Raw genomic sequence first — 56330 nt, forward strand, 5'->3', positions numbered from 1 at the left:
AAAGGTCAAAGTGCATTTCCTAGTACAAGATTTGATGTATGGGCCAGCCATGAGTCCTCGCCAGTACAGTAATGTATGGATAGTAATGTATGGATGAGAGTCCTCATCTAACTAGACAGCGTTGCTACAGTTAAGCTACACTTTACACTGAGAGAAGCAAAAGTTTGTAGTTAATTAGGCTGAACCTTTGTCACCCGCGCTACAGATCAGGGACTGTACAGACAGAGGGACCGTCTCTACAGATCAGGGACTGTACAGACAGAGGGACCGTCTCTACAGATCAGGGACTGTACAGACAGAGGGACCGACTCTATAGATCAGGGACTGTACAGACAGAGGGACCGACTCTATAGATCATGGACTGAACAGACAGGATAGAACTGACAGAATGAGTCTCGCCACTCAGGAAGAGACGTAGCTATATACATGCACAGCCAATGTAGGACAAAATCCAGGTGTGATCACCCGGAACTAACATGGGCTATGTGGATACGAGAGAGAATGAGAAAGCTAAGCAGAGTCGAAGTGAAACTTACACACAAAAAAGGCACAGACACACACACACACACACACACACACACACACACACACACACACACACACACACACACACACACACAGTCTCATACAAGAGAGAGAAAGAGAACGATAGTGAAACAAACACACACACACACACACAGCTAAAAACATGACAGTGTGTGTGTGTGTGTGTGTGTGTGTGTGTGTGTGTGTGTGTGTGTGTGTGTGTGTGTGTGTGTGTGTGTGTGTGTGTGTGTGTGTGTGTGTGTGTGTGTGTGTGTGTGTGTGTGTGCATACATGCGTGTGTGAGGTTACAACTGAATATGAGATCATTGTTTACTCTTTCTGGTCTTGAGTGGGTAATGTCTTCCGGCCAGTCTTTCTGTGGCTAAGCCTTAGCATCTGTGAGGGTAACGTCTTCCAGCCAGTCTCTCTGTGGCTAAGCCTTAGCATCTGTGAGGGTAACGTCTTCCAGCCAGTCTCTCTGTGGCTAAGCCTTAGCATCTGTGAGGGTAACGTCTTCCAGCCAGTCTCTCTGTGGCTAAGCCTTAGCATCTGTGAGGGTAACGTCTTCCAGCCAGTCTCTCTGTGGCTAAGCCTTAGCATCTGTGAGACGTTTGGCGTGAGGGAGTAGCTACATACTGCATTACACGACAGCACAGCATTCTATTGATGTCTATGAGTGTTTGGGGACCCTGGTGTCTACAGTACAGTGCATGACAGATGTTAGTGAAACCTCAGACGCCCAGTTTGTTAGCAACTGTCTTGTCAGCGCGTGCCAGAGAATAGGAGATTGATTCAACAGTCTTGTCAGCGCGTGCCAGAGAATAGGAGATTGATTCAACAGTCTTGTCAGCGCGTGCCAGAGAATAGGAGAATGATTCAACAGCCTTGTCAGCACGTGCCAGAGAATAGGAGATTGATTCAACAGTCTTGTCAGCGCGTGCCAGAGAATAGGAGATTGATTCAACTGTCTTGTCAGCGCATGCCAGAGAATAGGAGATTGATTCAACAGTCTTGTCAGCGCGTGCCAGAGAATAGGAGATTGATTCAACAGTCTTGTCAGCGCGTGCCAGAGAATAGGAGATTGATTCAACAGTCTTGTCAGCGCATGCCAGAGAATAGGAGATTGATTCAACAGTCTTGTCAGCGCGTGCCAGAGAATAGGAGATTGATTAAAGTCTGGATACACTATAAATGCCGAATCTTACTGAAAACATGAGTTACTTTTCCAATTACACCATCTAAATGCCATTGAACATCATTTAACATAGTTGTTGTAACAGTGAATTTCAGTTGCATTTATACTCTAGAATAAGTACCATGTACACAAAGACACACTAACCTGTTAGAAAACTCCCCCTGTGAGCCACATGAGGTCCAGGAGCCATCTCCATGTTGCCTGTGTTGCTGTGCTGTTTGGTTGAAAGGAGAGGAGTCCATCCACCCAGCAAGCCTATAGAAACATTATGTAGCTCTCTAAGCCCTCATGTCTGTCTCTAAACAAGCCCAAAGAGAGTGAAGAATAGATGCTCTGAAGGGTAGGTTCCAGAGAGACTGTACAGCTACTACCTCTCTTCCTCTCTGCCTTCCTCCCTCTCTTCTCTTCCTTCCTCTCGCTCTCTCTTCGCCTTCCTCTCGCTCTCTCTTCTCTGCCTTCCTCTCGCTCCCTTTCCTCTCTCTCCTCTCTGCCTTCCTCCCTCTCTCTCCTCCTCTTTACTCTAAGTGTGAGCCTGTGATCTGTTCATCCAGACCTGAAGCAGATTAAGTCATTCTTATGCTGAGAGTCAACAGGCTTTATGACACACTCTCGCTCTCCTTTTAAAACACACACACAAACTGTACTCTCACACACTTTTAGAATCACAACTGTACAAACACACTTTTAGAATCACTTCCCGTACACTTGAAAACCGAGTGCGACACACCCACAGTGCAGCTCCAGTATTCACCACATGGTAACATTGTTTGCTTTTTCTCCTTAGAGCCCCTTTTAAAATAATACTTAACACATTTAAAAAATAATATTGTTTTGATGAGAGACAAACTCATCATAAATGATAAATCCCTAAAATCAGGGACACTTGAGATCCAATTATCCACATGCGCACGCACTACAACCCCAGTGACATTCACTATGTCCAGACCACACAGAATGGGAAAGTCCCGCATAGACAAGAGGAAGTATTGGTATCCAGGTGGTGAAGGTTGGGCAGGTGAGTGGGAGAGACTAACAGGACAGGAATCCTGCTCCAACATTCCAATCAAGTGACAGGAAACAGAACTAATGGAAGCCCTGGCTGTCAAAGACCACACACACTCACTCACATACACAGAGACAGAGAGAGAGAGACACACACACACACACACACACACTTGCCCCTCCAGCTGCACATGCTCCCCGTCGTTCCCTGTGGTCAGAGTCAGCTGACCACATGCTGAGTCACTCCCGCTCTCCTTCCTCTCCTCCTTTCATCTTCCGTCTCTGCGGGGGCTGAGTCACAGCTACCCATAACCCCTCACCCAGATCAGCCTCCATCACCACCACTCATCCCCTCCACACACCACTAACAAGTGACAGAATCATCATGTTTCAGGGATGGTTTCTTGGATATAGATTTTTTTTTAAATAAAAATAATACTAGTCCATTGTGTGTGTGCACCTGCTGCTCCTCTACTCTCGCCTCTCCCTCCGTTTGTGCTCTGACCAGCTGACCAGCTGAGCTGCATGCTGCCACAGCATCGTGTGGAATGTCTGTTTGGACGTCTGCTGTCCCACAAACAGTCCCCACCCTAGCCTTTTACCAGAAATCCTGACCACCCCTCTATTTCTCTGTCTGTTTAAAATACAAACCAGCTGTATTATCTGGCACCTAGCAAGTGGAACTTTCTCTCTCTTTTCACACGAACGCTCACACAGTTTCACAGAAGCACATTACACAGGCATCTTCATTAATCTGTCAAAACCAATTACATATAAAATGCACATAATTACAATGAACATTCACTGTATAATCAACAGTGCAATCAGCTTCCATAATGTTTAACCTGCCACTGAGAGCCGAGACTCTGAGGCCACATAAACACTGGTGTTACATCAGACTTCCCGAGTGCGAAGTACTTTGCTTTATGTTTTTTCTGTGTTTTATGTTAAATGTCAGCTCAGCACACACGCTCTACATACAGTTGAAATCATGAAATCATACACCTTAGCCAAATACCTTTAAACTCAGTTTTTCACAATTCCTGACATTTAATCCAAGTACAAATTCCCTGTTTTAGGTCAGTTTGGATCACCACTTTATTGTAAGAATGTGAAATGTCAGAATAATAGTAGAGAGAATTATTTCTTTCAGCTTTTATTTCTTTCATCACATTCCCAGTGGGTCATAAGTTTACATACACTCAATTAATATTTAGTAGCATTGCCTTTAAATTGTTTAACTTGGGTCAAATGTTTTGGGTAGCTTTCCACAAGCTTCCCACAATAAGTTGGGTGAATTTTGGCCCATTCCTCCTGACAGGGCTGGTGTAACTGAGTCAGGTTTGTAGGCCTCCTTGCTCGCACATGCTTTTACAGTTCTGCCCACAAATGTTCTATAGGATTGAGGTCAGGGCTTTGTGACGGCCACTCCAATACCTTGACTTTGTTGTCCTTAAGCCATTTGCCACAACTTTGGAAGTATGCTTGGGGTCATTGTTCAATTGGAAGACCCATTTGCGACCACGCTTTAACTTTGTGACTGATGTCTTGAGATGTTGCTTCAATATATCCACATAATTATCCTGCCTCATGATGCCATATATTTTGTGAAGTGCAACAGTCCCTCCTGCAGTAAAGCACTCCCACAACATGATGCTGCCACCACCGTGCTTCACGGTTGGGATGGTGTTCTTTGGATTGCAAGCCTCCCCCTTTTTCCTCCAAACATAACGATGGTCATTATGGCCAAACAGTACTATTTTTGTTTCATCAGACCAGAGGACATTTCTCCAAAAAGCACGATCTTTGTCCTCATGTGCAGTTGCAAACCGTAGTCTGGCTTTTTTATGGCCGTTTTGGAGCAGTGGCTTCTTCCTTGCTGAGCGGCCTTTCAGGTTATGTCGATATAGGACTTGTTTTACTACGGATATAGATACTTTTGTACCCGTTTCCTCCAGCATCTTCACAAGGTCCTTTGCTGTTGTTCTGGGATTGATTTGCACTTTTCGCACCAAAGTACGTTCATCTCTAGGAGACAGAACGCGTCTCCTTCCTGAGCGGTATGGCGGCTGCATGGTCCCATGATGTTTATACTTGCGTACTATTGTTTGTACAGATGAACGTGGTACCTTCATGGGTTTGGAAATTGCTCCCAAGGATGAACCAGACTTGTGGAGGTCTACAATTGTTTTTCTGAGGTCTTGGCTGATTTCTTTTGATTTTCCCATGATGTCAAGCAAAGAGGCACTGAGTTTGAAGGTAGGCCTTGAAATACATCCACGGGTACCCCTCCAATTGACTCAAATTATGTCAATTAGCCTATCAGAAGCTTCTAAAGACATGACATCATTTTCAGTAATTTCCCAAGCTGTTTAAAGGCACAGTCAACTTAGTGTATGTAAACTTCTGACCCACTGGAATTGAGATACAGTGAATTATAAGTTAAATAATCTGTCTGTAAACAATTGTTGGGAAAATTATTTGTGTCATGCACAAAGTAGATGTCCTAACCGACTTGCCAAAACTATAGTTTAACAAGAAATTTGTGGAGTGGTCGAAAAACCGAGTTTTAATGACTCCAACATAAGTGTATGTAAACTTCAACTGTATGTAATTACATAATAACTATGTATTCATACTATAACTTCTCCATTCCATAGAATGTCCACTGCCCTCATATGTCTGATACATTTTTGTTATCTAGTTCTTCAATGATAGACAGAACAGAAAAGGTTAACTTGATTTTGTACAAGACCAAGAAAATCCAATTTATTACATGGAATCTGTACGGGCTCCATGACGGGGGGGAAAAAAGTATATGGTTCTTGAACATTTAGAGATTGTCAGCAGATGTGGTTCCCTGCAAGAGTTACACTTCCAAAAAGGAGAAATGTAATATTTAAAGAGGAGCTGGGTTGGAGAAGTCTATGCTTCCACCTACTGTGGTAACAACAGAGGTATAGGCATCCTGATAAATAAGAAGACACCCTTTCCCCTTATATCCCAGCACATGGACCAAGAAGGACATTTTCTACTTTTGAATTGTACCTTACATGGTGAAAAATACACATTGATTTCATTGTAAACTCAGCAAAAAAAGAAATGTCAACTGCGTTTATTTTCAGCGAACTTAACATGTGTAAATATTTGTATGAACACAAGATTCAACAACTGAGACAAACTGAACAAGTTCCACAGACATGTGACTAATATAAATGAAATAATGTGTCCCTGAACAAAAAGGGGGGGGGGGGGGGGTCAAAATCAAAAGTAACAGTCAGTATCTGGTGTGGCCACAAACTGCTTTAAGTACTGCAGTGCATCTCATACATGGACTGCACCAGATTTGCCGGTTCTTGCTGTGCGATGTTACCCCACTCTTCCACCGAGGCACATGCAAGTTCCCGGACATTTCTCGGGGGGAATGGCCTTAACCCTCACCCTCCGATCCAACAGGTCCCAGACATGCTCAATGGGATTGAGATCTGGGCTCTTCGCTGGCCATGGCAGAACACTGACATTCCTGTCTTGCAGGAAATCACGCACAGCACGAACAGTATGGCTGGTGGCATTGTCATGCTGGAGGGTCATGTCAGGATGAGCCTGCAGTAAGGGTACCACATGTAGGAGGAGGATGTCTTCCCTGTAACGCACAGCATTGAGATTGCCTGCAATGACAACAAGCTCAGTCCGATGATGCTGTGACATACCGCCCCAGACCCTCCACCTCCAAATCGATCCCGCTCCAGAGTACAGGCCTTGGTGTAACGCTTATTCCTTCGACGATAAACGCGAATCCGACTATCACCCCTGGTGAGACAAAACCGTGACTCGTCAGTGAAGAGCACTTTTTGCCAGTCCTGTCTGGTCCAGCAACGGTGGGTTTGTGCCCATAGGTGACGTTGTTGCCGGTGATGTCTGGTGAGGACCTGCCTTACAACAGGCCTACAAGCCCTCAGTCCAGCCTCTCTCAGCCTATTGCGGACAGTCTGAGCACTGATGGAGGGATTGTGCATTCCTGGTGTAACTTGGGCAGTTGTTGTTGCCTTCCTGTACCTGTCCCGCAGGTGTGATGTTTGGATGTACCGATCCTGTGCAGGTGTTGTTACACGTGGTCTGCCACTGCGAGGACGATCAGCTGTTGGTCCTGTCTTCCTGTAGCGCCGTCTTTGGCGTCTCACAGTACGGACATTGCAATTTATTGCCCTGGCCACATCTGCAGTACTCATGCCTCCTTGCAGCATGCTTAAGGCACGTTCACACAGATGAGCAGGGACCTTGGGCATCTTTCATTTGGTGTTTTTCAGAGTCAGTAGAAAGACCTCTTTAGTGTCCTAAGTTTTCATAACTGTGACCTTAATTGCCTACCGTCTGTAAGCTGTTCGTGTCTTAACGACCGTTCCACAGGTGCATGCTCATTAATTGTTTATGGTTCATTGAACAAGCATGGGAAACAGTGTTTAACCCCTTTACAATGAAAATCTGTGAAGTTATTTGGATTTTTACGAATTATCTTTGAAAGAAAAGGTCTTGAAAAAGGGATGTTTCTTTTTTTGCTGAGTTTATATCCTACCAGGGGCAAATCGGTGTGTTTTCCAGGGGCAGATCTGGTGTGTTTTCCAGGGGCAGATCTGGTGTGTTTTCCAGGGGCAGATCTTGTGTGTTTTTAGATAGAATCCAAACTATATTAGATCAAATCCAGACAGAAACTATTATTTTCTCATGCAAACTAAATCATACATTCGATAAGAAGTAGCAACAAAAAAAAGGCAAATTCAAGTAAACTCCAAAGAGGCTGAAAAATGTCTACAAATAATTTACAGGATACCTGAAGTTTACTATTCCCAACTACAAAAGACTACTATTTTTTTCTTAACGTAAGAAAAGCTATTTAAGTATTGACATTTTTTTCTTCTCAAAAAAATGCTCTCAACAATTTACTTGGTTAAAAAAATCCATGACAGTGATATTGGATCATTCTCCACTTTCATGCTAAATTACAACAGAAAATACACTTAGCGACAGAATATGAACAGAGCGCATCTTCAATGAAATGTATTAAATACGTAAATGAAATAATGAAAACCTTTACCATTACAAATGTACACATTGAGGACAGAGAAAAGCCGACCCCCAATATAATTTAGGATGCTTTTAAGGCGTACATTAGGGGAATGATAATCTCATACTAGGCAAAAGTAAAATCTGAGTTAGAAATTAAAATTAAATAAAAAAGACCATCTAAAATCTTTACAAGGTAAGAAGATTTAGATTCTGAACTTAAGCAGGAATATTATCTTTTACGTTTGAAGAGAGCCAACAACTACAGGTTGAACTCAAATAAAGCATACTGTTTAATGGCAAATACACCTGGTAAACATCTCGCAGCTCTCACAAAACAAATAATCCCCAAACCAGTTATAATTTGAAAACATACAAATGTGTTAATTAGAAACAATAACGCAATTAAGGACTATTTTAAAAGCTTCTATGAAAATCGATATAAATCCGAATTTAACAACCTACAACCTTCTTAGACTCAACAACCCTGAAACAATTATCAGCAGACAAAAAATGTAAAAACAGAGATCACCCAAATATAAATATTAGACACGGGTAACATTTTGGTACAAAGCAGCGCCCTTATTTACACAAATGTCATTCAATTCCACACTTCCTAGTTCAAATCAAATTGTATTTGTCACATGCGCCGAATACAAGAGTAAAATACTTACTTACAAGCCCTTAACCAACAATGCAGTTTCAAGAAAATACATAAAAAATAAAAGTAACAAATAATTAAAGAGCAGCAGTAAAAGAACACTAGCGAGGCTATATACAGGTGGTACCGGTTAGTCGAGGTAATTGCGGTAATATGCACATGAAGGTAGAGTTATTGAAGTGATTATGCATAGATAATAACAACAGAGAGTAGCAGCAGTGTAGAAAGAGGGGGGGGGGTAATGCAAATAGTCTGGGTAGCCATTAGATTAGACGTTCAGCAGTCTTATGGCTTGGGGGTAGAAGCTGTTTAGAAGCCTCTTGGACCTAGACTTGGTGATCCGGCACCGCTTGCCGTGCGGTAGCAGGGAGAACAATCTATGACTAGGGTGGCTGGAGTCTGACATTTTTTAGGACTTTCCTCTGACACCGCCTGGTATAGAGTTCCTGGATGGCAGGAAGCTGGGCCTTACATTCCATGTATCAAACAGTTATTTCAGTGATATTAAAAACAGGAAATTCTGGAGAGTCCCCTGCTGATTACAGGCCCATACCTTTAATAAAATGTGACAAAATAATAAAGGTCATAATCCATAGAATGGTGTTTCAGTTTAATACAATACGCTAAAAAACAAGATATACAGTGCATTCGGAAAGTATTCAGACCCCTTGACTTTTTCCACATTTTGTTACATTACAGCCTTATTCTAAAATGGATTAAATTGTTTTTTTTACCTCTTCAATCTACAAACAATACACCATAATGACAAAGCAATAACCGTATAAAAAATTTAAAAAAATCTGCAAATGTAAAAACAGAAATATCACATGTACATAAGTATTCATACTTTTACTCAGTACTTTGTGGAAGCACCTTTGGCAGCGATTACAGCCTCGAGTCTTCTTGGGTATGATGCTACAAGCTTGGCACACCTGTATTTGGAGAGTTTCTCCCATTCTTCTCTGCAGATCCTCTCAAGCTTGGTCAGGTTGGATGGGGAGCGTCGCTGCACAGCTATTTTCAGGTCTCTACAGAAATATTAGATCGGATTCAAGTCTGGGCTCTGGTTGGGCCACTCAAGGACATTCAGAGACTTGTCCCAAAGCCACTCCTGCATTGTCTTGGCCGTGTGTTTAGAGTCATTGTCCTGCCTTCTAGGCAGAGTTGCAAAGAAAAAGCCATATCTCAGACTGGCCAATAAAAAGAAAAGATTAAGATGGGGATAAAGAGCAGACACTTGACAGAGGAACTCTTTGCAACTCTGCCTAGAAGGCCAGCATCCCAGAGTCGCCTCTTTACTGTTGACGTTGAGACTAGAGGTCGACCGATTAATTGGAATGGCCGATTAATTAGGGCTGATTTCAAGTTTTCATAACAATCGGAAATCGGTAATTTTGGACGCTGATTTTTTTGATTTTTTTACACCTTTATTTAACAAGGCAAGTCAGTTAAGAACACATTCTTATTTTCAATGACGGCCTAGGAACGGTGGGTTAACTGCCTTGTTCAGGGGCAGAACGACAGATTTTTACTTGTCAGCTCAGGGATTCAATCTTGCAACCTTACGGTTTACTAGTCCAACGCTCTAACCACCTGCCTCACGAGGAGCCCGCTTGTTACGCGAATGCAGTAAGAAGCCAAGGTAAGTTGCTAGCTAGCATTAAACTTATCTTATAAAAAACAATTAATCAATCAATCATAATCACTAGTTATAACTACACATGGTTGATGATATTATTAGTTTATCTAGCGTGTCCTGCGTTGCATATAATTGATGCAGTGCGCATTCGCGAAAAATGACTGTCGTTGCTCCAACGTGTACCTAACCATAAACATCAATCCCTTTCTTAAAATCAATACACAGAAGTATATATTTTTAAACCTGCATATTTAGCTAAAGGAAATCCAGGTTAGCAGGCAATATTAACCAGGTGAAATTGTGTCACTTCTCCTGCGTTCATTGCACGCAGAGTCAGGGTATATGCAACAGTTTGGGCCGCCTGGCAAACTAATTTGCCAGAATTGTACGTAATTATGACATAACATTGAAGGTTGTGCAATGTAACAGGAATATTTAGACTTATGGATGCCACCCGTTAGATAAAATACGGAACGGTTCCGTATTTCACTGAAAGAATAAACGTTTTGTTTTCGAGATGATAGTTTCCAGATTCTACCATATTAATGACCTAAGGGTCGTATTTCTGTGTGTTATTATGTTATAATTAAGTCTGTCTATGATTTGACAGGCTCGTAAGCATTCATTCAAACAGCACTTTCGTGCGTTTTGCCAGCAGCTCTTCGCAATGCTTCAAGCATTGCGCTGTTTATGACTTCAAGCCTATCAACTCCTGAGATTAGGCTGGTGTAACCGATGTGAAATGGCTAGCTAGTTAGCGGAGTGCGCGCTAATAGCGTTTCAAACGTCACTCGCTCTGAGATTTGGAGTAGTCGTTCCCCTTGCTCTGCATGGGTAACGCTGCTTCGAGGGTGGCTGTTGTCGATGTGTTCCTGGTTCGAGCCCAGGTAGCGGCGAGGAGAGGGATGGAAGCTATACTGTTACACTGGCAATACTAAAGTGCCTATAAGAACATCCAATAGTCAAGCTATATGAAATACAAATCGTATAGAGAGAAATAGTCCTATAATTCCTATAATAACTACAACCTAAAACTTCTTACCTGGGAATATTGAAGACTCATGTTAAAAGGAACCACCAGCTTTCATATATTCTCATGTTCTGAGCAAGGAACTTAAACTTTAGCTTTCTTACATGGCACATATTGCACTTTTACTTTCTTCTCCAACACTTTGTTTTTGCATTATTTAAACCGAATTGAACATGTTTCATTATTTATTTGAGGCTAACTTGATTTTATTGATGTATTATATTATATTAAGTTAAAATAAGTGTTCATTCAGTATTGTTGTAATTGTCATTATTACAAATTAATAAATAAAAATTGGCTGATTAATCGGTAATCGGCCTTTTTGGTCCTCCAGTAACCGGTATCGGTATCAGCTTTGAAAAATCATAATCGGTCGACCTTTAGTTGAGACTAGTGTTTTGCGGGTACTATTTAATGAAGCTGCCAGTTGAGGACTTGTGAGATGTATGTTTCTCAAACTAGACACTAACGTACTTGTTCTCTTGCTCAGTTGTGCACCGGGGCCTCCCACTCCTCTTTCTATTCTGGTTAGACAGTTTGCGCTGTTCTGTGAAGGGAGTAGTACACAGCGTTGTACGAGATCTTCCGTTTCTTGGAAATTTCTCGCATGGAATAGCCTTCATTTCTCAGAACAAGAATAGACTGACAAGTTTCAGAAGACAGTTCTTTGTTTCTGGAAATTTTGAGCCTGTAATTGAACCCACAAATGATGATGCTCCAGATACTCAACTAGTCTAAGGCCAGTTTATTTGCTTCTTTATTTAGAACAACAATTTTCAGCTATGCTAACATAATTGCAAAAGGGTTTTCTAATGATCAATTACCCTTTTAAAATGATAAACTTCGATTAGCTAACACAACGTGCCATTGGAACACGGGAGTGATGGTTGCTGATAATGGGCCTCTGTATGCATATGTAGATATTCCATAAAAAAATCTGCCGTTTGGACCTACAATAGTCATTTACAACATTAACAATGTCTACACTGTATTTCGGATCAATTTGATGTTATTTTAATTGACAAAAAAAAAAGCTTTTCTTTCAAAAACAAGGACGTTTCTAAGTGACCCAAAACTTTTGAACGGTAGTGTATATATATAAAATAAATACTACCCCTGATTGGTCTCCAGACTGCAAACAGACACATCCTTGGTAACAATCACTATGGCATGCCCTGCCACCTGAGTCTATGAAATGAGGCCGTTCTGTCCTTGAGCTGTTCTTGTCTATTGATGTTCTGTATTATGTCATGTTTCATGTTTTGTGTGGACCCCAGGAAGAGTAGCTACTGCTTTTGCAACAGCTAATGGGGATCCTAATAAAATACCAACAATACCAAATATAATAGCCAATTGTATCCCTTATAAAACACAGCTATACAGCTGGAGCTGCTATACATTTACATAGGGTATTGGGATACTGAAACAAGGCTGTAGGAACACATTCGCTAGAACGTTTTTACCAAAATCTTAAATCTGAAGACATAACATTGCCCAGATTATGTTGCTATGGACACTGATGTAATTGTACGAGTCAGTACAACATTTAGCTATTGCATACATCTTACAACATGCATCTCAAATGTGTGAATTCCTGTACCTCTGAGTGAGCAATCAGGTCAACAGGGGGGGGGGGGGATTTACAATCTCTAGTATACTAGTATACAAAGAGAAGGTACTGTACTACTCGCTCATGCACACACACACACACACACACACACACACACACACACACACACACACACACACACACACACACACACACAGAGAGAATATGGGTGTGCACTAACACAGTTACGTCAAACTCACACCAGTCAGAATCATGATGTACAAACAGAACAAGCCACAGAAAACCACCATGTTATTCTGACCACAGCATCCTCTCTGGATAATGGAGTAGGGAGCAGACAGACGCCAAGTCTGGTTTTGGAGACGCAGACCACAGTTTGGTTTAGTGTTTTGTTTTCCCAGTCTGCTATTAGGTGGGTTAGCCCATAAGCAGCTGTGGGAGTGTTTGAGGCAGAAGACAAAAAAAACTAAAACACACACGCACACTTTCTCTATTAAGACAAACAGAACTATTACTGTGGTCAATACAGTTCCCCCTTGAAATATTCTGGCATTGGATCCCTAACAATGAACTACCACATGCTCTTCTTGTCAGAGATGCACTGACTGGTCCTGCAGAGTGACGACTTCACACCTCAGCAACTGAACTCGTTGCCAAGAGATGCTAAAAGTGAAAGGACTGAAAATGTGTTCTAAAATGTGTCGTGTGTTAGCCACTTCCTCTTCCTCCTGCTCTCACTACCCCTACTAGGCTACGGTACAACTCACTTGGACCACCCACCTTCTCTGTCTAATTCCTGTCATCTCACACACACACTTGTAAACACAAATGGCACCAGTGTGATGGCCCCCAACACAACACCCAGTTATAATATATTCTGCAATGGTTAATGGGTTTGGATGTGATTCTTTTCCCCCCGTATCTGCTTCATGTACTATACTGGGACATTGACTACCAGTCCCACTCAAACACACAAGCCTAAAAAACACATAAATATGCACTGTCAGACACTCTCCCATAAGCATAATGGCGAGACAGAGACATGCCCTGATGTCTGGCGCACAGGAGAACTGCCAAGACTCTCACTCTGTAGGAGGCATGGCAAAGCATCAGTCAATGGATGCAAAATATAACCGGTGAGTTCACAGCTTTTTAAAGGCAGCAGATGAGGTGAGCTAGAGTTGACTGAGGAACGAGTCAAACTGACTCAGTCTTTTAGTTGTTGTAACCAGGCCAATGCAGTACAGCTCGGCTCACTAGGTTTGAAAAAGGTCTAAGAAAGAGGGCCCTCTCCTGGTGACAGAGCATGGTGCAGCCAAGTACCACAGCACATTTGTTTTAAATCGGTAAAAACGGGGTGGACATTGAATACATCTATATACCAGCCCTTAAAGGCCACTGATGGCCAGATATGATCTTAGCAAGCTGCTATACATTTACCACACGTCAGGTTCACCTGAAGGAACAATTATCATACAGCCTATAGAAGCCAATACTTTGGGATCTCCTAGAATCATGGCAGTCTCCTGCAGATCTCGAGTAGAAAACAGTGTTTGAGGATTATATATTTATCAGGTCATCCACTGAGGAGTTACGTGCATTAAATAGCAGAGGGATTCACAAGTTATTTACGCTTTAATTACGGTTTCACTTTCTTGTATTGATAGATAAAAAGACATTCACCTCCTGGTTATTCCGAATACTTCAGCACTGGATTTGTATCTGCGCAACATGATGCGGAATGCGGACGTTGGGCAATGCCCCAAGTGTCAGACACATGTGGCGGCTGACGAAAACATCCTCCCTTTGGCAACAAAAACATTGCGCAGCATCAATTCCTCAAGTCACACTAGTCTACAAAAACATTGGGCAGCATCAATTCCTCTAGTCACACTTGTCTATAAAAACATTTCTATAGACTATTTAATAAAACAAACAAATTAACGTCGTTGGCCACCGTTATTGTAGCTACAATTAAATATATTAGCCTAGCATACTTAGAATCGGCATAATAAAACACAACACTTCAGCATCAAATAAACCAACTGGGATACAGTAAATAATTGGACTTACATCATTGAAATAAAGATAAAATAAAATGTCAAACTTGCATGTACAAGCAAATGGCGAAGCTTCCGTGCAGGTGTCCGTCTCCCCGCCATGCAGACGAAGCGCGAGTCGCGGATGGTGTGGTCGTTCCGAGTGGAATGGATGGAGGTGGGACGTTCCGTGCGCTCGCTTTGACCGATGTTTTTGTGGTCCGTTGCGCACTTTGCTTTTCCCTATCTATTCTGTCATCGTACCCATGCCATAATGTGCGTCTTCTCTCTTTGGAAATGTAAGGGAACTCCGAAGTGGTAGATTAGAAATCCGACATGCAACAGATAGGTAGACCTACAGTTGAGTATGTACCCGGGTCGCCCGATCTCCGCATGCTGCAGTATGCGGAAAAAGGTGCGCAATCTAATGGCCAAAACACGAGCGCAGTAGACTATACGCAGTGACAGGTATCGGAAGACGATACATTTCCACACAAGTAGGCTACACTGGATGTGATTAAGTTAAAACAACAACCCTTTAAAGAGTGACATTTTGGGTCAATTGTTTACTTGTTATCCTCTCCCGAGTGGCGCAGCGGTCTAAGGCACTGCATCTTCAGTGCAAGAGGCGTCAATACAGTCCCTGGTTCGAATCCAGGCTATATCACATCCGGCCGTGATTGGGAGTACCATAGGGTAGCGCACAATTGGCCCAGCGTCGTCTGCGTTTGGTCAAGGAAGGCCATCATTGTAAATAAGAATTTGTTCTTAACTGACTCGCCTAGTTAAATAAAGGTTGAATTAAAAATAAATAGAAATTGTGTAATTCTAACCATGTCCACAGGAGGGCAGTGCCACTCAAACAAAGCAACATTTTTATTTCCAATAAACATTCTTATAGCTGAACCAATATAAATTCCAATCTGAAGGCTGATGGGTGTTTCACAACAATTTATTGAGATCAGAACAACTCCCGTTTACACCCTCCGTGAACAAAGTGACAAATTTGTCTTGGTCTGTGGCGACCAAGTGTGAGGTCTGGCCCAAATTACACACTATGCACTACTTTTGCACTAGTTTTAGCCAGACCTCACACTTGGTCGTAGTGCACTTCATAGGGAATAGGATGTCATTTGGGACACACATTCAGTTCCCACCCCCATATGTGTTTGTATTTTATAACAATAAAGATGAAAATTACATTATTTGTTTTGCATAGGCAACATTTGTGTTTTGATAGAACATTAAGGCATAGGTGCATATTAACTCAACAAACAAACAATGCACAATATCTTTCACAACTTGGCTATTCCATTATGTTTCATACTGCTGTCAACGGCAAAACCGTAATCCCAATATTTCCATTGGTGGAGATGTATAAAGCATTTTATATACAGTCAGGGATGAGATGTCTCGCATTTCCTGTCATAGTGTAGTCATGGTAACAATGTCCATTGCCTGTCATAGTGTATTCATGGTAACAATGTCCATTTCCTGTCATAGTGTAGTCATGGTAACAATGTCCATTTCCTGTCATAGGGTAGTCATGGTAACAATGTCCATTGCCTGTCATAGTGTATTCATGGTAACAATGTACATTTCCTGTCATAGTGTAGTCATGGTAACAATGTCCATTTCCTGTCATAGTGTAGTCATGGTAACAATGTCCATTTTCTGTCAGTGTAGTCATGGTAACAATGTCCATTTTCTGTCAGTGTGGTGCTAATAGCACTGTCCATTTGTGTACCCAAGAACCATATTGTGCAAGCTCTCTCACATCAGTACCAGTCTCTAGCCTGTACTGGGTCAGGACATGGTCTCCTCATTCTACCTCTGACCCTCTCGGTGGGGGGGGGGGGGGGGTGTTAATACAGATACCATGGATGGGAGGAAGGGATGGTAGAGCAGGAGTGTCTTCAGCTGTGGTGGTTCAACAGTTCAACTGGTTTTGGTGTGTCTCGATGGCTGATGGCGTCCGGCTCCTGTCCCTCTGGTTAAACAGTAACGCCATTGGTGAAAAATGAGGCTCTTCTAACCTCCAATGCTCTTAGTCTGAAAAACAAAGAAGAAGAACGGGCTTGACTAAAATGTCAGTTCACAATAGCGTTGTGTATGTTTCACTTTCAGTCTGTGTGTCAGAGAGAGAAATAAAGATGTGTGTGAGACCTTGTGGTTGTCCACACACTGCATGTACAAGTTGGCGATGCCAGAGCAGGTGAGGGTCTGTCCAGTGTTCTCCCTGTAGCACTTCAGGATCTGACTCTGCAGGTCACCACACACTGGCTTGATGTCAACACGCCTGGGAATAGAGAGAGAGATGAGACACATCCTACTATACCATAGTCTGCCCAGTCAAGACAGTTTGTTTTTGTCAAACAGAATGTGTTCTCAATAACCTACCTGGTTAAATAGTAAAGGAAGTTAAAACCTTTAGCCTACGGCCCAGTGTAATGACGAGCAATGGGGGGGACAAAAACAGATAGTTACATATCGCGATATGATTTTTGGATGATATTATAAATTGATACTTGACTCCAAGTATTTATTTAAAAAAATGTGTTTTTGTTAGGTAGCCTTAGAGAGCTAGTCAGCTGTATCTCCGACAAAACGCTGGTATTTTTCATCCTATAGCTTGTTCTCCATCTTTTTAAATAGTAATCCAACATGTTTTCAGCACTTTTACTTCCACGACTGATCAGAACTAATTTTGTCATGCTGTCTCTTGTCCCTCTGTAGCAGACATATGTTGAGCAATATGTAGGGCTGAAGGTCATGGAATTTTGGATGACAGTAATTGACCAGCCAAATTACCATGGTAATAACGGTTTGAATATTTTATTTATATATATAAAAAAATATAAAAAAATGGATGCACATTTTCTCCTCTCCTGAATGCATGTGATGCCATAGAAATAGAATGAATAGAACGGGTGTCCGAATTCAAGTCAATGATGGCATAATGGGTGGACTGGCGGCCATTGCGAGTGTATCCATAGGAACAAAGGAGGACGTAAAAGCAGGAAGTGCACCCATCAATATGTGCTGTGATTTGTTGATTCAAATCAACTGACATAAAAAATATAAACACATTCCATTGCATGAGCCACATCAGTTAACATCATTTGAATGAACATTCTCCATTACCATGGAAATTATTGCATCACAATACCAGGCAGTCATTGTACCCATGAGTTTACCTATCAAATTGCCAGGGTTAGAGGTTCCAAGCCCATTCTATTTATTGTTTGCTACCACACCTTGCTTGTTTCAGCAAGGGGTAACACAGTTTCATCACGTTGTTAAGAGTCCATGTTACCTTAGAAACGGACTCAACCACACGAATACCTAGCCATCCCGTCTTCAGTCACCTGTTCGTTCGGTTATAGCGGTCATTTTATTTCTTCATCCACAACTGTCAGTTACATGGTTATTGTGCCAGCCCTAGCAATGTTTGGAACATCAAATTGCAATAAAATCAAAGTATCGAACCGGCACCTAAGTATAGTGAAACAATCATATTGGGAGGTCCCTGGCAAATCCCAGCCCCAATAACGATGATACTCACTTGAAGGTGTTGTGAGCGTCCTCTCTGCCCTTCTTGAAGTTCTCTGTGGTGACTTTGAAGAACTGAGCACTCTGTTAACGAGGTGAACAACACAACAGCTGTTGAACTGTTGACAAGCTGTAGGACACTGGTATGACTGTGCCTACTGAGCTGTCATGCATTGTAGGGAAAGTAAGGTGGTGTGTCAGCATTTACAGTTGAAGTTGGAAGTTTAGACACACCTTAGTCAAATACATTTAAACTCAGTTTCACAATTCCTGACATTTAATCCTAGCAAAAATGATTTATTTCAACTTTTATTTCTTTCATCACATTCTCAGTGGGTCAGAAGTTAACATACATTCAATTATTATTTGGTAGCATTGCCTTTAAATTGTGGGTAGCCTTTAAATTGTGGGAAGCTTGGGTAGCCTTCCACAAGCTTCCCACAATAAGTTGGGTGAATTTTGGCCCACTCCTCCTGACGGAGCTGATGTAACTGAGTCAGGTTTGTAGGCCTCGTTGCTCGCACACACTTTTTCAGTTTTGCACACAAATTCTCTATAGGATTGAGGTCAGGGCTTTGTGATGGCCACTCCAATAACTTGACTTTGTTTTCCTTAAGCCATTTTGCCACAACTTTGGAAGTATGCTTGGGGTCATTGTCCATTTGGAAGACCCAATTGCGACCAGGCTTTAACTTCCTGACTGATGTCTTGAGCGACTTACAAGTCTCCAACTTGTAAGTCGCTCTGGATAAGAGCGTCTGCTAAATGACTTAAATGTTGATGTTGCTTCAATATATCCACATAATTTTTCTACCTCAGGATGCCATCTATTTTGTGAAGTGTACCACCCCCACAACATGATGCTGCTACCCCCGTGCTTCATGGTTGGGATGGTGTTCTTCGGCTTGCAAGCGTCCCCCTTTTTCCTCCAAACATAACGATGGTCCTTATGGCCAAACAGTTCTATTTTGGTTTCATCGGACATTTCTCCAAATAGTACGATCTTTGTGCAGCTGCAAACCGTAGTCTGGCTATTTTATGGCCTTTTTGGAGCAGTGGCTTCTTCCTTGCTGAGTGGCCTTTCAGGTTACGTCGATATATAGGACTTGTTTTACTGTGGATATAGATACTTTTGTACCTGTTTCCTCCAGCATCTTCACAAGGTAATTTGCTGCTGTTCTGGGATTGATTTGCACTTTTCGCACCAAAGTACGTTCATCTCTAGGAGACAGAACGCGTCTCCTTCCTGAGCGGTATGATGGCTGCGTGGTCCTATGGTGTTTATACTTGCGTACTATTGTTTGTACAGATGAACGTGGTACCTTCAGGCGTTTGGAAATTGCTCCCAAGGATGACCCAGACTTGTGGAGGTATACAATTTTTTTTCTGAAGTCTTGGCTAATTTCTTTTGATTTTCCCATGATGTCAAGCAAAGAGGCACTGAGTTTTAAGGTAGGCCTTGAAATACATCCACAGGTACACCTCCAATTGACTCAAATTATGTCAATTAGCCTATCAGAAGCGTCTAAAGCCATGACATCATTTTCTGGAATTTTCCAAGCTGTTTAAAGGCACAGTCAACTTAGTGTATGTTTACTTCTGACCCACTGGAATTGTGATACAGTGAATTATAAGTGAAATAATCTGTCTGTAAACAATTGTTGGAAAAATTACTTGTGTCATGCACAAAGTAGATGTCCTAACCAACTTGCCAAAACTATAGTTTGTTAACATAGAAATTTGTGGAGTGGTTGAAAAACAAGTTTTAATGACTCCAACCTAAGTGTATGTAAACTTCCGACTTCAACTGTAGATGCAATGCTGCAACGCAGTGTGCACAGTCATTTTGACCTGAAGAAGATCCTTTTTGGATCCAAACATTGTCAATAAAGGTGGCAATTGGGAGCATATTCAGTGTTCTTTTCTAGTATTCTTCCATAGTCCAGCACCTACCTTTAAGGATGTGCTTATGACCACAAACCTTTCTACAGTGCCTACAGTAATAACACAATGTGACAGGAATAATAACAGAGGCGGTGGCCGTGTGTGTGTGTGTGTGAGACGTTTGTATGTCAGAGTCCGTGTGTTCGTGTACCTTTTCTTCCAGCTTGGCGACCTGTTCCCTGAAGAGTGCATCTTGTTTCTTCACCTGGTTCTCTTTCTCCTCCAGTTTGTGGGCCTGAGAAGGAGAGAGAGAATATATTTGTATAATGGAACATAAAGTAATATATTCTTTCCTCCTAAATGACAGCCTGAGTGAGATGACAATGAAAATCAAATATTCAACACGAAATTCATATAGAACTTTTGTTTTTAAGGAAGTGAATAGATAATCTTCAAGGCATGCATGAAGTAGGATCACTCCCTTGTCTTACCTTAAGCTCTATCCACTGAAACAAGATAGCAGAACAGGAAGGAAGATGAAGCCGGATTGGTGAGAACTAGGATCTTTACAGGTCTAAGGGGAAACGCAGACATCCAAGATGCAGCGTCATGCCATTCTATTTCATAGCAGAAGCAAACAACAAGCCATCCCTTGGGATCTGCTCTGAACTCAACTTGCCAGCCTGGCAGTCAGGATTGAGGAAGCAGATCTGCTCTGAACTCAACTTGCCAGCCTGGCAGTCAGGATTGAGGAAGCAGATCTGCTCTGAACTCAACTTGCCAGCCTGGCAGTCAGGATTGAGGAGGCAGATCTGCTCTGAACTCAACTTGCCAGCCTGGCAGTCAGGATTGAGGAAGCAGCTCTGTTCTGAACTCAACTTGCCAGCCTGGCAGTCAACTGACCAGTGCGCTGTCCACAAATCTGGGTGAGCTGTATGGGCCAGCTGCAGCCAAGCTCATTAGTGGTGGCAGGGGGTAAGGAGTGGTACCTTTGCCTGTTTTCCTGGGCAAATCACCTGGCTCACCCTAAGAGGTGATCTCGTGCCAAAAGAATAGGAGCAATCCAGCATGCCAAACAAGCCACAAGCAGTCATGCACAAAATATTACCAACATCAGTCAGACTTTTTATGGAAACAGCTAAAACACTTACCTGCAAGGCCTTCGCAAGCATTTTAGACAGAATGAAACAATAGATAAATAAATCCAAGTACTCTGTAACATTAGTCATGATCAGACAGAAAGTATAAACAGACAAACCTCAAACAAATATTTAAAACTACAGAAGAGCAAATACCTCTTAGTGAACACAATTAGTGGCAAATGGCTAGGTAGCTCTGGTTAAGTTGATAGACCAGTCTGACTGTACTTAGTTAGCATTTCAGGCATTGCTTATATTCAAGCTTGCACATCCACCACTGTATCTAGTGCTGTGTCTTACGTAGAGCTGGGCCATGAGTCTCTCATCCTCTGCGGTCATGCGTTCCTTCGCGAGGGCCACCATCAGGTTCTCTCCCTGCGCTGCCTTCTCCAGATCCAGGATTTTCTTAACCTCCTCCTGGATCTGGGCCTGGGCTACAGCCTGCGCCTGGGCTCTGGCCTGGACCTTCACCTCATACAACCTATAGATAGACAGAGAGACACAGAAGTTCAGACCTGACCATGTCCCTAAAAAGGCTATTCCTAGGACCACTTTGAAAAAGTGTATTTTACTAAGTATTTTACTAAAAAGGCATTTTCAAATGAGATATTCCATTGAGCTTGTGTTTAAGTCCAGTACTCAGCTTAACCTGTGCTTAAACAGCCCTTTATTATTTATGTTGGTCTCCTCACTGTTTTTCAAACTCCTGCCGCTTCACTTTCATCTCCTCTTCCAGGCCCTTCGTTAGCTCAGCTTGGATCTGCCTCCTCAGCACTTCTTCATCTATCACCAAACCAGAAAAGATGGACACGTTTCATGTGAAAGTTGTGTGTTAAAATCAACAATGCTCGACGTATCAAATCATCCGAGACGTCTGAAAGGTCTATATTGAATTCTGTAGTGTAGGAGTCAAACAAAGCACACACTTATGCATCATGACAGGTCTCTGTGTCTTCATTTACGTCACCGTTGCAATCGGGTACACATGGTCAACAACCATATACGCTTGAATTATTGCAGCCAATAAGAAACACATCATGACTACATGATTGCAAACCAATAACACAAATCAATACAACTTGAATGAGAGAAAGCAGACTCACCTAATGGAGGTTGCAGTGGGATCACAGTGGGGGTCACAACAGGAGCCACGACTGGAACAGCCACGTTTTCAATGAGAGGGAATGGTGGAATGCTGACCATGGGTTCTACCGGGGCAGAGAGAGGAGGGGGAGCTATGGGCTCTTCTACAGGGGGAGGGATATCAGTTGGTTTGCTAGCAGCCGATGCAGTAGACAGGGTGGCCAGCTCCATGTAGGGACATGGTGCTGGAGGAAGTTCCTCCATAATAGGCTCTGGGATAGGTGCTAGGACTGGGGGAGGTGGAGGATCTGCAACAGGCGGAGGAGTAGAGACAGGTAGGGGCTCTACAGGTGGACGTGTGGGTAGGACAACCTCTTCAACAACAAGTGGTGTCGTAATGGTGACAGATTCCACAACAGGTGGCAGGACTACCGGTTCTACGAGGGTAGGTGTTGCTACTTTCTCAACCACAACAGGTGGCAGGACAAAAGCTTCAACAGGTGAAGGGTCAGGGGTAAGTGCGTCTACCTGTTCTACAGGGTGATGTAGGACAACAGATTCAACCACTGGAGGCAGCACAATTGGTTCCACAGCTGGAGGAGCTAGAACCACAGGTTTCACAGGCTTAGGTGGTACGGCGGGTTCTATAGGGACAAGTGGGATAATAGCTTCAGCCAGTGTCGGCAGAACTACAGGTTCCTCAGTGGTAGGGGTACATAGGAGTACAGGTACTGGTTCTTCTATTGGTGGAGATGGGGCCAAAGATGGCACTATAGGTTCTAAAGGCACCAGAGGAAGTATGGGTTCTTCCCCTTGAGGAAGCACTTTGGTATCTAGAGGTGGAACAATAGGTTCAACAGCTGGAGCTCGGACTATCGGTTCCTTAGGTGGAGAGGGAGGTGTGGGTAGGGCCGCAGGTGGACAGGGAGCAGAGACAAATGTGACAGGAGGTGGAGGAGTAAGCTTTACTGGCTGAACAGGGGGAGACGGAGGTGTGGGTAGGACCACAGGTGGAGGGGCTGTGGGGATAAACAGGGAAGGGGAGACCAGAAGGGGGACCAAATGATCGACTGTGGGGGCTGGTGTGGACAGAGGGACCACAGGTTCTGTTGAGACCGTGGAAGCAGGGCCATTCTGCTGTGAGCGAGGATGGACAACCTTCTGGGCCTGGCACTCCTCTCTCATTCGATTGATGACTTTGTCGGTCAGCTGTCAGGGAAAGAAGGCAAAAGGTCAACAATCATCAGGCATAAAAAATTTCTAGAAACACAGCACTAGACTGTACTAAAGATAATACAATTAGATTTGTGTGCCATGTAAATCAACTAACACTAATAGCTTATATTGGCGTAGCACCCCCCCCCCCCTCCCACCAGCTCCTGCAAAGACGTGCACAAGCTTACACCCTGTAAAGACTGGGAACTTTCTCAATTAGATTTGCTCAACTCTTGGGTCCACGCTCCTCCATTCTCTCTAGCCTCCTTTTGAGAGAAAGGTCAAAAGGTAATCAAGGAGAGGAGGCAAGGAGAGGGAAAGTGGACGAAAATACGCTTGTATGAAACTCCTTCTCCAATTGCGCGTCCTCAGGCAAATTTTCTTTACAGGATAGATTTCCAAAATAAAATGTATAAAGTGCTAAAAACAAAATGTAGCTAGTTGTGCAAGACATTTAGCAGATAAAAAGATACGTTGTTTTTAAATGTTTGCATGCTTTTCTCCTTTGAGAAAACAATAGCTAATTCAAGGGGTGTGTTGCAGATAGCAAAACTCTTCTGCGAAGGACTCAAGTAGGATACACTTGTGCTTCCTCGCCAAACGGAGGCTATCGAGGAGGGGAGGACAGTCTTCCGTTTGCCTACTAATGAATTGACACCAAAGATTGTCTTTTATATTGACAAGATAGTTGAGTGACCGCTCCAACAATGGAAATACATGTCCTCAAAGATAGAAGGCTGACGGGAGAAAGCGATATCAGGTTGGACCATTCTAGTCAATGCGAGGGCAGATACGCGTGTAAACAGGCCACATAGATAGAGCACTCATCTTTATGTCTGTGCCATCATAGCGTCTGTGACAGCTTCAATGACGCTGCCCGTGCTTTCTTCTTCTTCTTCATTGGCTGATTCCTATGAGTTGGGAGCAATCCCCACCCAGTTGACTACTTTAAAAATGTCGGAAGCCCTCAATGGCAATGTCCAATCTAAAACAGGTTATATCCATGAGTCATCTATCTATGTCAACAGGCACAACTCCAATATAAAGTCATTTTTTTCAAAGTTGCCGAACTACTACGTGCGTCCACTTATATCAGTGCATTTGTAACAACCTAACTATTACCAAACTTCTATTTGATCAAATAATCCCGACGTAGCAAATAAGCAATAAAACATTTTGCTCCCCCATATTTGACACTCCTCACTTAGTGGGCTTATTTTCGTGGTCAGACTTTGGGCGGAGTAAAACCTCTCGCTTTGCCTCTTCCTCTCTGTTAACACTCTTCTCAACCACTTACCGCAGGGTTCCCCAACTGGCGGCCTGCGGGTGATTTTTTATTTGGACCCCAAGTTCTCTGCGGAAAACTATATTTTTTTTTGGGGGGGGGGGGGCATAAAAGCCTAAAAACACCAGCAAATCAAGTGATTTTAATTTTGGAAATCTTTGGTCCAAAGTATTCCCATCCATAATAGAGAGATATATGTGATATCGTATACAAATGTAAGCAAAGTTTGAAATTATTATGTTTTAGTCAAAGATTCTCTCTTTCTGGGCTTCTTGTAGTCTACAAATTACTTATAATTATGTTCCTGACCATCCGCTCAAGAAAAAAAGAAAAAAACGTCTCGTGGCTGAATCTAGTTGATGATCTGACTTTTCGGTTTCCGGCCCTTACAAAAAATAATATCACATTTTTAAAAAACTGCAGTCAACTGTGGTATTTTGGACGCAGTGATTGCAGAATAAACTACCACTGGGTCTTTTACAGAATGGCGCCCGAGGGGATGGCCACCATTTTACAGGCTCCTGACCAATTGGATTCTTTTGTGTGTTTTCTTTCTAGTGTTCTTCCCACTTATTAGATACATACTGTTTTCGCCATCGTTTCCTACGACCAAAAAGAGCTTCTGGACATCGGAACAGTGATTTACTCACCTCAAACTGGACAATTTATCTTAATTGGGTCGGACGTGAAGGATATACTGCTCTTCATGGACCTGGCCCAAATCCCCATCATTCATATGAAGAGGAGACGCTGTTACAGAGGTCGATGAACCAGATGCCTGGCAAGACTGTGTCGGCTCAATCTCTAATATTAAGGAAGACTCTAGGTTTTGCTAGCCTGAGGTAGAATACCTCATGATAAGCTGTAGACCACGCTATTTACTGAGAGCTTTCATCTATATTCTTCGTAGCTGTCTATTTACCACCACAAACCGATCCTGGGACTAAGAGCACACTCAAAGAGCTGTATAAGGCCATAAGAAAACACTCATGGCGCTTCTAGTGGCCAGGGACTTTAATGCAGGAAAACTGAAATCCGTTTTACCTCATTTCTACCAGTATGTCACATGTGCAGCTAGAAGGAAAAAACAACAACCTCTAGATCACCTTTACTTCACACACAGAGACACGTACAAATCTCTCCTTCACCCTCCATTTGGTAAATCTGAGCATAACTCTATCCTCCTGATTCCTGCTTACAAGCTAAAACTCAAAAAGTCCCAGCTCAATACGGAAAGCGGCCCGATGAAGCGGATTCTAAGCTACAGAACTGTTTCACAAGCACAGACTGGAATATGTTCCGGGATTCATCCGATGGCATTGAGGAGTCTAACACAGTCACCGGCTTCATTATAAGTGCATCGACGAAGTCATCCCCAAAGTGACCATACGTACATATCCCAACCAGAAGCCATAAATTCCAGGAGACATTCGCACTGAGCTAAAGGCCAGAGCTTGCAAACTATCACAGATTACAAAGGGAATCCCAGCTGCGAGCCTACCAGATGAGCTAAATGCCTTCTATGCGCGCTTCGTGGCAAGCAACACTGAACAATGCATGAGAGCACCAGCTGTTCCAGACAACTATGCTTGATCACACTCGCCATAGTTGATGTGCGTAAGGCCTTTAAACAGGTTCATTTTCACAAGGCCGCAGAGCCAGACAGATTACCAGTATGCGCTGGACACATGCCAGACATTTTCAACCTCTCCCTGACCCAGTCTGTACCTACATGTTTCAAGCAGACCACCATAGTACCTGTGCCCTAGAATGCCAAAGTATCCTGCCTAAATGACTACCACCGCCATAGCACTCACATCTGTAGCCATGAAATGCTTTGAAAGGCTGGTCATGGCTCACATCAACACCATCCTCCCAGAAACCTTGGACCCACTTCAATTCACATACCGCCCCAACAGATCCGCAGATTGCACAATCTCTATTTCACTCCACACTGCCCTTTCCCACCTGGATAAAAGAAACACCTAGACTACATGAACATCTCATTCAAAATCATGGGCATTAATATGGAGTTGGTCCCCTTTGATGCCATTACATCCTCCACTCTTCTGGGAAGGCGTTCCACTAGATGTTGGAACATGTCTGCAGGGACTTACTTTCATTCAGCTACAAGAGCATTAGTGAAGTCGGGCACTGATGTTGGCCTGGCTCGGACTCAGCATTCCAATTCATCCCAAAGGTGTTTGATGGGCTTGAGGTCAGGACTCTGTGGAGGTCGATCAAGTTCTTCCACATCGATCTCAACAAACCATTTATGTATGGACCTCACTTTGTGCATGGGGGCATTGTTATCCTGAAACAGGGAAGGGCCTTCCTCAAACTGTTGCCACAAAGTTGGAAACACAGAATCGTCTAGAATGTCATTGTATGCTATAGCGTTAAGATTTCCCTTCAATGGAACTAAACAGCCCCAGACCATTATCCATCCTCCACCAAACTTTACAGTTGGCACTACGCATTGGGGCAGGTTCTCCTGGCATCCACCAAACCCAGATTTGTCCGCCGGACTTCCAGATGGTGAAGCATGATTCATCACTCCAGAGAATGCATTTTCACTGCTCCAGAGTTTAATGGCGGCGCACCTTACAACACTACAGCCAACGCTTAGCATTGGTGATCTTAGGCTTGCGTACGGCTGCTCGGCCATGGAAGCCAATTTCATGACGCTCCCCACAGATAGTTATTGTGCTGATGTTGCTTCCAGAGGAAGTTTGGAACTCAGTAGTGACTATTGAAATGGAGGACAGGCGATATTTACACACGCTTCAGCAGTCGGCGGTCCCGTTCTATGGCTTGTGTGGCCTAGAAATTTGACAAACTGACTTGTTGGAAAGGTGCATCCTATGACAGTGCCACGTTGAAAGTCACTGAGCTCTTCATTAAGGCTATTCTCCTGACAATATTTGTCTATGGAGATTGCACGGCTGGGTGCTGGATTTTATACACCGGTCAGCCACGGTTGTGGGTGAAATAGCCGAATCCACTAATATGAAGGGGCGTCCACATATTTATGTATTTATAGTGTATGTGAGAAAGCTGTTCATTGACTACAGCTCAGTGTTCAACACCATAGAGCCCTCCAAGCTCATCACTAAGCTAAGGATCCTGGGACGAGCCACCCCCAGGTGGTGAGGGTAGGCAACAACACATCTGCCACGCTGATCCTCAACACGGGGGCCCCTCAGGGGTACGTGCTGTTGTGGAAAATAAAACGAATTATTCCACCACAGTGCTTAATCCCCTCCTGTACTCCCTGTTCACCCACGACCGCGTGGCTATGACGTGGTAGGACTGATCACACGCGTATCTGCCCTCGCATTGACTAGAATGGTCCAACCTGATATCGCTTTCTCCCATCAGCCTTCTATCTTTGAGGACATGTATTTCCATTGTTGGAGCGGTCACTCAACTATCTTGTCAATATAAAAGACAGTCTATAGGGAGGAGGTCAGAGACCTGGCAGTGTGTTGCCAGGACAACAACATCTCCCTCAATGTGATCAAAACAAAGGAGATGATTGTGGACTACAGGAAAAGGAGGGCTGAGCACGCCCCCTTTCACATCGACAGGGCTGTAGTGGAGCGGGTTGAGAGCTTCAAGTTCCTTGGTGTCCACATCTAAGGACCTATCGCGGTCCAAACTAGAGGTCGACCGATTAATCGGAATGGCCGATTAATTAGGGACGATTTCAAGTTTTCATAACAATCGGTTATCGGCATTTTTGGACGCCGATTATGGCCGATTATATTGCAATCCACGAGGAGACTGCGTGGCAGGCTGACCACCTGTTACGTGAGTGCAGGCAGCAAGGAGCCATGGTAAGTTGCTAGCTAGCATTAACCTTATCTTATAAAAAACAATCAATCTTAACATAATCACTAGTTAACTGCACATGGTTGATGATATTACTAGTTTAACTAGCTTGTCCTGCGTTGCATATAATCAATGCTGTGCCTGAAATTGTGTCACTTCTCTTGCGTTCAGTGTAAGCAGAGTCAGGGTATATGCAGCAGTTTGGGCCGCCTGGCTCGTTGCGAACTGTGTGAAGACCGTAATTTGCCAGAATTTTACATAATTATGACATAACATTGAAGGTTGTGCAATGTAACAGCAATATTTAGACTTATGGATGCCACCCGTTCGATAAAATACGGAACAGTTGTGTATTTCCCTGAAAGAATAAACGTTTTGTTTTCGAAATGATAGTTTCCGGATTTGACCATATTAATGACCTAAGGCTCGTATTTCTGTGTGTTCATTATATTATAATTAAGTCTATGATTTGATATAGCAGTCTGACTGAGCGGTGGTAGGCAGCAGCAGGCTCTAAATCATTCATTCAAACCACACTTTCCTCCATTTGCCAGCACCTTTTAGCAATGCTTGAAGCACAGCGCTGTTTATGACTTCAAGCCTATCAACTCCCAGGATTAGGCTGGCAATACTAAAGTGCCTATAAGAACATCCAAAAGTCAAAGGTCTATGAAATACAAATGGTATAGAGAGAAATAGTCCTATAATAACTACAACCTAAAACGTCTTAACTGGGAATATTGAAGACTCATGTTAAAAGGAACCACCAGCTGTCATATGTTCTCATGTTCTGAGCAAGGAACTTAACGTTAGGTTTTTTTACATGGCACATATTGCACTTTTACTTTCTTCTCCAACACTGTGTTTTTCATTATTTAAACAAATTGAACATGTTTAATTATTTATTTGAGACTAAATAGATGTTATTTATGCATTATATTAAGTTCAAATAAGTGTTCATTGTTCATTCAGTATTGTTGTAATTGTCATTATTACAACTATATAAATAAAATAAAATAAAAGTATCGTCTTTTTTTGGTCCTCCAATAATCGGTATCGGCGTTGAAAAAATCATTGTCAGTCGACCTATAGTCCAAACACACCAATACAGTCGTGAAGAGGGCACAGCAACGTCTATTCCCTCTCAGGAGGCTGAAAATATTAGGCATGGCGGGACATCAACTCCTCAAAAAGTTATACAGCTGCACCATCTAGAGCATCCTGTCTGGTTGCATCACCGCTTGGTATGGCAACTGCTCGGCATCTGACCACAAGACGATACAGATGGTAGTGCGTACGGCCCAGTACATCACTGGGGCCGAACTTCCAGGCGGTGTCAGATGAAGGCCCTAAAAATGTTCAAAAACTCCAGCCACCCAAGTCAGACTGTTTTCTCTGCTACCGCACGGCAAGCGGTACCGGAGCGCCAAGTCTGGGACCAAAAAGTTCCTTAACAGCTTCTACCCCCAAGCCATAAGACTGCTGAATAGTTCATCAGATAGCAACCCGGATTATTTGCATTGCCCCCCTTATTTTATTATAATTTTTTGCACCGACTCTCTTGCACAGACTTGATGTCAACTCACTGGACTCCAACCACACACACACACACATTCCTTCACATATGCTGCTGCTATTCTCTATGCTTAGTCACTTTACCCCTACCTACATATTACCTCAATTACCTTGACTAACCAGTACCACTGCACATTGACTCGGTATATAACCTCGTTATTGTTATCTTATTCTGTTACTATTTTCTCTAGTTTATTTAGCACATTTTTCTTACTTTAAAAACAAAAAATAACAAAAAACACTCTGCATTGTTGGTTAGGGGCTCCTAAGTAAGCAATTCACGGTAATATCTTCGCCTGTTCTATTCTGTGCATGTGACAAATACTGTCCAAAATCAAATTGTAACTGCAGTTACATTTCAAAATTACTGCAGTACTGCAAACGATTTAAAAGGGACGGGGGGGTCACGGAGGAGAGAGGATGGAGGGCGGGGACGGACTTTTCCCCAAATGAGAAAAGGCCTGGGCAATTTGGGGGGCGTAGCAGCATATTGTTTTCAAATTAAATGGTTGTGCAATGTGTAAAAACTGGCTGTTTGCCCGCTTATGAAAATACATCGATTTTGATTTACTTGGAAAGTGAACGTGCTGATGGGGCTGTTGGAAGAAGCATATGCATCGATGTTTTTCACGAATGTGGTGCGTTTCAGTATTTTGGCATAATATCGACATTCGACAAAAACAAATGCAACATAACTGAAATTATACGGTTTTCTGTAATCAATGACTAAGGGCACGTAACATTGTTGCATGTTTTTGGGTTACATAAACTTTGTATCTCGTTGCTCACTCACCCTAATGCCCTTCACAAAAGTAACGTGGTCGTCTTCATACGAGACGTGGCTGCTGTTGCCTCCCATCCTTTTCGTACAGACAGAGTGCCTAAAATGTTATTGAGAAATGTGTAGGTAGGTTTGGTGTAAATCTTGTACCACAAAGTGGGTCGTTGGACCGAGAACACGGGACCCAGTTTTAATCTCACAACTCCGATACAAACACAACCGCAAGTGCCTGCCCTTCCCACTTCTGAGTAATGTTTATTGGTTATTTCTATTGGCTGAGAAAAAGCGTCTTGAACAAGACCCCTTTCCATTGGTCTTCATTTTCACGGAAACTATGACGTAAGGAGTACAGTATGTCCCATTATCAGGGTCTGATGTTATGGAAATATACGTACAGAGAAATGTAATATATGGAAACTATGTAATACAATGTAATTTCAGTAGATAGAGAATGGATGGTGTAATGATTCTAGAATGTAGGAAAATGGCAAAAATGCATTTGCATGGTTTTTCACATTGGTGTTTTTCATGACAAAGTTACTGGTCCTGCCAAGTACTACTTTGATAGGACAAACAGCTTCCTAATGAAATATTTCTAAAATAAAACGAACAAGTATCACAATACATTAACATAATGCTTTTCACTCGTGTCCCATCAATATCTGTTGATGAAGTGGTTTGTCAACTCACTAACACACAGATCAGAATATCCCCAACCTCATATTTAGTTAAATAAATACTGTTTTCACAAAACAAAATTAACATAACAGTACGGTATCAGTTTCACAATAGCTTGCCTTATTTTATTTTTTATTAACCCATTTGTCTTCAGAGGACAAATATGTGTTTTATTTTTTATCTTGCCTTGGCTTATTCGGTCAATAGGTACTGTAGTGTTTGTCTAGCACAGGAGGTTGGTGTCACCTTAATTGGGGAGAACGGGCTCGTAATGGCTGGAAAGTAATAGTGGAATGGTCTGGTTTCCATGCGTTTGATGCCTGTTCATTCACGCCATTCTATTATTATGAGCCGTCCTCCCCTCAGCAGCCTCCACTGTTAGGTGATGTCCTTAAAAATGGGTTAGGCGGGAAGCCTATTGGGCCTAACCCATGGGAAGCCTATTGGGAAGCCATCTTTCCTAAGGAAATAGGAAAATCCTTACTAAAAATACATAATTATGATCATATTAAAAACGGACGTGGTCCCACTGCGACTGCAGCAGAGAGAGAAGGGGGGGAAGCACACCTACAACAAATACAGTACACACACACACACACAACAGTGCTGCCAGAGGCACTCTCGTGACATTGGCTCTATTTCCTCGCATCCTCTCTCCTCTACTACTTTACAGTCATATTGAAAGAGAATGTCTCAGGTCCCTCCCTAGACCTTCTTCTCCAATGTGTTTTGAGAATGAGGTAAGGAGAGAGGATGCAAGGAATTGAGGAAAGATTAAGTGAAAAACAGTCATTGAGTGATACGTCAGTGCTGTGTATTACTCCGCCTTTAGTGCTGCGTATCACTCCGCCTTCTTCTCTTTCAGCTCTTCTTTTCCTCTCAGTGCCATGCGGACGCTAGTCCAGACCTCCGTGTAAATCAGGGTGCCCAGGAAGACGACGGCAGTGCCCACCCAGTGCCAGGCGGTGAAGGGGTTCTTGAAGTAGAGGATGGAGAAGATGAGGCTGATGAACTTCCTCAGTGTGACCACCAGGGTCACAGTGAGAGAGGCACACTCTGTGGTCAGGATGAACACGCCGCGGATACACACGTATCTGAGGAGAAGGTGAAGGACTGCAAGAGGGTGATGATGATATTTAATAAATGTTCATTAATAGAAATGTTATGCTTTTTTGGGGGGGGCTCTTCTATATCCTTGCATGAGTACTATGCACAGTCATACATGTTTAAGGTGAATGTTCATAGTCTTCTAGTATGCAGAGAGCAATAGTGTGCCGTTCTTACAGCTGTATAAAAACAATCTCTACATTCATCTAATTAGTTTACAGTGGGATGAATTCCCCACCAATTATGCCCATTTGTGTTCAGTGACTACACACAAAGTGTTTCAAGTAAGAGTTACGTGACGTGAGTGAAGCCCTGTGAGGACACTTTTCTGAGGTTTTTGTCCTTAATGTTTTGTTATTGTCGATTATGTTTCGTCTCTAGGTGTACTTTAAAAACAAATAAAACAATTGCAATAATACTGTAAAAGAATGACACCGGAGGGGATGGTTGCCGTTTTACAGGCTCCAAACAAACTGTGCCATTTTGTATGTTTTTTCACATTGTTTGTAACTTATTTTGTACATAATTTGCTGCTATCGTCTCTTATGACCAAAAAGAGCTTCTGGGTATCTGAACAGCGATTATTCACCTCGAACTGGACAAAGATATTTTCTTTAATTATTCTGACACGAAGGATATACTGCTTCTCCGAGACCAGGCACAAATCCTAGATATTCGCGTGAAGAAAAGACGGAAATAGAGGGTGCGGAGATCGCGGTGCCTTGTTAGAATTTGTCGGCGAGTGGGTTATCCGCCTCTATTGGCTGACGTGCAATCACTGGAGAATAAACTGGATGATCTCTGTTCAAGACTATCCCACCAACGGGACATTAAAAACTGTAATATCTTATGTTTCACCGAGTCGTGGCTGAACGAAGACACGGATAATATACATTTGGCTGGGTTTTCCTAGCAATGGCAGCACAGAACAGCTACATCTGGTAAGACGAGGGGTGGGGGGGGTGTCTAATTGTCATTAACAGCTGGTGCGCAATGTCTAATATTAAGGAAGTCTCGAGGTATTTCTCGCCTGAGGTAGAGTACCTAATGATAAACTGTAGACCACACTATTTTTATTTATTTTTTATTTTACCGTTATTTTACCAGGTAAGTTGACTGAGAACACGTTCTCATTTGCAGCAACGACCTGGGGAATAGTTACAGGGGAGAGGAGGGGGATGAATGAGCCAATTGTAAACTGGGGATTATTAGGTGACCGTGATGGTTGAGGGCCAGATTGGGAATTTAGCCAGGACACCGGGGTTAACACCCCTACTCTTACGATAAGTGCCATGGGATCTTTAATGACCTCAGAGAGTCAGGACACCCGTTTAACGTCCCATCCGAAAGACGGCACCCTACACAGAGCAGTGTCCCCAATCACTGCCCTGGGGCATTGGGATCTTTGTTTAGACCAGAGGAAAGAGTGCCTCCTACTGGCCCTCCAACACCACTTCCAGCAGCACCTGGTCTCCCATCCAGGGACTGACCAGGACCAACCCTGCTTAGCTTCAGAAGCAAGCCAGCAGTGGTATGCAGGGTGGTACCAAGAGAGTTTATCTATATTTTTCGTAGCCATCTATTTACCACCACAAACCGATGCTGGCACAAAGACCGCACTCAGCGAGCTGTATAAGGCCATAAGCAAACAAGAAAATGCTCATCGTGAAGTGGCGCTCCTAGTAGCCGGGGCAAACTTAAATCGGTTTTACATCATTTCTACCAGCATGTCACATGTGCAACCAAAGGGGGGGGGGGGACTCTAGACCACCTTTACTCCACACACAGAGACACATACAAAGCTCTCCTTGCCCTCAATTAGGCAAATCTGACCATAATTATATCCTCCTGATTCCTGCTTACAAGCAAAAAATAAGGCAGGAAGTACCAGTGACTCGCTCAATACGGAAGTGGTCAGATGATGCGGATCCTACAGGACTGTTTCACTAGCACAGACTGGAATATGTTCCGGGATTCATCCAATGGCATTGAGCAGTATACCACCTCCGTCACCGGCTTCATCAATAAGTGCATCAACGACGTCATCCCCACAGTGACCATACTTACATATCCCAACCAGAAGTTTCAAGTTCATTGGTGTCCACATCACCAACAAAGGCACGACAACACCTTTTCCCCTCAGGAGACTGAAAAGATTTGGCATGGGTCCCCAGATCCTCAAAAAGTTCTACAGCTGCACCATCGAGAGCATCCTGACAGGTTGCATCACCGCTTGGTATGGCAACTGCTTGGAATCCGACCGTAAGGCGCTACAGAAGGTAGTGCGTATGGCCCAGGTCATCACTGGTGCCAAGCTTCCTGCAATCCAGGACCTACTGTGTCAGAGGAAGGCCCAACAAATTGTCAAAGACTCCAGTCACCCAAGTCATAGACTGTTCTCTCTGCTACTGCATGGCAAGTGGTACTGGAGCGGCAAGTCTAGGTCCAAAAGGCTCCTTAACAGCTTCTACCCCCAAGCCATAAGACTGCTGAACAACTAATCAAATGGCCACGCGGACTATTTACATTGACTCCCCCCACCTCCTCCTTTGATTTGACATTGCTGGTACTCGCTGTTAATCATCTACGCATAGTCACTTTACCTCTACCAAAATGTTCAAATGACCTCGACTAACCTGTACCCCCTGTACATAGCCTCGTTATTGTTACTTTGTGTTACTTTTCACGGTATTCTGCGCATGTGACAAATACAATTTGATTTGATCAAGGATACTGTGTGATTACGTTAATCAGCAGGTAGAGCCACATCACTGGAACAGCCTGGCCAATCACAGGAACCTCTACAGGAGCTGGAAGACAAATTACATTTAGGCTACAGCACAACAAGAGGACAACAAGAAGACAACAGGACAAGAACTCAACATAATATTACAAGAAAGACTCCAACAGACATAACATGTAAAGTCACTTCTTTACTATCATATACAGTGGGGAGAACAAGTATGATACACTGCCGAATTTGCAGGTTTTCCTACTTACAAAGCATGTAGAGGTCTGTAAATTTTATCATAGGTACACTTCAACTGTGAGAGACAGAATATAAAACAAAAATCCAGAAAATCCCATTGTATGATTTTTAAGTAATTAATTAGCATTATATTGCATGACATAAGTATTTGATCACCTACCAACCAGTAAAAATTCCAGCTCTCACAGGCCTGTTAGTTTTTCTTTAAGAAGCCCTCCTGTTCTTCACTCATTACCTGTATTAACTGGACCTGTTTGAACTCGTTACCTGTATAAAAGACACCTGTCCACATACTCAATCAAACAGACTCCAACCTCTCCACAATGGCCAAGACCAGACAGCTGTGTAAGGACATCAGGGATGAAATTGTAGACCTGCACAAGGCTGGGATGGGCTACAGGACAATAGGCAAGCAGCTTGGTGAGAAGGCAACAACTGTTGGCGCAATTATTAGAAAATGGAAGAAGTTCAAGATGACGGTCAATCACCCTCGGTCTGGGGCTCCATGCAAGATCTCACCTCGTGGGGCATCAATGATCATGAGGAAGGTGAGGGATAGGCCCAGAACTACACGGCAGGACCTGGTCAATGACCTGAAGAGAGCTGGGACCACAGTCTCAAAGAAAACCATTAGTAACACACTACGCCGTCATGGATTAAAATCTTGCAGTGCACGCAAGGTCCCCCTGCTCAAGCCAGCGCATTTCCAGGCCCGTCTGAAGTTTGCCAATGACCATCTGGATGATCCAGAGGAGGAATGGGAGAAGATCATGTGGTCTGATGAGACAAAAATAGAGCTTTTTGGTCTAAACTCCACTCGCCGTGTTTGGAGGAAGAGGAAGGATGAGTACAACCACAAAAACACCATCCCAATCGTGAAGCATGGAGGTGGAAACATCATTCTTTGGGGATGCTTTTCTGCAAAGGGGACAGGACGACTGCACCGTATTGAGGGGAGGATGGATGGGGCCATGTATCGCGAGATCTTGGTCAACAACCTCCTTCCCTTAGTAAGAGCATTGAAGATGGGTCGTGGCTGGGTCTTCCAGCATGACAACGACCCAAAACACACAGGCAGGGCAACTAAGGAGTGGCTCCGTAAGAAGCATCTCAAGGTCCTGGAGTGGCCTAGCCAGTCTCCAGACCTGAACCTAATAGAAAATCTTTGGAGGGAGCTGAAAGTCCGTAATGACCAGCGACAGCCTCGAAACCTGAAGGATCTGGAGAAGGTCTGTATGGAGGAGTGGGCCAAAATCCTTGCTGCAGTGTGTGCAAACCTGGTCAAGAACTACAGGAAACGTATGATCTCTGTAATTGCAAACAAAAGTTTCTGTACCAAATATTAAGTTCTGCTTTTCTGATGTATCAAATACTTATGTCATGCAATAAAATGCAAATTAATTACTTAAAAATCATACAATGTGATTTTCTGGATATTTGTTTTAGATTCCGTCTCTCACAGTTGAAGTGTACCTATGATAAAAAATTACAGACCTCTACATGCTTTGTAAGTAGGAAAACCTGCAAAATCGGCAGTGTATCAAATACTTCTCCCCACTGTATATATATACACACACACACAGTCGTGGCCAAAAGTTTTGAGAAAGACACATATATAAATTTTCACAAAGTCTGCTGCCTCAGTTTGTTTGATGGCAATTTGCATATACTCCAGAATGTTATGAAGAGTGATCAGATGAATTGCAATTAACTGCAGAGTCCCTCTTTGCCATGCAAATGAACTGAATCCCCCAAAAACATTTCCACTGCATTTCAGCCCTGCCACAAAAGGACCAGCTGACATCATGTCAGTGATTCTCTCGTTAACACAGGTGTGAGTGTTGACGAGGACAGGGCTGGAGATCACTCTCCCATGCTGTTTGAGTTCGAATAACACGCTGGAAGCTTCAAAAGGAGGGTGGTGCTTGGAATCATTGTTCTTCCTCTGTCAACCATGGTTACCTGCAAGGAAACACGTGCCGTCATCATTGCTTTGCACAAAAAAGGCTTCACAGGCAAGGATATTGCTGCCAGCAAGATAGCACCTAAATAAACCATTTATCGGATCATCAAGAACTTGAAGGAGAGCGGTTCAATTGTTGTGAAGAAGGCTTCAAGGCGCCCAAGAAAGTCCAGCAAGCGCCAGGACTGTCTCCTAAAGTTGATTCAGCTGCAGGATCGGGGCACCACCAGTACAGAGCTTGCTCAGGAATGGCAGCAGGCAGGTGTGAGTGCATCTGCACGCACAGTGAGGCGAAGACTTTTGGAGGATGGCCTAGTGTCAAGAAGGGCAGCAAAGAAGCCACTTCTCTCCAGGAAAAACATCAGGGAAAGACTGATATTCTGCAAAAGGTACAGGGATTGGACTGCTGAGGACTGGTATAAAGTCATTTTCTCTGATAAATCCCCTTTCCGATTGTTTGGGGCATCCGGAAAAAAGCTTGTCCGGAGAAGACAAGGTGAGCGCTACCATCAGTCCTGTGTCATGCCAACAGTAAAGCATCCTGAGACCATTCATGTGTGGGGTTGCTTCTCAGCCAAGGGAGTGGGCTCACTCACAATTTTGCCTAAGAACACAGCCATGAATAAAGAATGGTACCAACACATCCTCCGAGAGCAACTTCTCCCAACCATCCAGGAACAGTTTGGTGATGAACAATGCCTTTTCCAGCATGATGGAGCACCTTGACATAAGGCAAAGTGATAACTAAGTGGCTCGGGGAACAAAACATAGATATTTTGGGTCCATGGCCAGGAAACTCCCTAGACCTTAATCCAATTGAGAACTTGTGGTCAATCCTCAAGAGGCGGGTGGACAAACAAAACCCCACAAATTCTGACAAACTCCAAGCAAGAATGGGCTGCCATCAGTCAGGATGTGGCCCAGAAGTTAATTGACAGCATGCCAGGGCGGATTACAGAGGTCTTGAAAAAGAAGGGTCAACACTGCAAATATTGACTCTGCATCAACTTCATGTAATTGTCAATAAAATCCTTTGACACTTATGAAATACTTGTAATTATACTTCAGTATTCCATAGTAATATCTGACAAAAATATCTAAAGACACTGAAGCAGCAAACTTTGTGGAAATTCATATTTGTGTCATTCTCAAAACTTTTGGCCACGACTGTATATAAAAAACATACACACAGAACCAGTCAAAAGTTTGGACACATCTACTCATTCCCAGGGTTTTTCGTTATTTGTACTATTCTCTACATTGTGGAATAATAGTGAAGACATGAAATAACACATATGAAATCATGTAGTAACCAAAAGTGTTAAACAACTCAAAATATATTTTATATTTGAGATTCTTTAAAGTAGCCACCCTTTGCCTTGATGACAGCTTTGCACACTCATGGCATTGTTGCAACCAGCTCATGAGGTAGTCACCTGGAATGGATTCCAATTAACAGGTGTGCCAAGTCAAAAGTTAATTTGAGGAATTTCTTTCCTTCTTAATGCGTTTGAGCCAATCAGTTGTGTTTTGACAAGGTAGGGGTGGTATACAGAATATTGCCCTATTTGGTAAAATACCAAGTCCATATTATGGCAAGAACAGCTCAAATAAGCAAAGAGAAACGACAGTCCATCATTGTTTTAAGACATGAAGTTCAGTCAATCCAACACATTTCAAGAACTTTGAAAGTTCCTGCATCAGTCAAGTGCAGTCGCAAAAACCATCAAGCGCTATGATGAAACTGGCTCTCATGAGGACCGCCACAGGAAAGGAAGACCCAGAGTTACCCCTGCTGCAGAGGATAAGTTCATTAGAGTTACCTGCCTCAGAATTTGCAGCCCAAATAAATGTTTCACAGAGTTCAAGTAACAGACACATCTCAACATCAACTGTTCAAAGGTGACTGCGTGAATCAGGCCTTCATGGTCAAATTTCTGCAAAGAAACCACTACTAAAAGGACACCAATAAGAAGAAGTGACTTGCTTGGGCCAAGAAACACGAGCAATGGACATTAGACCAGTGGATATCTGTCCTTTGGTCTGAAGAGTCCAAATGTAAGATTTTTGATTCCAACCGCCGTGTTTTTGTGAGACGCAGAGTAGGTGAACGGATGATCTCTGCATGTGTGGTTCTCACCGTGAAGCATGGAGGAGGAGGTGTGATGGTGCTTTTCTGGTGACACTGGCTGTGTTTTATTTAGATTTCAAGGCACACTTATCCAGCATGGCTAACACAGCATTCTGCAGCGATACACCATCCCATCTGGTTTGCGCTATCATTTGTTTTTCAACAGGGCAATGACCCAACACACCTCCAGGCTGTGTAAGGGCTATTTGACCAAGAAGGAGAGTGATGGAGTGCAGCATCAGATGACCTGGCCTCCACAATCACCTGACCTCAACCCAATTGAGATGGTTTGTGATGAGTTGGACCGCAGAGTCAAGGAAAAGCAGCCAACAAGTGCTCAGCATATGTGGGAACTCCTTCAAGACTGTTGGAAAAGCATTCCAGGTGAAGCTGGTTGAGAGAATGCCAAGAGTGTGCAAAGCTGTCAAGGCAAAGGGCGGCTACTTTGAAGAATCTAAAATATATTTTGATTTGTTTAACAGTTTTTTGGTTACTACATGATTCCATATGTGTTATTCCATAGTTTTGATGTCTTCACTATTATTATACAATGTAGAAAATAGTACAAATAAAGAAAAACCCTTGACAATAACACACACACACACTGAACAAAATATAAACGCAACATGTAACAATTTCAACGGTTTTACTGAGTTACAGTTCATATAAGGAGTACACTTCAGTCAATTGAAATAAATTCATTAGGCCCTAATCTATGGATTTCACATGACTGGGAATACAGATATGCATCTGTTGGTCAAAGTTACCTTAAAAAATAGGTAGGGGCGTGGATCAGAAAACCAGTCAGCATCTGGTATGACCACCATTCATTTGCCTCATGCAGCGCGATAAATCTCCTTCGCATAGAGTTGATCAGGCTGTTGATTGTGGCCTGTGGAATATTGTCCCACTCCTCTTCAATGGCTGTGCGAAGTTGCTGGATATTGGCAAGAACTGGAATACGCTGTCGTACACGTCAATCCAGAGCATCCCAAACATGCTAAATGGGTGACATGTTTGGTGAGTATGCAGGCCATGGAAGAACTGGGACATTTTCTACTTCCAGGAATTGTTTACAGATCCTTGCGACATGGGGCTGTGGATTATCATGCTGAAACATGAGGTGACGGCCACGGATGAATGGCACGACAATGTGCTTTAGGATCTCGTCACGATATCTCTGTACATTCAAATTGCCATAGATAAAATGCAATTATGTTCATTGTCCGTAGCTTATGCCTGCCCAAACCATAACCCCACCATAGAGCAAACAGCTCGCCCACATGACGCCATACATGCTGTCTGTCATCTTCCCGGTACAGTTGAAACTGGGATTCATCCTTGAAGAGCACACTTCTCCAGCGTGCCAGTGGCCATCGAAGGTGAGCATTTGCCCACTGAAGTCTAACTGCAGTCCGGTCAAGACGACGAGCACGCAGATGAGTTTCCCTGAGATGGTTTCTGACAGTTTGTGCAGAAATTCTTCAATTGTACAAACCCACAGTTTCATCAGCTGTCCAGGTGATCCCGCAGGTGAAGAAGCCGGATGTGGATAGTCCTGAGCTGGTGTGGCTAAACGTGGTCTGCGGTTGTGAGGCCGGTTGGACGTACTGCCAAATTCTCTTAAAGGACATTGGATGCCGCTTATGATAGAGAAAGGAACATTAAATGATTTGGCATCAGCTCTGTTGGACATTCCTTTTATTGTCCCCAGCACAAGGTGCACCTGTGTAATGATCATGCTGTTTAATCAGCGTCTTGATATGCCACACCAGTCAGGTGGAAATACGTTTTTTGTGCGTTTGGAAAATTTCTGGAATCTTTTATTTCAGCTCATAAAATATTGGACCAACACTTTACAAGTTGCATTCATATTTTTGTTCAGTGTAGATTCAACAAAGCATAAATGACTTCAGTCAGCAAAGACAACAACAAACTTAACCTTAGATTGAGGTTTGAAGTCCTTTCACTACACTGAATGAGGATTCGAGTTGTAAAAATCTGTTAACTTTCAAATTTTCCAGGTTGTTCAGAAATCCCAGAGGTTTTTTGTAATCATGAAGAAATAAGCAGGAAGAGAATCCTCCAACTGGGCAAAAAAAAAAAAAAATTTAACTTGGGAACTGTCACGCTCGTCAGAAGAAGAACAAGGTGCAGCGTGGTACGTGTTCATGCTTCTTTATTAAAAAAAACAAAAAAAAAACGAACGTAACGTCTTGAAGGCTCACCAGAGCTAACAAAAACAACATCCCACAACCTAAAGTGACAAAACAGGCTGCCTAAGTATGATTCCCAATCAGAGACAACGATAGACAGCTGTCCCTGATTGAGAACCATACCTGGCCAAAACCTAGAATCACAAATCATAGAAATAAAGAACATAGAATGCCCACCCCAAATCACACCCTGGCCAAACCAAATAGAGACATAAAAAGGCTCTCTAAGGTCAGGGCATGACAGGAACTTTGCAACTCTACTCAATGAGGTTACTTTGACATGTTTCATTCAAATATTTGACTGTGTTTTAACTCACTGCTTTGACTGAAGAGGACACAGTGGTTGTAGATATCTGAGAACAGAAGCAGGAACCCAGGAAGAGGCAAGCAGTGCTGAGATGGCAACAACAAAACATATTACAATGTCAGAGATTATGGGTACATTTCCCAGACATAGATGAAGCCTAGTCCTAAACTAGAAAACATCCTCAATTGAGAATCTCCATTGAAATGGTTTTTTGGTCCAGGACTAAACTTAATCTGCGTCAAGGAAACTAAATGTGCAGAGAAGAGACATACAGTGGGGAGAACAAGTATTTGATACACTGCCGATTTTGCAGGTTTTCCTACTTACAAAGCATGTAGAGGTCTGTAATATTTATCATAGGTACACTTCAACTGTGAGACACGGAATCTAAAACAAAAATCCAGAAAATCACATTGTATGATTTTTAAGTAATTAATTTGCATTTTATTGCATGACATAAGTATTTGATACATCAGAAAAGCAGAACTTAATATTTGGTACAGAAACCTTTGTTTGCAATTACAGAGATCATACGTTTCCTGGAGTTCTTGACCAGGTTTGCACACACTGCAGCAGGGATTTTGTCCCACTCCTCCATACAGACCTTCTCCAGATCCTTCAGGTTTCGGGGCTGTCGCTGGGCAATACGGACTTTCAGCGCCCTCCAAAGATTTTCTATTGGGTTCAGGTCTGGAGACTGGCTAGGCCACTCCAGAACCTTGAGATGCTTCTTACGGAGCCACTCCTTAGTTTCCCTGGCTGTGTGTTTCGGGTCGTTGTCATGCTGGAAGACCCAGCCACGACCCATCTTCAATGCTCTTACTGAGGGAAGGAGGTTGTTGGCCAAGATCTCGCAATACATGGCCCCATCCATCCTCCCCTCAATACGGTGCAGTCGTCCTGTCCCCTTTGCAGAAAAGCATCCCCAAAGAATGATGTTTCCACCTCCATGCTTCACGGTTGGGATCGTGTTCTTGGGGTTGTACTCATCCTTCTTCTTCCTCCAAACACGTCGAGTGGAGTTTAGACCAAAAAGCTCAATTTTTGTCTCATCAGACCACATGACCTTCTCCCATTCCTCCTCTGGATCATCCAGATGGTCATTGGCAAACTTCAGACGGGCCTGGACATGCCCTGGCTTGAGCAGCGGGACCTTGCGTGCGCTGCAGTATTTTAATCCATGACGGCATAGTGTGTTACTAATGGTTTTCTTTGAGACTGTGGTCCCAGCTCTCTTCAGGTCATTGACCAGTTCCTGCCGTGTAGTTCTGGGCTGATCCCTCACCTTCCTCATGATCATTGATGCCCCACGAGGTGAGATCTTGCATGGAGCCCCAGACCGAGGATGATTGACCGTCATCTTGAACTTCTTCCATTTTCTAATAATTGCGCCAACAGTTGTTGCCTTCTCACCAAGCTGCTTGCCTATTGTCCTGTAGCCCATCCCAGCCTTGTGCAGGTCTACAATTTTATCCCTGATGTCCTTACACAGCTCTCTGGTCTTGGCCATTGTGGAGAGGTTGGAGTCTGTTTGATTGAGTATGTGGACAGGTGTCTTTTATACAGGTAACGAGTTCAAACAGGTGCAGTTAATACAGGTAATGAGTGGAGAACAGGAGGGCTTCTTAAAGAAAAACTAACAGGTCTGTGAGAGCCGAAATTCTTACTGGTTGGAAGGTGATCAAATACTTATGTCTTGCAATAAAATGCAAATTAATTACTTAAAAATCATACAATGTGATTTTCTGGATTTTTGTTTTAGATTCCGTCTCTCATAGTTGAAGTGTACCTATGATAAAAATTACAGACCTCTACATGCTTTGTAAGTAGGAAAACCTGCAAAATCGGCAGTGTATCAAATACTTGTTCTCCCCACTGTACATAGAGGTACAGTACAAATCAAGCAATGCACACAAAACACTGACAATTCAGCAACTCTGTTTGCAGCAAATGTTAAGGATTAGGCTTTGTACTATTGTATGGTGGAGCATTATGTTTGGTGAGAGAAGCAAAGCTTTTTAATCTCCCTTGCCAGGGGATACACGACAATCACTTTTGTTAGTTACTTTGCTTGAAGAAGTGTACGGCATCTGTCAGGTATGAAATGCATTGCATACAGGAGTTTGGGGTTGACACTAGGGCTGTGATGATACCACTACTGCGATATTTTTTCCAAGGCAAAAAATGAAAACACAAAGCAGACAAAACTCTTGGTCCTTTTTTTAACCTGCTGTATGTAAAATATTGTGTGCTATAGCTTGATAAAATGAATAAATGTGTCTCTGGATGACAACATTAGGGATAATTTCCACTTTGTGTTCTGTTTGCTTGCCACGTTACTAAAGAGTAAATGAGTTGATGGTATCGTCTAAGCCCTGGTTGACACTCACATTGTAGAAGAGAGCCTCCTTGGAGTGTTTGCCATACTGCTTGTACAGGGTCTCCTGGAAAATGCCCATTCTCGCAGACATGAGCAGAGCAAAGGTCAACATGGCGATCCCTAGAATAACAACAAAGCTAGGTCAGAAAATGAAGTGGATCATGGTTGAGATACTGATACCACACACACACACACACACACACACACACACACACACACACACACACACACACACACACACACACACACACACACACACACACACACACACACTTTTCAAACACTGAAGGAAGTTTGTTTTGTTTAGCTTGACTCCCCAGAGTCAGATGAACTTGTGGATACCACATTACATTGTATGAAGGAAGTTAGAGGTAGTTTCACGAACCAATGCTTATCAATGCTTAGTGTTAGCACAATGCCTGGAAGTCTTTGGGATCAGCTAGTATGTAAACATTAAATAGGGAATTGGATAGGTAATGCACCAGGGGCGGAATTCTGAGTTGAGATCTGCAGGCGTAAATAGAATTTATGCAAATCAAGTCATTTCACATGAATTTGTGGTTTATTTATGTGATTGTTAGTGTTGTGCATGCGTATCTCAAGCATTTTTCCACCCGAGTGTCGCAGCGGTCTAAGGCACTGCATCGCAGTGCAAGAGGCATCACTACAGTCCCTGGTTCGAATCCAGGCTGATTGGGAGTCCCATAGGGCGGCGCACAATTGGCCCAGCATCGTCTGGGTTTGTCTGGGGTAGGCCGTCATTGTAAATAAGAATGTGTTCTTAACTCACTTGCCTGGTTAAATAAAGGTTAAATAAAAACTGTCAACTGAAACAATAAGTGGCCAGTTCTCGGTTAAAAGGTAGTCAGTCCCAACTTGTCTGGGCTCAGGTAACGATCTCAATATCAAAAATGCAAGTCAACAAAGACTTCTGGCTGAGTGGGAGTGATGACTCACTCAAATCAATCCTGTACACACCCAACAGTCCATGGCAAACTTACCTAGCAGCCAGTGCAGGAAGGCATAAACATCTTGTTCCTCTGAGCCCTCGGCCCCTGTGTTCTGCACAAGGAAAAACAGAGGTCACTAAATAGCACAGCGTAACGTATTATGTTGTTCTGTGTTGAGTTAAAGATCTCACTGTACACTATGAACATGTACTGTAGGTGTGTAACAAAGTGTTGCAACTGCGTAACAATGTTATTAACAACTCTGCTACAACACAACTGTGAAGCTGCAACCCACAATGCACTTTATATGGAAGAAAAGTGTGTGGTTGAACAGAAACATCTTAATGAGGACCTCACCACTTGTCTGGCGGACATAATGGTGCATATGAAGATACCCAGAGACACCATCGCTATGGAGAGATATTTACTCATTGAATACCTGCAGGGGAAAGATGCAGTACCTGGTTTTAGAACCTTCCTATCAGAGTTTGGATAACCAGATAAACTATAAGATCTATAAAAAATATAGTTAAGCTCATAAGATCACAATTATAAACAGCAGTCTGAGCATGCAAAAGATATTAGGCAGGGATGTATACCTTTTCTTCAGAATTATTATACCCAGGATCATATTAGCTATTAATGATCCCTGTGGAGATATAACACACAAAGCACACGCTTAGTCAACCAATAAGAGATTTTAGATGGTAATAGGTGGTATGAGGCATCAGACATTGAGTTAAAGTTAGGCTATAAGGAAATTGATTTGGACTAAGGAAATTGATATACTTACAGATCTGAAGATCATGTGCAGAGGCATAGCGATATTGAAGTTGAGGGCATAGTTGTTGATCACACTGACAGTGAAGAACATGGTCACCATGATCACATAGTTGCTATAAAGAAACACAAAGTTTGAATGAAAACTGTGCTTCTCATCTCATTCTTAATAGACATACAGACGGACAGACCGGCGGACGGACCGACACGCAGACAGACAAGCAGACAACAAAATGATAACTAGACATACAGACGTTAGGCTACCTCATTGGAATAGCTGGTTTCTTTCTTCCAAAGTTCGTCTCGAAGATGAACCCCTCCAATGCAATGAAGGCAAATTGAGCAAAGGTCACTATGTTGCCACATCCTGGAAACGTTCTGGGAGTAGGCAGAATGCATTAAAAGTGTGCATGAATAGTATAAATTAGTAGGAAATATGCTAGCCTACATAATAGATTATTGTAATGTAAGCGAAACATCATCTTAGCTATACAACCAAAGAATGCAGAAATACTGGAAAGATTTAACCTAATTTAACCATGGAAGCTAGTAGCCTAGTCTAGCGCTGTCAATAGTTCATTCGTTCAGTTAATAACTGACCTTACAAGTAGTTCCAGAAACACAACATTGCTGCAGCACCCAACAAAAACAAGAAGTACTGCAAAAATGGTGTTCATGTTTGCAGTTATCGGTAAAAACTTTGTCGAAAATTATATACGTTACTTGTTCAAGAGTATTTCTAACGAGGACATTGTGTAAACACAGGTTCCTGCCCGAGATAAAGCTAGATAAATAAGTTGGTACGCATGGGTATTGTAGTTTTCACAGGGATAACCACATTTCCCATAAAGATAGTCTTGTTCAAAGAAATCTGAACTGCAGAGAGCCTTGATAGAAAGAACGTCCAAGTGGTAGTAGCTTAAATATTTACAAATAGATCCCCATTTTCTACAACAAGGAACAACAAAATTGCATCTACGCAGCACTGCGCATAACTGATTCCTGCGAACGTATCATTTGAGCGTACGTGCGTGGTTCCAGAAGACGTGGCGCCAGCTTCTCTCCTCTGCTGTCAACAAGCTTCACACAACAGAGACTGCTAGTTAGCTATCTAACGATTATTGAATGAGCAGTAGTTATTGGCCAATTGCTACACTGCAGCCAAAATGATCTCTCTAACGGATTCACAAAGTAAGACCATTTAATTTCTAAATGAAATGTTTTAAGCTTGTTTCTTCGCTTTGTGTACTACTTCTTCTAGCTAGCCATAATTTAATGAATGGGACCAGTTGGGCCTATCGCCCTATTTTATGAGCTTCAATGCTAGTCATATCATTGCAGCTAGGCATCGCTAGTTAGAAGAATCTGTACTGTAGTTCGTACTCATGAGTTCCCTGATCTGCAGACTGAGTGCCATATGTATGAATGAATGAATGAATGAATGAATGAATGAATGAATGAATGAATGAAGGTGTCAATCAATGTCAATGGAAAGCGTAAGTTCACTATGTATTGACATCTATTTTGGCTCCACAGAGATCGGGATGGGGTTGACAGGCTTCGGCGTGTTCTTCCTCTTCTTCGGTATGGTCCTGTTTTTTGACAAAGTTCTTCTTGCCATTGGAAATGTGAGTTACAGCCCAAGCCTACATAATCATAATGGTATGAAATGTGAGTTACAGGCCAAGCCTACATAATCATAATGGTATGCCATAGATGCCCCTCTGTGTGTATGTGCACCAACTTTCTTTATGGTAAAGTAACAATAATGACGTATTTCTGCTGCTATACTCCTTACTCTCTGGAAGAAACACTTTCAGCTATTGTTGTGGAGGCCTTTGATGATTCTCTGTTGTAATGCATGGCGACACTTCCTTAGCGACAGTATTATCAGGGTTTCTGATCAAACCATCGTGTCAGGACCTGTCTAGCTGGTATTATTGGTATGTGACCTCCAGCAGTTTGTATAGCTAAATTAAGTGATATGACATACTGTACTGCATTAACTTTGCATCCAAAATGATTTCACTACCTCACCACTACCTTTCACCTGAAGTGAAATAACAGTGAACTGTAGCTACACTGAACAAAAATATGAATGTAAAGTGTTGGTCCCAGGTTTCATGAGCTGAAATAAAATATCCCGGAAATGTTCCATATGCACATAAAGCTTATTTCTCTCAAATGTTTGGCAAAAATGTGTTTATATCCCTGTTAGTGAGCATTTATATTTTGCCAAGATAATCCGTCCGTCCACCTGACAGTTGTGACATATCAAGACGCTGATTAAACAGCATGATCATTACACAGGTGCACCTTGTGCTGGGGACAATAAAATGCCACTCTAAAATTTGCAGTTTTGTCACATGCCACAGATGTCTCAAGTTTTGAGGGTGTGTGCAATTTGCATGCTGACTGCAGGGATGTCCACCAGAGCTGTTTCCAGAGAATATAATGTTAATTTCTCGACTATAACCCACCTACAATGTTGTTTTAGAGAATTTGGCCGTAAGTACAACTGGCCTCACACCCGCAGACCATGTGTATGGTGTCGTGTGGGCGAGCGGTTTGCTGATGTCAACGTTGTGAACATAGGGCCCCATGGTGGCGGTGGGGTTATGGTATGGGTAGGCATAAGCTACTGACAACACAATCAACTCTGGTCAACTGGTCAACTCTATGCGAAGAGGTGTTGCGCTGCATGAGGCAAATAAATGGTGGTCACACCAGATACTGACTGGTTTTCTGATCCAAGGGATCTGTGACCAACATATACATATCTGTATTCCCAGTCATGTGAAATCCATAGATTAGGGCCAAATGAATGTTTTTCAATTGACTGATTTCCATATATGAACTGTAACTCGGTAAAATCTTTGAAATTGTAGCATGTTGAATTTATATTTGAGTTCCGCTGCAAACCAACCATTCCAGGGTTTTTTTTTTTTAGTTTTATTTTACTTGCTGTGTTGTATTCACTTCACCTCCATGGCCTTTTATATTTTTATTTATTTATTTTATTTATTTATACATATATTTGTTTGCCTTCACCTCCCTTATCTCACCTCACTTGCTCACATTGTATATAGACTTATTTTTTTTTCACTGTATTATTGACTATATGTTTGTTTTACTCCATGTGTAACTATGTGTTGTTGTATGTGTCGAACTGCTTTGCTTTATCTTGGCCAGGTCGCAATTGTAAATGAGAACGTGTTCTCAATTTGCCTACCTGGTTAAATAAAGGTTAAATAAAAAAAATAAAAATAAATATTTGAGTTCAGTATAAATCAGTTTGGATGCAGCCAGGCTAGTACTGCCAATCCTCTGTTCATTTATTTTCCCTGTGTTTGTGTGTCAGATATTGTTTGTAGCAGGCCTAGCCTTTGTCATCGGCTTGGAGCGTACCTTCAAATTCTTCTTCCAGAGACACAAATTTAAAGCCACCAGTTTCTTCCTGGGGGGTGTGGTCGTGGTTCTGATTGGCTGGCCCATCATTGGCGTGGTGCTGGAGATCTATGGCTTCTTCCTCTTATTCAGGTGAGTTGGTCTGAGATGAAAGTTGGTCAAAAAATGGGCTAATCTCAAGTTTTTTCCTTGCTTCCTCTCTCCTTGTCTAATCAAAATATCAGAGGGAAGCGATGAGAGCTTTGGAGGAGAAACAACCTTATATATTCTCCTCCAGTGCTCTCCCGTTTGCTTCCCTCTGATATTTTGGGAAGGTGGGGTGTGAAATATCAAGGATGTGATGAATCAAGAAAAATACTTTTGAATTTCACCCTAAATGATAGTCCTCCTCAGTCTCTCACCTCTCTATGCCACTCTCTTCTCTTTTCCAGGGGCTTTTTCCCAGTGGCAGTAGGCTTCATCAGGAGGGTGCCTGTCCTCGGGTCCATACTCAACCTCCCAGGGATTAGTGGAGTAAGTATCACGTTTATTTGCTGTGTGTAATGTGGCAAAGTTCATAGAATTGCCAGTCAGCTGTTTTTGTCTCCTTGCTTTTTTTCATCACTGTGCCTGTTTTCGTGGGTGGGGGGGGGGGGGGTGGGGTTCCAGATGCACATTAAGCCTAGTCCTTGACTAAAAAGTGCTTAAATGGAGATTCTCCGTTGAGCTTGATTTTTAGTCTACGACTAGGCTTAATCTGTGACCGGGAAACCAGCCCCTGAATTGGTAAGATTGTGGTTTACTGATAATCAAATTCTCTCTTCTTCAGTTGGTGGACAAAGTCAGCGACAGCAACAATATGGTATAACAGTGACAACCTTTGGATTGGAGGATATTACATCGCTTAAATCTATTTATAATGGGGACTTTGTTCCCTACTGGTCAACTACTATTGGTCAACACAAGTTAAAGGTCAAAGCTGTGAATCAAAAACCTCTTTCTGTTCAAAGAAATATAATGTTATTTTGGGCAGGTGTATGAATACGACTGGCATCGTAAAGTTTATTTTGACAATAAGGAAACGGCTTCGTAAGCCGGTTGCCATTGATGGACATTGTTACTAAAGGACTACTTTATTTCGAAGCCCAATGGGTGAATTGGGCCCTTTTTGTGTTACTGTCCGTTCCTGATCGACTGATGATGATGATTGACATGTGACTGGACCAACCACTGGAATGGACATCTCTATGGAGGAGTCTGGAATCTGTTACAGATGCCTTCTACATTGATAGATATGTTCTAGATTGGAATGTTGTGCCTGTAGCGTCACGAAGAAAATAGTTTTTGGGTTACCTTGATGATGAAGAAGCGTTTCTGAAGATTTTGTACGGCTGTTGAACACAGCTTGTTTTACACCTGGGGCCTATTCTGGAGGCTGTAGCGTTACAGAACGCTCAGATAGAAATGTATAGAGTAGAACAGATATGATTGTCAGAGAATTACGTCAGCTCTGCTTATTCTATTTCTATCTGCACTGTTCAGAATGTTCAGCGTCACTGAATACACACCTGCTACACCTGCCCATGAATGGTATCCGGAGCTGTTGTAGATAAATAGCCCTGAGCGCACAACGGGTACATTTGTTTTAGCGCGCCCAGAGCACCGTGTGAGCTGAATTTTCAAATTTGAGTCTATTCCATTGGTCCTACAGGAAATCTCCACCCACCCGGGACACTGCGCGAGCTAAAACAAATGCCTCCAATACTACAAATGTGTCTCTACAGCCCAGATACTGCTGGTCTCACAGCTTGGCTTTACAAGTCACTTTCTATTTAATGTATTAAGAGGCTTGTTGTCAGAGAGATGTTTTACTCAATGTACAGTATCTTTTGTAAATACATGCTTGAAATAAAGTATGTTTTTAAAATTCTGTTTGTCAGACAAATTTGTTTTAATGACACATGAAATTCAGATGACAGTAATGTAGATTAAAATAACCGTAAATTCTGCTTTAAATTGGATTGTCGATTATGGCAACCCGCCGCACCTCTCTGTTTCAGAGGGGTTGGGTTAAATGCGGAAGAAACATTTCAGTTGAATGCATTCAGTTGTACAACTGACTAGGTATCCCCCTTTCATTCGTAACATGTATAATTAGGAACAATAAACGGGATAATCCAGTGAACACAGGTTATACATACTCTGTTTTCTATGTATGCCCTAATGAAAGTTCAAAGATCAAATGTTAATGCTCCCCATAACTGCATGGATACTGTCCATAACGCAGGGAAGAGTCCCCCCCCCTCCAAAAAAAACAAACTAATAAAAGCTTTTAAATCTGAATCGGATATCTCCAACCTGTGGATGAACTTTCTGTCTCAGAAGTAATGACAGTTCACAGTTAGTGCACAATGGGTTATAATAATACCCAGTTCACAGCTAATGAGGGACCAGGGACAGTCAAGACAGTTAAGAAGCTAATGAGGGACCAGGGACAGTCAAGACAGTTAAGAAGCTAATGAAGGACCAGTGAAGACAGTTAAGAAGCTAATGAGGGAACAGTGAAGACAGTTAAGAAGCTAATGAGGGACCAGGGACAGTCAAGACAGTTAAGAAGCTAATGAGGGACCAGGGACAGTCAAGACAGTTAAGAAGCTAATGAAGGACCAGTGAAGACAGTTAAGAAGCTAATGAGGGACCAGTGAAGACAGTTAAGAAGCTAATGAGGGACCAGGGAAGACAGTTAAGAAGCTAATGAGGGACCAGTGAAGACAGTTAAGAAGCTAATGAGGGACCAGTGAAGACAGTTAAGAATCTAATGAGGGACCAGTGAAGACAGTTAAGAAGCTAATGAGGCCCCAGTGAAGACAGTTAAGAAGCTAATGAAGGACCAGTGAAGACAGTTAAGAAGCTAATGAAGGACCAGTGAAGACAGTTAAGAAGCTAATGAGGGACCAGGGAAGACAGTTAAGAAGCTAATGAGGGACCAGTGAAGACAGTTAAGAAGCTAATGAGGGACCAGTGAAGACAGTTAAGAATCTAATGAGGGACCAGTGAAGACAGTTAAGAAGCTAATGAGGAACCCGTGAAGACAGTTAAGAAGCTAATGAGGCCCCAGTGAAGACAGTTAAGAAGCTAATGAAGGACCAGTGAAGACAGTTAAGAAGCTAATGAAGGACCAGTGAAGACAGTTAAGAAGCTAATGAGGGACCAGTGAAGACAGTTAAGAAGCTAATGAGGGACCAGTGAAGACAGTTAAGAAGCTAATGAGGGACCAGTGAAGACAGTTAAGAAGCTAATGAGGGACCAGTGAAGACAGTTAAGAAGCTAATGAGGGACCAGGGAAGACAGTTAAGAAGCTAATGAGGGACCAGTGAAGACGGTTAAGAAGCCAACGGTTTTTGTTATAGATGCAACTACCATATTTAGTGGAGAGCAACTGAATAAAAACCTCCTATAGAAATGAAAGTGAGTAGACTATTTGGCTCGATACTGATGTGCTTTGATAGAGTATATCAGAATCTGAGCTCTCTTCTGGGCTAAAAAATGCATTTTGAATAATAGTACTTTTCATTGACAACTGGTGGCTGAAAGAGTTTGCAATTGTATTCTTATTCTGTTTTGTGGGGACATGTTCCCCCCCAAAAAATGTATGCACCCATATTGGTATATCAGGGTGCTTTTACAGTAGCCTACAAATATTTTCCTCACAAAATAATGAATGATATAAAGACAAAAACATTTTCTTGTTACAAAGTGTTCACACCTCAACGACTCCCTCGCGCTACTCTTGGTGACATTGGTGTCTCCTTCTCGGAGCGTGCCCCAAGGTAACAGCATTTTAGGCACAGCCTACAGACTGCTCAAAACTAGAATTTTGGTTGAGTTTGAATGGGTATTGAAAATAAGTTACAGTAACATACCTTTTGTCCTTGATTTCAGCGGAGAAACTGTTCTTCTCAGGCCATGATCTACTTAAAAAGGCATACAAAGATCCTTCTTTTTTCTTGAGTAAAGTGATTGTGTAACGTCTATGGTTGCCCAAATAGTCGTTCGGCAATACAACTATTTATGCATTTGTTACATTATGTGAATGTGTAATTTGTATGTATATATGTTATTACATTCAGTGGTGTAAAGTAACTAAGTAAAAATACTTTGAAGTACTACTTTAGTAGTTTTTTGGGGTATCTGTACTTCCATTACTATTTATATTTTTGACAACTTTTACTCCACTACATTCCTAAAGACAATGTGTACTTTTTACTCCCGTACAATTTCCCTGACAACCAAAAGTTCTCATTACATTTCGAAATGCACTGTCAGGACAGCAATATGGTCCAATTCAAGCACCTATCAATATAATGATTCTCTCTCCTTTACACTTTACATGAGCATGATTCTCTCTCCTGTATATATCTCCCTCCATAGCTACTTTTTCTCACAATATCAAATCAGCTGAATATGTGTTTGTATATTGTATGTGTCTATACGTTCTAGTGTTTGATATGTGTGGTGTCTTGACAGTGACCCGCAGGGAGAAAGCTGATTTGGCTGAAAAGGTCTCAGGTGGCATCATCTCTCTTTAGCTTGTCCCAGTTTCACATAATGACATGCAGTAGATTTTTTTCTTTGCAGCCAGGGGAAAATGATTTATATTTTCAAGACCAACCAATGTGGAATATCAACTACAATGTTAAACGATACATTTTTCATGTTGTGAAATATAATGTACTGTTAATGTAATACCAATTTGGTATTTCATTGAATAAAACTATTATAATTATATTATTAATGCAGTAAATCAAATATTTTATTTTAAATGTTTAAAGCTCTCCAATGTCACTTGAGCTGTTTTCCTGAACAACTATTTTGCTTTGTTCTGTGCTGGACTTTCATTCATAAACTCTGAGGTGATAAAAAACAAAAGTAGTCTAACTCAACTGACAGTCCACCATACTTAACATGGCCTGTGGCCAAAATGGCTCCCTATTACCTATAAAATACACTTTTTTGACCCCTGAATAGGGTACCATTTTGGACACTGCCATCACACCACTCTGAACACCATCCATCAAATCAAAGTGTATTTGTCACATGCAACAGGTTAGGGTTACAGTGAAATGCTTACAAGCCCTTAACCAACAATGTAGTTCAAGAAAGAGTTGATAAAATATTTACTAAATAAACTAAAATCAAATCAATAAAAAAGTAACACAATAAATGTACATAACAATAGGAGGCTATATACAGGAGGTAACGGTACCGAGTCAATGTGCTGGGGTACCGGATAGTCTAGGTAATTTGTAAAGTGACTATGCATAGATAATAAACAGCGAGAAGCAGCAGTGCAAAAACAAGGGGGGGGGTCAATGTAGATAGTCCGGGTGGCCATTTGATTCGTTGTTCAGCAGTCTTATTGCTTGGAGGTAGAAGCTTTTTAAGGAGCCTTTTGGTCCTAGACTTGGCGCTCCGGTACCGCTTGCCGTGCGGTAGCAGAGAGAACAGTCTATGACTTGGGTGACTGGCAGTCTTTGACAATTTTTTGGGCCTTCCTCTGACACCGCCTAGTATATAGGTCCTGGATGGCAGGAAGCTTAGCCCCAGTGATGTACTGGACCATTCGCATTACCCTCTGTAGCGCCTTACGGTCAGATGCCAAGCAGTTGCCATACCAGGTGGTGATGAAACTGGTCAGGATGCTCTCAATGGTGCAGCTGTAGAACTATTTGAGGATCTGGGGACCCATGCCGAATCTTTTCAGTCTCCTGAGGGGGAAAAGGTGTTGTTGTGCCCTCTTCACGACTGTCTTGGTGTGTTTGGACCATGATAGTTTGTTGGTGATAAGGACACTAAGGAACTTGAAACTCTCAACCCGCTCCACTTCAGTCCCATCGATATTAATGGGGGGCCTGTTCGGCCCTCCTTTTCCTATAGTCCACCATCAGCTCTTTTGTCTTGCTCACATTGAGAGGTTGTTGTCCTGGCACCACACTGCCTCATACAGATTTTTTATTTAACCTTTTCTAGGTTGCACCTAGAGGCACAATCTGTCTAATAGAAAACAGTACAGTGACACTCCACCCTAGGCTTGGGGCCCAATCTGAGCATAACTGAAAACACCCCTTATAAAAGGTCAGTGTTAACAAGTGTTAATGCATGCCTTAAAGGGCCAAACCCTTTCAAATTCATGATATTGTACTCCCATTGATTCTCGAAGAGTATAGTTCAACTGTCATATCCAATCAGAACCCAAAATATACACTTTTTTTACTCCAATGTTTGTAAACAAACACTGTATAGCCTCAAAACATGATTCAAACTGTAATTTGATATAATGGATGGTCAGTTCTTGCATCCATAGCGGTCTAT

General features: G+C 42.5%; 3 protein-coding genes and 1 long non-coding RNA gene across 8 annotated transcripts; 1 reads left to right on the top strand and 3 right to left on the bottom strand.

Moving 5' to 3' along the window:
• Positions 1-9035: 9035 nt before the first annotated feature.
• Positions 9036-14875, bottom strand: LOC139584282 (uncharacterized). The gene is made up of 3 exons (XR_011676746.1): positions 14757-14875; positions 14367-14487; positions 9036-9472 (listed from the first exon to the last, which is right to left on the bottom strand). It is a non-coding gene; the product is annotated as an uncharacterized lncRNA (long non-coding RNA).
• A 1444-nt stretch (positions 14876-16319) lies between these two features.
• LOC139584283 (uncharacterized) lies at positions 16320-31301 on the bottom strand. Of its 4 annotated transcripts, XM_071415942.1 has the most exons (9): positions 31083-31301; positions 22401-23589; positions 21990-22080; positions 21598-21778; positions 20650-20664; positions 20370-20453; positions 18288-18358; positions 16889-17021; positions 16616-16774 (listed from the first exon to the last, which is right to left on the bottom strand). In XM_071415942.1, exons 1-9 carry the CDS (start codon positions 31146-31148, stop codon positions 16754-16756), a joined length of 1851 nt encoding a protein of 616 aa, XP_071272043.1. In that variant the 5' UTR covers positions 31149-31301; the 3' UTR covers positions 16616-16753. The 4 variants fall into 4 exon arrangements, 3 of the variants coding, with proteins under 3 accessions (XP_071272044.1, XP_071272043.1, XP_071272045.1); XM_071415943.1 differs by lacking the exon at positions 20650-20664 and having other exon boundaries at positions 16320-16774; XR_011676747.1 differs by lacking the exons at positions 16616-16774; positions 16889-17021 and having other exon boundaries at positions 18312-18358; positions 20650-20732.
• A 546-nt stretch (positions 31302-31847) lies between these two features.
• Positions 31848-47408, bottom strand: LOC139584286 (UDP-xylose and UDP-N-acetylglucosamine transporter). 2 transcript variants are annotated; one of them, XM_071415949.1, is made up of 10 exons: positions 47172-47408; positions 46836-46949; positions 46585-46687; positions 46391-46440; positions 46149-46230; positions 45843-45903; positions 44852-44961; positions 42472-42547; positions 35590-35665; positions 31848-32842 (listed from the first exon to the last, which is right to left on the bottom strand). In XM_071415949.1, exons 1-10 carry the CDS (start codon positions 47246-47248, stop codon positions 32590-32592), a joined length of 1002 nt encoding a protein of 333 aa, XP_071272050.1. In that variant the 5' UTR covers positions 47249-47408; the 3' UTR covers positions 31848-32589. The 2 variants fall into 2 exon arrangements, with proteins under 2 accessions (XP_071272050.1, XP_071272052.1); XM_071415951.1 differs by lacking the exons at positions 46149-46230; positions 46391-46440 and having other exon boundaries at positions 47172-47386.
• A 145-nt stretch (positions 47409-47553) lies between these two features.
• LOC139584287 (vesicle transport protein GOT1B-like) lies at positions 47554-51888 on the top strand. The gene is made up of 5 exons (XM_071415952.1): positions 47554-47762; positions 48108-48199; positions 49933-50111; positions 50411-50492; positions 50788-51888. Exons 1-5 carry the CDS (start codon positions 47738-47740, stop codon positions 50824-50826), a joined length of 417 nt encoding a protein of 138 aa, XP_071272053.1. The 5' UTR covers positions 47554-47737; the 3' UTR covers positions 50827-51888.
• The last annotated feature ends 4442 nt before the right edge of the window (positions 51889-56330 follow it).

Source organism: Salvelinus alpinus, chromosome 9 (genome assembly GCF_045679555.1).
Source record: "Salvelinus alpinus chromosome 9, SLU_Salpinus.1, whole genome shotgun sequence".
NCBI lineage: Eukaryota > Metazoa > Chordata > Actinopteri > Salmoniformes > Salmonidae > Salvelinus > Salvelinus alpinus.

What these genes read in the sequence shown, in the direction of transcription:
- LOC139584283 (XM_071415942.1), bottom strand. Translation starts at nt 31,148, where the DNA reads ATGGGAGGCAACAGCAGCCACGTCTCGTATGAAGACGACCACGTTACT. An exon ending in CGGCAGGAGTTTGAAAAACA is followed by an intron (nt 21,779 to 21,989) that starts GTGAGGAGACCA and finishes GTCTATCTATAG; the next exon opens with GTTGTATGAGGTGAAGGTCC. An exon ending in TCGCCAAGCTGGAAGAAAAG is followed by an intron (nt 18,359 to 20,369) that starts GTACACGAACAC and finishes CCTCGTTAACAG; the next exon opens with AGTGCTCAGTTCTTCAAAGT.
- LOC139584286 (XM_071415949.1), bottom strand. Translation starts at nt 47,248, where the DNA reads ATGAACACCATTTTTGCAGTACTTCTTGTTTTTGTTGGGTGCTGCAGC. An exon ending in TTATGTCCGCCAGACAAGTG is followed by an intron (nt 45,904 to 46,148) that starts GTGAGGTCCTCA and finishes TTCCTTGTGCAG; the next exon opens with AACACAGGGGCCGAGGGCTC. An exon ending in TGTCCTCTTCAGTCAAAGCA is followed by an intron (nt 35,666 to 42,471) that starts GTGAGTTAAAAC and finishes TTTGTCTTCCAG; the next exon opens with CTCCTGTAGAGGTTCCTGTG.
- LOC139584287 (XM_071415952.1), top strand. Translation starts at nt 47,738, where the DNA reads ATGATCTCTCTAACGGATTCACAAA. An exon ending in CTCTCTAACGGATTCACAAA is followed by an intron (nt 47,763 to 48,107) that starts GTAAGACCATTT and finishes TTGGCTCCACAG; the next exon opens with AGATCGGGATGGGGTTGACA. An exon ending in TTCTTCTTGCCATTGGAAAT is followed by an intron (nt 48,200 to 49,932) that starts GTGAGTTACAGC and finishes TTTGTGTGTCAG; the next exon opens with ATATTGTTTGTAGCAGGCCT.